The 58,294-nt window shown below is 38.4% G+C and overlaps 1 pseudogene; it reads left to right on the forward strand.

Annotated features, from left to right (window-relative positions):
* Positions 1-15,702: 15,702 nt before the first annotated feature.
* On the forward strand, positions 15,703-30,203 carry LOC129644519 (phospholipid scramblase 2-like; annotated as a pseudogene).
* Positions 30,204-58,294: the final 28,091 nt, after the last annotated feature.

Here is a 58,294-nt window from a genome sequence, read left to right on the forward strand (position 1 = left end):
GAACTGTATCTTATTTAATAGGTTAGGGATTCAACTTTACAATATTAAAAAAGAACACCAATAAATCAGCAAGGAAAAAATACTAACACCCCAGAAAAAAAGGTATTAATGTCAGATAAATCACATAATAAAATGGTCAATGACCAGTAATCATGTTAAAAATTACTCAGCTCTATTAACAATTACAAACAAAAACAAGAAAATTATTAAAAACTGCCAATCAGAGAAGCAAACAATTGAAATTACAGAACTGGAGCAATGTAAATAAACAAGCATTCTCAGACTTGACTGGTAGAAGAACAGGATGTTTTTCTGTAACTTGTATAGAAAGATATATACAAAGATGATAACAACAGAATCTGTAATTGTGAAAAACTGAAAATAAAGGACACCTAGATTATGAGATCAATGATTCAACTCTGTATTAAAGGCCTGGAGATTTCCAAGATGCATCATCAGGGAACAGGCTGTATAAAAATAATTCTATTTAAAAAATAATCAAAAGCACCATGTAGATGTGTATACATATACATATATATATATATATATATATTTGCATGTATTGCATTTACTGAGTGCTTACTCTATGGCAGGCACCATTCTAAACCCTTTACATATTTATCTTTCTTAATCTTCATAAAAATCCTATGCATATTATTACTACCTTCATTTTACACATTAAAAATTAGGCACAGAGATGACCAGGTAACTTTCACAAAGTCACAGAGACTGTAAGTGAATACGAAGGGGTTCAAACCAAAGTGCCTTGATCTCCTCCCTTCATTTTCAATCTTCTCAGTTTCTCTATGTATGCACCTTCCCTCCAATACCCTTCTCTCTTCCCACCTGCCTCTCTTAGTTAAATCTTCAAATGTCTGTTAACTACAGTTAACAGTGGAATAAGAAGAGAAACAGAGAATGGAGAAGGTAAAATTTCAGCCTATTGCTTGGAAGATAGTGTTACTTTTGTACATAAAATTTGACAAAGAAAACAAAAAAAATCAGTGAACACACCGCAGTTCAATTTAACCAGTATGTATTTATGAATGGTTGGTGTGCCAGAAAATCCAACAGTCCACACACCTAGTAGCTTTGACTCTTCAACCATTTTAAAACATCATTTAGTAGAGAGAGGCAGAGAGCATGCGCTATAGAGAAAAGAGACCATGAAGAAAATTAGACTGAGCCATCCTCGTTTATACTTTTTTTTACCGCTGCCAGGATCCTGGCTTAAAAACAACAGGAACCTAAGAGAGGGAGGTCAAGGCCAGAGCCAAGGAAGTTTCCTTGAGCGGTTTACTCCCCTGTTAACGACTTCAAAGTTCCAGCTGGTGGCCATGTCCTAGTTCCTCGCGAAACTGAACCTCAGAACCAATGTTTTTGGAGCCTCTCCAGAGGCAAGAAAAGGAGTGGCAACCTCTTTGCTTCTTGAACCTCTCCAGGACAGCGGTCTCATCTCCAAGTCTCCTGCCCTCAGGCATCAACGTGGGGCTGCAGGGCAGGAAAACCACCTCAAGTGCCCAAGACCCGGACCTCACTCAGCTCACTGTATCAGTACTGCCCAGGACTGCTGCACAGGCAAGGTGGCGCATGCGCAGGAGTGCTGTGGCATGTCCGGGATCGGGGAAGGCAAGAGGCGGAGCTTGGTTTCACACGGTCTGGACCCAGGGTCCCAGTGGCCTTGGGAAACGACCTCAGAAGCAGAGTGGGGGACTTGGCGAGGGCCTAGCTGACCTAGTCCTATTCCTAGACCTTCCTATGCCAAATGATCTCATGCCTGAAACCAAGTTTTAGGCTGAATTTCGCCTAATCCATCTCTTTATAGCACAGAGGAGCACTGGATCATGGCCAGAACCTCGGCTCAGGGGTATCTGCCAGCATCTGGGCATATTAGAAGGGATGGTTAATAGAGCCCGCTAGCTGTTGTTGAACAGTAAGTATGAATGAAGGCTGTGGCTAGGGCCAAAACTATGCTAGGCACTCTGGAACACCAGAAAATCGCGAAGACAAGTGATTTATCACATAGAGGCTAAAACCAGTAGCTCAGGCGTCCACCTGCCTGACTTGAACCAGCCTCTACTGCTTAGTATCTGTGGACTCCCAGGCAGTTCTTCACTATACATCCCTTCCTCTAGCATCTCTGAATTTGGATAATGGTCAAGTTAACAAGAGTTAAGAGTATGATGTGTTTTAGTGTAACTTTGTTAGGGTCTGGTACTGCAGAATGGGTTCAATAAAAGTTAGATTTGTAACTTTTAATATCTGACGAAGTCCCTGCTTCTCCAGGCTCACTGTCTGGTTCCCATCTGGTTTCCTTAAACAGCTATTCCAGCAAGTCCTGGCATGGCCACTTCTCAGTTTCAGGAACAAGAAGGCAGTATTTCTCCTAGTTTAGCAATTTGAGACGCATGTGACACTAAGCATGTGTCACTTGCTAAGTGGGAAGTGTCAGGAGATTCAGGGTCCCTTTGTTCTTCCTGGAACTTTCTTGACAATAGAACTTTCTCTTAATACCATCCTGGAAAGCATGACAATTATAGGGCTTTGACTACTGAACAAACACAAGGAAATGAAAAATAAACAGGAAATGAGTGGACTTTTCCAACTGGATAGAAGTGGCACATAAAACTGCTGAGTCATAGATTAGCAGCCTTCACATTGGTAAAGAAGCTCTTTTTTCTGAAAGAGTGAAATAATACTGTATACACTGTTGACTCAATAGGCACCAATTAAGTATCTTGTTCTTAGAGAACTTAGAGGCAAGAAACCTAAAAGAACTTCCCTGTCCAATTCTCCATCCTCTTGTCTAGTGATCTCTTCTTTGCTCTGTGATCCACAGATCTTCATTCCCTTGAATGAGCCAAGCTCCCTCTCTCTGGCCTCAGGACTGCCACCTATATGGTTCCGCCTGCCTCTAATGCCTCACCTCATCTCATACCATCCCCCACCCCCACTCCCTGCCAATACCTCCTTGGCCTGGTTGAATTTAGACTTCCTTCAGCTTTCAAATTAGACTTTCTTGAAAACCCTACCACCATCATCATCTAAAATGGTGCCTCAATCTCTCTTATATAACCATCATTTTAAATTAGAGCACTTAGAGTAATTATAATATGGTACTTAATTTTGTTTAATTGTCCATTTCTCCATTTTTGCTCTACTGCTTGGTATGGAGCATTGCATACTTTTGATTTTTAAATGAAGAGGAGGATCATCTTGGGAACACCAGATTTTAATTAAGGATATTAGGGATTCATTGACTGCCTTTTAATTGAAATATACTTGACAAATAATATTATGTTTGTTTCTAGTGTACAGCATAGTGAAGTTGACAGTCAAATACATTACAAAATGGTCAGTATATGAAATCTAGTAACTAACTATACAAAATTATTGCTGTATTATTGGCTATATTCTTTATGTTGTATACCTCATCTATTTCTTTATTTTATACCTGGAAGTTTATACTTCTCAATTCCCTTTATCCAATTCACCAGCCTCATGCTGCTTACCCTCTGCCAACCAGAAGCTTGTTCTCTGTATCTAAGTCTTTTTCTATTTTGTTTATTTGTTCACTTACTTTTTTTAAAGATTCAACATATAAACATATAAGTTAGATCACAGGGTATTTGTCTTTCTCTGACTTATTTTATTTAGCATAAAAACCTTTAGGTGGATCCATGTTGTGTTGTCGCAAATGGCAAAATTTCATTTTTATGGCTAAGTAATATTCTTCATGTGTGAGTGTGTGTGTGTGTGTATTACAAGCTTAAGTACCATATTATAATTACTCTAAGTGCTCTACTTAAAAATGATGGTTCTACAAGAAAGAGACTGAGGCATCATTTTAGATGATGATGGTGGTAGGGTGTATATATATCACAGTTCAGTTCAGTTCAGTCACTCAGTCATGTCCGACTCTTTGCGACCCCATGAATTGCAGCACGCCAGGCCTCCCTGTCCATCACCATCTCCCGGAGTTCACCCAAACTCATGTCCATTGAGTCAATGATGCAATCCAGCCATCTCATCCTCTGTCATTCCCTTCTCCTCCTGCCCCCAATCCCTCCCAGCATCAGTCTTTTCCAGTGAGTCAACTCTTCACATGAGGTGGCCAAAGTACTGGAGTTTCAGCTTTAGCATCATTCCTTCCAAAGAAATCCCAGGGCTGATCTCCTTCAGAATGGACTGGTTGGATCTCCTTGCAGTCCAAGTGACTCTCAAGAGTCTTCTCCAACACCACAGTTCAAAAGCATCAATTCTTCGGCACTCAGCTTTCTTCACAGTCCAACTCTCATATCCATACATGACCTCAGGAAAAACCATAGCCTTGACTAGATGGACCTTTGTTGGCAAAGTAATGTCTCTGCTTTTCAGTATGCTGTCTAGGTTGGTAATAACTTTGCTTCCAAGGAGTAAGCATCTTCTAATTTCATGGCTGCAGTTACCATCTGCAGTGATTTTGGAGCCCAAAAAGATAAAGTCTGACACTGTTTCCACTGTTTCCCCATCTATTTCCCATGAAGTGATGGGACCAGATGCCATGATCTTCGTTTTATGAATGTTGAGCTTTAAGCCAACTTTTTCACTCTCCTCTTTCACTTTCATCAAGAGGCTTTTTAGTTCCCCTTCACTTTCTGCCATAAGGGTGGTATCATCTGCATATCTGAGGTGATTGATATTTCTCCCGGCAATCTTGATTCCAGTTGTGCTTCATCCAGCCCAGCATTTCTCATGATGTACTCTGCATATAAGTTAAATAAGCAGGGTGACAATATACAGCCTTGACGTACTCCTTTTCCTATTTGGAACCAGTCTGTTGTTCCATGTCCAGTTCTAACTGTTGCTTCCTGACCTGCATACAGGTTTCTCAAGAGGCAGGTCAGGTGCTCTGGTATTCCCATCTCTTCCAGAATTTTCCACAGTTTATTGTGATCCATACAGTCAAAGGCTTTGGCATAGTCAATAAAGAAGAAATAGATGTTTTTCTGGAATACTCTTGCTTTTTCCATGAGCCAGCAGATGGGGCAATTTGGTCTCAGGTTCCTCTGCCTTTTCTAAAACCAGCTTGAACATCAGGAAGTTCACGGTTCACATATTGCTGAAGCCTGGCTTGCAGAATTTTGAGCATTAATTTACTAGCGTGTGAGATGAGTGCAATTGTGCAGTAGTTTGAGCATTCTTTGGCATTGCCTTTATTTGGGACTGGAATGAAAACTGACCTTTTCCAGTCCTGTGGTCACTGCTGAGTTTTCCAAATTTGCTGGCATATTGAGTGCAGCACTTTCACAGCATCATCTTTCAGGATTTGAAATAGCTCAACTATCTTCATCTATTGATGAACATTTAGGTTACTTCCATATCTTCGTTATTGTAAATAATGCTGTGGTGAATATAGTAGTGCATATATCTTTATTAATTCATGTTTTTGTTAACTTTAGGTAAGCATCCTGAACTGGAATTGCTAGATACTAACATTCAGAAAACTAAGATCACGGCATCTGGTCCCATCACTTCATGGGTAATAGATGGGGAAACAGTGGAAACAATGTCAGACTTTATTTTGGGGGGGCTCCAAAATCACTGCAGATGGTGATAGTAGCCATGAAATTAAAAGACGCTTACTCCTTGGAAGGAAAGTTATGACCAACCTAGATAGCATATTGAAAAGCAGAGACATTACTTTGCCAACAAAGGTCCATCTAGTCAAGGCTATGGTTTTTCCAGTGGTCATGTATGGATGTGAAAGTTGGACTGTGAAGAAAGCTGAGCACTGAAGAATTGATGCTTTTGAACTGTGGTGTTGGAGAAGACTCTTGAGAGTCTCTTGAACTACAAGGAGGTTCAACCAGTCCATCCTAAAGGAGATCAGTCCTGGGTGTGCATTGGAAGGACTGATGCTGAAGCTGAAACTCCAATACTTTGGCCACCTCATGCAAAGAGTTGACTCATTGGAAAAGACTGATGCTGGGAGGGATTGGGGGCAGGAGGAGAAGGGGACAACAGAGGATGAGATGGCTGGATGACATCATCAAGTTGATGGACATGAGTTTGGGTTAAACTCCAGGAGTTGGTGATGGACAGGGAGGCCTGGCATGCTGCGGTTCATGGGGTCGCAAAGAGTCGGACACGTGAGCGACTGAACTGAACTGAACTGTTGGTAGTTCTTTTTTTTTTTTTTTTTGAGGAACCTCCATACTGTTTTCAACAGTGACTACACTAATTTACATTTCCACTAACAGTGTATGAAGATTCCCTTTCTTTACACCCTCACTATGGCTTGTTATCTCGTCTTGTCGATTTATAATAGCCATTATAAAAAGGTGAGATATTTTGTAAGTTTGATTTGCATTTTCTTGATGTTTAATGATATTGAGCACCTTTTCATGTGTCTATCGGCCATTTGCATGTCCTCTTTGGAGAAATATTTTCCAGGTTATCTGCTCATTATTTAATCAGATTGTTTTTCTTTAGTATTGGGTTACATGATTTCTTTATATAAGTTGGATATCAGATACTTATTGGAGAAATTATTTGTTTTTTATTTAACATTTACAATGATACAGTAGGAAGTTTTAGTAAAGGGCAGGAAAGACTGGAGAAGGTTTGGGAAGGGGAAGGACTGAATCATATTCAGGCTAGTTCAAAATAAACCAGTCAGATAACAGAGTTTTTGTAATTTACAGTTCATGTAATTTACAATTAACATACAGGCATATAGGAGTTGGGATTTAAAGTGGAGGGATAGCAAAAATAGTGACTGGATTGTACCGGGAAAAAAAAGGAAAAACTAGAGTGTGATAAAGGCACTAGAGAAGGGAAGTTTGTTGTTTGTTTCCATGTTTCAGTTGGATTATCACACTGTTACAGCTTGTATAAACCCTGGACATATATTTTTGGAAAAGTATGTATTGATATATAACATGGAGTCAAAGTCTTCTCAAATTTGCTGTTCAAGCTGGGCAGGTCTTCAGGACCTGGAATTTCCGGAGGTATTTGCAGTTGTGTGACCTGATTGTTGTTGACCTGATAGATAACTTTTCTTCTTCTCATTCCTGGAGCCAAGCCCTGAGGCTGGATGCTGGATCACATGCTCCCCCTCAGGCTGTGTATATTGTGAAGCCTCTGATTTTTAACTTTGTTATCATGAGGGCTCTTAGGCTCATAGCTTTACTTCCTAGCTTTCTGCCTCATTGGACACTCAGGATTTTAGAAATTGTCCACCATCCTGGGCTGACCAACTACTTCTAAAGTTCTACCCAAAAACACAGCAGTAAGGAAGGGATCAAGCCCCAAGGGCTTAAATGGCCAGATATGGCTAGACTAGATGAATAAAGGGGCAAATTCCAAGTGTATGACTATATTGGTACAGTGTTTTGTTTCAACAGTCACATTTGACTTTCAAATTTGTAAACAATGTATTAACACAAGGTCTTCTTTTTCAGATCTCTTTAGATCATGGACAACTAAAGTAAGTCATTTGCTTTGTTTATGTTCCACTCTATAATGTTAATTTTGTTGTTAAAAATGTTTTTATTAAGCTCTGGAAACTATTCAATTTGCTTTGTGTTGTTTATCTTTCAGAATTCAGTGTGTAGTTTAGTATCTGTACTATAGAGAAGATGTAGACAAATATCCAATACCACCTGTTTTTCTTTCAAAAAATAAAAAGATATTTTAGAGAAACTTAAGAAATTCTAGGGGAGGAGAGGAGAGTGAAAAAGCTGGCTTAAAATTCAACATTCAAAAAAAAATTAAAATCATGGCACCCAGTCCCATCACTTCATGGCAAATAGAAGGGAAAAAATGAAACAGTGACAGATTTAATTTTCTTGGGCTCCAAAATCACTGTGATGGTGACTACAGCCAGGAAATTAAAAAATGCTTACTCCTTGGAAGGAAAGTTATGACAAACCAAGACTGTCAAAATTCTGACAAAGGAAGAAAGCTACTGACAATCAAGAATATTTTACCTGACAAAGTTGACCTTCTTAATTTAAACAAACATAGTTTTCCAGGCAAACAAAAGTTGAAGAAATCCATCACCACTAGACCTGCTTGCAAGAAATGTTGAAGAGACATCTTTAAGAAGATATAGTTAAATTCAGAATTATTTAAAGTTATAATGATGATGGATTAATCACTGGTAAATCTAATGTGAAGGATAAAAGATAAAAGTAGGAAAACTATACAGTAATTTGTTAATGGATACATAAGATAAAAAGATGTAAATCATGATGTCAAATAGTACTATGGAGAATAAAAAACTGGGCCTATAGAATGTGTTCAAACTTAAGTTGTTTTAAACTTTAAACAGACTGTCAAAAACATAAGATATTCTATGTAAGTCTCATGGTAATTCCAAAGCAAAAAACCTATCAGATCAGATCAGATCAGTCCCTCAGTCATGTCCGACTCTTCTCGACCCCATGAATCGCAGCACGCCAGGCCTCCCTGTCCATCACCAACTCCTGGAGTTCACTCAGACTCATGTTCATCGAGTCAGTGATGCCATCCAGTCATCTCATCCTCTGTCGTCCCCTTCTCCTCTTGCCCCCAGTCCCTCCCAGCATCAGAGTCTTTTCCCATGAGTCAACTCTTCGCATGAGGTGGCCAAAGTACTAGAGTTTCAGCTTAAGCATCATTCCTTCCAAAGAAATCCCAGGGCTGATCTCCTTCAGAATGGACTGGTTGGATCTCCTTGCAGTCCAAGGGACTCTCAAGAGTCTTCTCCAACACCACAGTTCAAAAGCATCAATTCTTAGGCACTCAGCCTTCTTCATAGTCCAACTCTCACATCCATACATGACCACAGGAAAAACCATAGCCTTAACTAGAGGAACCTTTAGCATATACATAAAATTAAAAAAAAAAAAAATCCAAGCATATCACTACAAAAAATCATCAAACCACAAAGATAGAAACAGGGAGAAGAGAAAGAGACATAGGATTACAAAACATCATGCAGCCATTAATAAAATGGCAGTACAAGTCCATATATATAAATAATTATTTAAAATTCTCTAATCAATAACATATAGTGCTGACTGGATTAAAAAAACAAGATTCATTGAATGTGTGATGATAGAAAGATATCTCAAACAAATGGAAATCAAATAAAGCTGGGATAGCTATACCCAGATTTGACAAAATAGACTTTAAGACAAAATCTGTAACAAGAAACAAAGAATGTCCTTATATGATAAAAGGGTGACTCCAACAAGAGGATATAACATTTGTAATATTTGTGCACCCAACATAAGAGCACCTAAATATATAAAACAAATATTAGGAGGCCTATAGAGAGAAGTAGTCAGCAATACAGTAACAGTAGAAGTCTTTACCACCCACATTCAGTAGTGGATCATTCATCAAAAGAGAAAGTCAGTAAGAGACAATTGCACATAAACAACATTTATGAAGAGATGAACAGACATCTACATAAAATCCCATTCCAAAGCAGCAGAATACACATTCTTTTCAAGCATATATGCAACGTTCTTCAGGATAGATTGATTATATGTTACTTCATGAAACAAGTCTTGATAAATTTAAGAAGATCAAAATTGTATCAAACAGCTTTGTATGAAACTAGAAATGATTACAGGAAGAAAACTGGAAAATACATGGAAACTAAACAATATAATACTGAACAGCCAAATATTCAATAAAGAAGTCAAAAGAGCAATCAAAAACTATCTTGGGACAAATGAAAATGGAAATATAACAACTGAAACTTAGGTGATACACTAAAAGCAATTCTAAGAGGGAACTTTTTACCAAAAATTTTAAAAATGCAACATTAAAAAAAAAAAACAAGAGAGATTTCAAATAAGCTAACTTTATACTTCAAGAAACTGGAAAAAATAACAAACTTAGCCTAAAATTATTATAAGGAAGAAAATAACAAAGATCAGAGCCAAGATAGAGACCAAAAACAGTAAAAAAAAAAAAAAAAAAAAAAAAAAAAAAAATCAGTGAAACTAAGAGAAGGGTTTTTTGGAAAGGTAAACAAAGTGGACAGAGTTTTAGCAAGACTCATCAAGGTAAAAAGAGAAGATTCAAATAAATAAAAAGAAATGGAGATTTACTCTGATCTTGCAGAAATACAAAGGATCATGAGATAGTGCTGTGGACATTTAAACACCAACAAATTAGAAAACCTAAAAGAAATAGATAATTTCCTACAAACATACAACCTTCCAAGACTTAATCATGAACACATAGAAAATCTGAGCAGACCAATCACAAGTAAGGAATCTGAATTAGTGATCAAAAACCTCACAACAAACAATAGTCCAGGAACAGATGGCTTCACTGATAAATTCTACGAAATATTTTAGAAAAGCCAACAGCTGAAACTCTTCCCAAAATGATAAGAGGAGGGAACACTTTCAAGCTCATTTAAGAGAACAGCATTACTCTGATACCAAACCTTAAAAGGATGCTATTAGAAAAGAAAATTACAGGCTAATATCCCTTATTAACATAGACTGATAATTCTGAACAAAATATTAACTGATTTCAATAATATATTTATTTATTTTTAAAGAATTATTATCATAAGTGAGATTTTCCCAGTGATGCAAAGATAGTTTGATATTTGCAACTCAAGTCATGTGATACATTACATTAACAAAATGAAAGGTAAAATTATGCAATCATCATATTAGATGGAAAAAAGCATTTGACAAAATTCAACATTCACTTACAATACCAAACTCTCAACAGAGTATAGAAGGAACATACCTCAAGATAAAAGGCCATATGTCATAATCCTATAGCTAACATCATATTCAATGATGAAAAACTGAAAGCTTTTCATCTAAGTTAAAGAGCAAAGCAAGGATACTCACACTTGCCACTTTTATTTGATACAGAACTGAGGTCCAATCCAGAGCAACTAGAAAACATAAAGAAATAAAAGACATCCAAATCAGAAAGGAAGAAGTAAACTGTTTCTATTTTCAAATATATATTATATATAAAACCTTAAAGACCCTAGAAGTAAACTGATAGAATAAAAATATACAGTAAAGATTTAGGATACAAAATCAATATACAAAAATCAGAAATTAATAAAACAATTTCATCTATAATTATATCTAAAAGAAAATATCTGGAACATATTTAATGAAGAAGGAGAGAAATCTATACTCTGAAAGTTATGTGACATTGACAAAAGATGCTGAAAAAGAACAAATAAATGGAAATGTATTCTGTCCTTTTTGGCTGGAATAACACATATTGCTTAAATGTCCACACTACATAAAGCAATCTATAGAGTCAATTCAATCCCTGTCAAAACATCAATGGAATTTTTCACTAAAAGAGGAAAAACAATCCTCAATTTTTCTTGGAACAACAAACCCCCAAAAGCCAAAGCAATCTTGAGAAAGAACAAAGCTGTATTAGGAAGAACATGCTTCCTAATTTAAAACTGTATTACAAAGGTGTAGTGATCAAAACAGTACCACACTGGCATAAAACAAACACACAGACCAGTGGAAAATAATAGCCCAGGAATAAACCCACACATATACAGTCAATTAGATTGTGTCAAAGGAGCCAATAATAGACAATGAGGAAAAAACAGTGTGAAAAATTTTCATTTCCATTTGCAAAACAATAAATCTAGACCACAATCTTAAAACTACAACAAAAAAGAACTCAAAATGGAATCAAGATTTGAATGTAAGACCTGAAACTACAGAACTCCTAGAAGAAACTAGAGAAGGTAAGTTCCTTGACATTGTTCCAGGTAATAATTTTTTTATAAATCACAAATCACAGGCAATTAAAACAAGTAGGGTTATATTAAACTAAATAGCTCTAAACAGCAAAGGAAATCATCAATGAAATGAAAGAGCAACTTGTGAATGGGAGAAAATATGTGTCAATCATATATTTGATAAAGGATTAATATCTAAAATATGTAAAGAATTTATAAAACTCAGTAGAAAAAATGATTTAAAAAATGGACAGAGGCTCTCAATAGATGTTTTCAAAAAGAGGTACATTAAAAGTCCTCAACATCACTAATGATCAGAAAAATATAAATCAAAGCTACAGTGAAATCACCTCATGCTTTAAAATGACTATTAAGAGAAAACAAGCAGTTAGTAGGCTATGGAGAAAAGAGAACCCTTATGCCCTGTTGGTGGGAATGTACACTGGTGCAGCCATCATGGAAAAATAGTATGGAAATTCCTCAAAAAAATTAAGAAAAGAAACAAATATAATATTATATGTCAATTACACCACAATTAAAAAATTAAACTGCTATATGATCCTGCAATTCCATATCTGGGTATTTATCAGTAAGAAACAAAAATTACTATCTCAAAAAAAAGTATATGCACTTACATGTTCATTGCAGCATATTTATAGTAGTCAAGACAGTGAAACAACTTGGATCAATTGACAGATGAATGAATAAAGAAAACATGGAAAATAAACTCTGGAGTTTTATTTAGCCATAATAAAGAAATCCTATTATTTGCAACAACATGGGTGCATCTTGAGGACATTATGCTAAGTGAAATAAGTTAGACATAGAAGGCAAATAGTGTATGATCTCACTTATATGTGGAATCTGAAAGAAACTAAACTTAGATAATAGACTGGTGGTTGCTATAGGTTTGGGGGTAGCATGATGGAGAAATGGGTAAAGGTGGTGAAAAGGTATAAACTCAGTTATAAGACAAAGAAATCCTAGGAATGTAATATACAGCATGTGCTTTACGCATAGTCACTCAGTCGTGTCTGATTCTCTGCAGCCCAGTGAACTGTAGCCCGTCAGGCTTTGCTATCCATGGAATTTTCCAGGCAAGAATACTGGAGTGGGTTGCCATTTCCTTCTCCAGGGGATCTTTCTGAGCCAGTGATTCAACCCAGGTCTCTTGCATCTTCATTGGCAGGTGGATTCTTTACCACTGTGCCACCTGAAAGCCCATAATTAACAGTACTATTGCTTCCCAGGTAGCACTAGTGGTAAAGAACCTGCCTGCCAATGCAGTAGACATAAAGGATTCAGGTTCAATCCCTGGGTTGGGAAGATCCCCTGGGAGAGGAAATGGCAACCTATTCCAATATTCTTGCCTAGAGAATCCCGTGGACAGAGGAACCTTGTGGGCTACAGTCCACATGGTTGCAAAGAGTTGGAGATGACTGAAGTGACTTAATACTGAAGTGACTTAACACACACACATATAGTATATTTGAAAGTTGCTAAGATAATAGATCTTAGAATTTCCTGCACAAGAAAAAAATTTTGAATGTATGTGTAGTATTACTGTGGTATTCACTTCTCATATATACAGATAGCAAATCATAATGTACACCTAAAATGAATACAATGTTCTATGTCAATTATATCTCAATAGAAACAAAATATATTCTTAAAATTATTTATAATACACATTATTAGATATGTATAAAATTGAATTTGTTTAGTTTTTTAATAGTTTAATTTATTTATTTATTTTTTTGGCTGTGCTGGGTGTTCATTGCTGCACGGGCTTTTCTCCAGTTGTGGCGAGTGAGGGCTACTCTCTAGTTGCAGTGAGCAGGCTTCTCATTGTGCTGCCTTCTCATATTGCGGAGCTTGGACTCTAGGGCACACAGGCTTCAGTAGTTGAGGCACGTGGGCTCAGTGTTTGCAGCTCCCAGGCTCTGGAGCACAGTCTCAACAGCTGTGGCACACTGGGTTAGTTGCTTCATGGCATGTGGGATCTTCCTGAACCTGTCTCCTGCACTGGCAGGCAGATTCTTTACCACTGAGCCATCAGGGAAGCCCTTGGTTAGTTTTTTGAAACTAAGTTTTCTCTGTAAAGGAGCTCTTTGATGTTTACAGTTTTCACTCTAAATTTTTTTAATTTATTTTTAATTGGAGGATAATTGCTTTACAATGTTGTGTTGGTTTTTGCCATATAACAATGTGAATCAGCCATAAGTATACATATATCCCCTCCCTCTTAAGCCTCTCTTCCACCCCACCCTGTCTGAATTATTTAAACATTTTATTCTAAGGTATATTTCATTGAGATTATAAAACCCAAAAGACAAGATATGATACATTTTTCAGCATTTTTAAATTAAAATCTTTATGTAGATTTTCAAAAACATTTTTGGCATAAAATACAAAGTAACAAGTTTACTAGTTGTTAATTTTCAGTTTTTAAAAAAGATGTTCTTAATTTTTTTTTCTCAAATAGTAAGTCTATATCATATATTCACATTATGAGTAGTATAAAGGGATGAAGATTACTGTTTATTTTTAGCATTTGAGACTATGAAACACTTATTTGTAGCTGTTTCCAGTTCAAAATTTAATATACCATAAAGATATAACTATAGAATTTTTATATTTACTTTAATTTTTCAGTAATTAGAAGGAAACAGAGATTGTATAAACACATTAATCGCATTTTAGAGATGAACAAACTGAAGACTTTCAAGATTAAGGTCCTTAGTGAAACAGCTAGATAATAGAGTCTATCTCAGAACTTCCCTGGTGACCAGTGATCTAGACTCCAAGCTTCCAGTGCACAGGTGTGGGTTTGATCCCTGGTCAGGGAACCAAGATCCCATATGCTGCAAAACCAAACTAAAAAAAAAAAGATTCTATTTCATGAATCAGATCAGCTTTTTCTCATTAGATATTTGACTGGGAGACGGTGAGGTCAAGGATAGTTTTCTAAAGCAAAATCCAGAGCCTGAGTAAAAGACATTTAAAGGAGGTCAAGGTGATAGAACTTGTGAATGACATTTGGCTAAATCCATGATTTTTGTCTCCATGCGTCTCTTTTAATTGCTCTTTATTTTCGTGGCTTCTGACATCCTATGATCCATGTTAATGAGGGCTGTGGACAAATGGGACTATTCATTGCTTCTTCCTGGCTTTAAGCAAGGAGAGGTTTCCAATGTGTGGTTCGTATAGGAAGTCCTCTGGTAATATACCACATGGGTGTTAGCATTTAGCATGTTTCTGTTTCCCCCCATAAAGACATTAGCCCCCACTAAGGTACACAGTGCACTTAGGATGCCAGTGGTCTAGATGTCCTGTGATTTAGAGCCCTGGTCGCCAAACACCTTTTCCCCTTTTCTGATCCCACCTCTCCCTTCTGAACAACTACTGAGGATCTAGACAGGGTACCATGAACCCAGGGTGCAGTTCTACCTCCCCTTTCATTTTTACTCTCTCCTTTTTCACATGTGCTCATTGAGAGAAAGCCCTCTCACACATTCCTCACACAGCGCAGAAAGAGAAGTGATGACTGGTTTATAAAACAAAATCTTAAGCCCATTTACTTAATATAATATTGTAAGGCACATAAATGTAACAACCATCCTATATTCCCCTCTGTAGTTGAATACATGAACAAGTAGACATTTTCTGCATATACTTAGCACGACTGTGACCATCGGCAGCACTGGACCATCCCTCACAGCAAAGTCTCCCTTTCTGACGTGGTCTATGGAATTAGGAAGATATGAGCTGTTTTCTCTTCCATGTCTCACATAAATACTCTTAATTTCTCAGTACCTTACTCCAGTTTCCTCCTTTTTTTCTTTGCCTTTTTTTCTCTGTCTAGATCATCTCTAAACACTTGTCCTTTTTATATTTATCCAAGAAATATAATGTCTAAAAATATGTAAGTCTAAAATATTTAGATTCAAAATATTTTTAAAATAGTGATTATGGCTTCCTTTTCTATGATTTTAGTCATAATAAGTTATGAAACCAATAACAGATGTGAAATCAAGAACAGCCATGGACAGAGAATGTACTTTGCAACAGAGGATACTGCTTTGTGTACTCGATTTGCTATGGATCTTATAGACCCTTTACCATGAGGATTCATGATCTTAAGGGCCAAGAAGTGATAACTCTGAAGAGACCACTACGATGTTCCAGCTGTTGTTTCCCCTGCTGCTTGCAGGAGGTCAGTAAGCAATTACCTGAGTATTTTGTAAAGTAGGTCAGCAAGAATTTTCACCCTGTCATCGAACTACATAATCATATGAGATTTAAAGGAAAAGCAGTATACCAGCTGTTGGTTTATACTTGAGAGTAACTTGTAGGAAGGAGGCAGGTGGAAAAGAGTAAGCAGTTAGCTGTACATTCCTGAGCAGTATGCCCTCTGGGGTGGGATCAGAGATCTCAGAGACCAGACTTCTTGATCTTCAGGGAGAGCTGAAAATGTAGAGCACCTGGGTCAAGTCCCTCACCTGAAATCACCACAAGGGCCTGCCCAAACCTAAAGGAGGGTTCCATAGAGAATATCTTTGAATGCCATCCCAGAGGCAAGTGGACAGAAAAGTGAGGAAAAGAACAGAGGTGTTCATCTCATAATTTTAGCCAACTTATAGGGAGCTAACCTAAGGAAGGCTCCCCCTAAGAAATCTCAAATCCTGTGGTTTTCAGTTCTCTATTTGAAAAAAAAAAAGTATTATATCTGAGTGTCGTGAGCACCTTCAGGCCTGTAAAGGCCAGGTGTCTCTTTCATAGAACTTGACAGCCCTCTGACAGAGAACATGAATCCCGGGGCGGGGCGGGGGGCACCAGGGCACGGAGTGTTTATGGGAAGTTGACCTTTGCCTGTATTTCCACTGGCCTGAGACCAGCACTGCCTGGGTCACTCAGGCATCCATACGGGTAGCTGTGAGAACAGGGCAGACAGAGCTACAAGCACATAGACATTTGATGTCTAATACTGCACTTCTTTTGAAAGGATAACTGAACTTATTTATACTGAATTTTGTTTCCCATGTCACTTACTTTAGATATAACAATACTCATAAAATTAGCTAAGGCAAAATTGAGAGTTTGATGGAATATTTTCTACAATTTGTAGGGCACATTAGCATACATTATACTTTTGGTCTTAAAAAATAGGTCTAAGAAGTCCTTATTTACAGATGAACATGCTGGGATACTCAAGGTCAAGGTCACTCACCTAGGGTTCAGAGCCAAGATCCCAGGCCCTGTTTTTCTTTGTGTCCTAGCACTATTGCCACTCATATTGCAACATTGTCCCAGGGATCAGAGCTCCATTTGTATGCTAAACTACTGTTTATAAAGGAGTTTAAGAGTTTTAATAATCTAGATATTTTTCATAAGTATGAAAAAAAGAACATTTTGAAATATAGGAGGCCAGTAGAGCAATACTTCAAAGTGGAGACTGTGTGTGCAGTTTGTGTCTTATCCCTTCCACTTTGCAGCTGGGGAAACTTAAACTAATTAATTTACCTCTCTTTCCCTCAGTTACTTCCTCTATAAATAGGAATAATAGTACCAACCTGCCAAGAATGTAGTGTGAATTAAGTGGTGCATAGGACAGCATTTTGCACTCAGAAAATGAGCAAAGGATTTAAATAGACATTAAAGAAATGTCTTTTTCAAAGAAAACATACAAATTGCCAAAAGATATACGAAAAGCTGCTCAAAATCACTATTGGTCAGAAAAATGCAAATCAAACCCACAATGATATACTACATCACACCTGTTAGAATGTCTGTTATCACAAAGACATGTTGGCAAGGATGTATCAATAGAAAAAAGGGAAATTTTGTACATTGGTGGGAATGTAAATAGCCATCATGGAGATGAGTATCTAGTCTCCTCAGATTATTAAAAATAGAACTACCACATGAGCCAGCAATCCAACATTTGAGTATATATCCTTAGGAAATACTATCAGGTTCTTGCCGGGAGCCGGTGAGACATTCCACTCGTGACAAAGGTCATGAGGAAGGGGGCTCGGCATACGCAAAGGTGGGATCGAGCCTCAGGAGTCCCCCTGGATATTCTCAAGCATCTACCCCCAAAAAACCAGAGTCTGCCTACTTTATTGCTTTGTGCTCTCACTTCTGACTTTACTGGGGGCTGTCCCCCACCACCATCTCACTCTCTCTGTCAAAGAGTTAACTTACAGCTCCAATTAATAAAGTTCCTGGGCAATTAGGAATGTTTAAATCCAAACCCTTCAGATGGCTCTCTGACTCGCCTGACAAGTTTACCCGGACACCTACAGGTATGCATACGATTGTTTACAGTCTCCCAGCCTCGAGAGGCACGGGAAGCTTAAGATATTCAAATAGCTTAGAGCCTCTCAGAGAGTTAGAAACTGTCAGAATAAAACTAGTAAAAGATTTCATTGATGAGCCAATGCTTGTTGCCAAGTTTTCACATCCCCTGTATTGTATCCTTGAATGTGTATTAATTAATATAGTTGGTACGTAGAAGAAATAAGTAGTGGCCTTGGTGTTAGTAACTTTAGACCCTTAAGGTAATAAATTCTTTCCTTTGTTGTAAACCCATTACACATCCGCCCTATAAGAAAGCAATTTTATCTTCGGAAGATGGTGCCAAACCTTAAAATAATTACTCAGAGAAAATAAGTCTTTGTTGATAAGTCTTTGTCAAGAGTCATAAAATGTTAATAGGCCTTCTGGCCAGAAGATGATGTAAATCACCTAAACCATTTGTATACGATAAATTTGCAGGAAAGAAACCCTGGTTTTTGATAAGGATCAAAGACTGCTGACTTTGCATCCCCTATTATCCTCTATGTGTAACTTAGGGTATAAAAACCCCTGTTGAAAATAAAGCTACAGGCCTTGCTCACCAAAGCTTGGTCTCCCCATGTCATTCTTCCCCTCAATTTCCAGCTGAGTCTCCATCTGGAGCGCGGATATCCTCTGTGACCATTTATTTGCCTGGGCTTCTAAGACCCACTCAAGAAGGTGTCTAAGGTGGGGCACCTTCCACTATTCGAGAGGGTGCCTGCGGCCTCCGTGGTCAGAGCTAACCTGGTGTCACAGGTTATATTGATTTTCCATATAAACCAAGCTACTCAGCTTCTTTTCTCCACTAAATTTTCCTACTGAGCTTTCCTCATTCTATTACCCTTTATATCTTTGGTGAATAAATAAATAAATAGTCACCGACGCCGTCTCGCCTTCGAATACCCTGGATCAGCCAGGGCTGGACCCCGGCAGGTTCTCAAAGAGATTTCTGTATTTATGTGTTTATTGAACCCTTATTTAGTAGCCATGATATGGAAACATCCTTAGTGTCTACTGACTGGTGAATGGATAAAGAAAATGTGAGATGTGTATATATATATATATGCACACACACACGTGCATACATATATATACAAATATAAAATATTATTCAGCCAAAAAAGAGAAGAAAATCTTGCCATTTGTGATAATATACATACACCTGAAAGTATTGTGCTAATTGATAAGTCAGATTAAAAAGACAAATGCTGTATGGTTTTATGTATATGTCTAATCTGAAAAAAAAAAAAGTCTAACTCATAGATACAAAGAGCATAATGGTAATTGCCAGGGACTGGTGGGTGGGAGAATCGGGGTATGTTAAGTCAAACACTACAAACTTGCAGTGATAAAATGAATAAGTTCTGAGGATCTAATATGCAGCCTGAGGACTACAGTTAATAATACTCTACTGTATACTTGAAATTTGAGAAAATAGATCTCATGTGTTCTTACCAAAAAAAAAAAAAATTCACCCATGTGAGGTGATGATTGTTTCATTTAACTTAATTGTGGTAATCTTTCTACAATGTGTTTGTATAACAGATCATCGCATCATACACTTTAAACATATTACTAATTTTTTGTGTCAACTGTACCTCAGTGAAGGTGGGAGAAAATAATATTATTAATTGAAAACAACTACTCAATAAATGAAAGCGATTATCAGACATTGTTACAATGATGATGATAATTACATATTACCTTACTCTCTTGTTTTTGTAGATAGAAATCTATGCTCCTCCTGGTATACCAATAGGTTATATTACACAGACCTGGCACCCATGTCTGCCAAAGTTTACAATTCAAAATGAAAATAAAAAGGACATTCTAAGAATTATAGGCCCATATTTTGTGTGCAACTTTTGTGGAAATATTGAATATAAGATAAGAGATGTGATATATTTATAGGATTTGCTTTTCTAATATAAGGATAATATAATTTTGTAAGATGTTACAAATATATTCAATATTTGTATACTGACATCTCAAGAGGATGATAATGTGCTCATGTAGTTAACTTTGGTCACAAAGGTAGTTATTGCTCTGATTAGATGTCAGTGTTGATTATGTTAAATGGCAAAAAGAGCGGCAGAGCCTTACAGTCAAATAAACATAAGCAAAATATCTAACATTTAAACATGGTGGGTTTGTATGGAGACACTGAATATTATCATTCAAAACAGAACACTGTGTGTTTTCAGTCATGTCCGACTCTTTGAGGCCCCATGGACTGTGGCCTGCCAGGCTCCTCTATCCATGGGATCTTTCAGGCAACGATACTGGAGTGGGTTGCCATTTTCTCCACGAGGGGATCTTCCTGACCCTGCATTGGCTGGGGATTAAATTCTTTACCACTGAGCCATCAGGGAAGCCCAAAAAAAGAACGTTAGCCTTGGTATTAAATCTGATTGCCAAAGCATTTAATCTTTCCTTTAGTATGAAATACAGACTTCCAGTGTTCTAGACCCTTTTCAGGAGCTCTGACTCTTTAAGTTCCTTTGAAAAGCTCATGTATGCAAAGAGTATTTTAACAAAAATGCAGAAAGACATACTATAGAGTTATGCTTTCTATGGTCCTGTAAACCATAATATATTTGTATATTTATTACTACATGAATAAATTCTATCATGGCAGTTTTTCAACAGGTAGTCTAGCCTTATAGCTTTTATATTATTCAGATACAAATGCATAATATAAAGGTTCAGTGTTTTATAACTTAATCTTAATGATTCTCTTAGAAAACCATAAAATCTGTTCAGCTGCATCCAAATTTCCACACAAGGGACAAAAATCTAAATCTGGAACTAACCCAACATTGTAAAGCAATTATCCTGCAATTAAAAATAAATTAAAAAACAAATAAGAAAAATTTTACTTTGGAGCTCTTTGTTCTATACATCATTCCTCTTTTATTGTTAAGCACCATTCTGTTGTCCAGTCTTACCCCAGGTTTTGAGCTGGAGCATCCCATCAAGTTATTATTCGTTACCTACCTTCACTCAAAACTGCCAGTTCTCTTTTCTGGGCTTTTGGCATTTTACATTTTCCTACTGACAGTGGATGACAATGAGGCCTTCTATCATATTTAAACACTCACCCTATGTCAAGCCTCTGTGCTTGTCTTAAATTAGAATTCAGATGGGCATTCCATTTACTACCCCCCTCCCCCAATGGCTTCTAGAAATTTATCAAAAAAATATTTTGTATTTATATCATGTTCACTTAACATTTATTTTGATCAGTTTAACTCATTTATTAAGTCTGTCTTAATGTTAAGTTTTCAGCAAAACTACTTTTATGTAAGTCCTCTAAAGCAGAGAACTCATTTTTCATGTATCTATCAGTTCAGTTCAGTTCAGTCTCTCAGTCGTGTCCGAATCTTTGCAACCCCATGAATCGCAGCATGCCAGGCCTCCATGTCCATCACCAACTTCCGGAGTTCACTCATACTCCTGTCCACTGAGTCGGTGATGCCATCCAGCCATCTCGTCCTCTGTTGTCCCCTTCTCCTACTGCCCCCAATCCCTCCCAGCATCCCAGTCTTTTCCAATGAGTCAACTTTTCACATGAGGTGGCCAAAGTACTGGAGTTTCAGCTTCAGCATCATTCCTTCCAAAGAACACCCAGGGCCGATCTCCTTTAATATGGACTGGTTGGATCTCCTTGCAGTTCAAGAGACTCTCAAGAATCTTCTCCAACGCCACAGTTCAAAAGCATCAATTCTTCAGCACTCAGCTTTCTTCACAGTCCAACTCTCACATCCATACATGACCACTGGAAAAACCATAGTCTTGGTGAGACGGACCTTTGTTGGCAAAGTAATGTCTCTGCTTTTTCTGCTTTACTGACTATGCCAAAGCCTTTGACTGTGTGGATCACAATAAACTGTGGAAAATTCTGAAAGAGATGGGAATACCAGAACACCTGACCTGCCTCTTGAAAAACCTATATGCAGGTCAGGAGGCAACAGTTAGAACTGGACATGGAACAACAGACTGGTTCCAAATAGGAAAAGGAGTTATGTCAAGGCTGTATATTGTCACCCTGCTTATTTAACGTATATGTAGAGTACATCATGAGAAATGCTGGGCTGGAAGAAGCACAAGCTGGAATCAAGATTGCTAGGGGAAATATCAATAACCTCAGATATGCAGATGACACCATCCTTATGGCAGAAAGTTAAGAGGAACTAAAGAGCCTCTTGATGAAAGTGAAAGAGGAGAGTGAAAAAGTTGGCTAAAAGCTCAATGTTCATAAAACGAAGATCATGGCATCTGGTCCCTTCACTTCATGGGAAATAGATGGGGAAACAGTGGAAACAGTGTCAGACTATTTTTGGGGGCTCCAAAATCACTGCAGATGGTGATTGCAGCCATAAAATTAAAAGACACTTACTCCTTGGAAGGAAAGTTATGACCAACCTAGATAGCATATTAAAAACAGAGACATGTATCTGTCAGTCAGTTCAGTTCAGTCACTCAGTCGTGTCCAACTCTTTGCAACCCCATGAATCACAGCACACCAGGCCTCCCTGTCCATCACCAACTCCCGGAGTTCACCCAGACTCATGTCAATCGAATCAGTGATGCCATCCAGCCTTCTCATCCTCTGTCATCCCCTTTTCCTCCTGCCCCCAATCCCTCCCAGCATCAGAGTCTTTTCCAATGAGTCAATTCTTCGCATGAGGTGGCCAAAGTACTGGAGTTTCAGCTTTAGCATCATTCCTTCCAAAGAACACCCGGGGCTGATCTCCTTTAGAATGGACTGGTTGGATCTCCTTGCAGTCCAAGGGACTCTCAAGAGTCTTCTCCAATACCACAGTTCAAAGGCATCAATTCTTCGGTGCTCAGCTTTCTTCACAGTCCAACTCTCACATCCATACATGACCACTGGAAATACCATAGCCTTGACTAGACGAACCTTTGTTGGCAAAGTAATGTCTCTGCTTTTGAATATGCTATCTAGGTTGATCATAACTTTCCTTCCAAGGAGTAGGTGTCTTTTAATTTCATGGCTGCAGTCACCATCTGCAGTGATTTTGGAGCCCCCCAAAATAAAGTGTGACACTGTTTCCACTGTTTCCCCATCCATTTCCCATGAAGTGATGGGACCAGATGCCATGGTCTTCGTTTTCTGAATGTTGAGCTTTAAGTCAACGTTTTCACTCTCCTCTTTCACTTTTATCAAGAGGCTCTTTAGTTCCTCTTCACTTTCTGCCATAAGGGTGGTGTCATCTGCATAGCTGAGGTTATTAATATTTCTCCTGGCAATCTTGATTTCAGCTTGTGCTTCTTCCAGCCCAGCATTTCTCATGATGTACTCTGCATATAAGGTAAATAAGCAGGGTGACAATACACAGCCTTGACGTACTCCTTTTCCTATTTGGAATCAGTCTGTTGTTCCATGTCCAGTTCTAACTGTTAGCTCCTGACCTGCATATAGGTTTTTCAAGAGGCAGGTCAGGTGTTCTGGTATTCCCATCTCTTTCAGAATTTTCCACAGTTTATTGTGATCCACACAGTCAAAGGCTTTGGCATAGTCAATAAAGCAGAAATAGATGTTTTTCTGGAACTCTCTTGCTTTTTTGATAATCCAGTAGATGTTGGGAATTTAATCTCTGGTTCCTCTGCTTTTTCTAAAACCAGCTTGAACATCTGGAAGTTCACAGTTGACGTATTGCTGAAGCCTGGCTTGGAGAATTTTGAGCATGTATCTATAGACAGATGCAAATATCTGTATGCATTTAATGGATCATAATATGCACAGTTCCATTTGGCATGTGATTTTAAGAGTATATCTGTTTCATTTTTATCCAACTTTGAAAGCAGATTAAGGTTTTCTAGAACTTTTAAGACTGTCTCCTTTTTCAATTTAGATTAAATCTCTTGATTGAAAAAATGTGGTTGGCAAGATTTCCAAGCAGTTTACTAAGATTATGAGAGAAATATTTACACACTACAGTGGCTTTGGCATCCAGTTTCCTGCGGACATTGATGTGAAAATGAAAGCTGTGATACTTGGCATGTGTTTTCTCCTTGTAAGTCTGTTCTCACTAATTTTGGCTGCAGATGATTTCTCTAGTATCAGGCTTAAATTATTCAGTAAATTGTACATTTTAGAATGAGCTTAAATTTATAGCTTTTTTACCCCCAACAGTATTTATTTAATCCTAGCTCTTAAATTCCATTTTCAGCTGATACTGTGAATTTATAGGCGATGGTTCTCTCTGGAACCTCAACTTAGTTTCACAGGTCAACAGAAAGGCCTTATATGTTAAGAACAGGCCCTAGTCTTTGGGGCTTGTATTGCTATGCTATGCTATGCTAAGTCGCTTCAGTCGTGTCCGACTTTGTGCGACCCCATAGACGGCAGCCCACCAGGCTCTGCCGTCCTTGGGATTCTCCAGGCAAGAATACTGGAGTGGGTTGCCATTTCCTTCTCCAATGCATAAAATAGAAAAGTGAAAGTAAAGTCACTCAGTCGTGTCCGACTCTTCGCGACCCCATAGACTGCAGCTTACCAGGCGCCTTTGTCCATGGATTTTCCAGGCAAGAGTACTGGAGTGGGGTGCCATTGCCTTCTCCGGGGGCTTGTATTAAAAATTCAAAATTAGTTATGTGAGGATACTTTAAATATGAGTTTACATAGGATAAAACTCAGAGAAATAGATAGGTTTCCTTTTGATTCACTATTAAGTCATGTAATATAAGGCGTAATCTGCAATGAGTATACATCCAATCAAGCCATCAGATCAAATTGCAAATTGAGAGGAAATACATGGGGTAAAGCAATGAACCAGACCTTATCTTCACATTAAATCATGTAGGGAGAGTTCAGAAACCCCAAATACCATATCATACCCCAGTTAAATTAAGTCAGAAGCTTAGCATCAGAGGCTTGTAAAACTCCTCAAATAAATTCATATCTGGTCAAAGACGTCTGAGACAGAGCAATGATTTTTCTGTAATCCCTTCCTGTACAGTAGAAATGCCTGGGTAGCTTTCACACTCCCTATGTCAAGACTGCCCACATCTAGTAAACCAAAATCTGTGGAGATGGAAACAAGTCTTTAAGCTGATTAGGCTCCCAGGTCATTCCAGTTTCCAAACAAGATTTGAAATCATTAGGTAACTATCTTAAACAGTCATTGGAAATCCAATCAGGTAAAACCAAAAAGGTAAGAGGATATATAGCAAACAGGATCCTTTCCTTCAACAAATAATTGTCAAGGAAGATAAAAAGAAAAATAAAATGAAAAAAATATAGAGACATCAACCTCACCCAGTTTGTGGAGCATGTCTAGATATTGATTTGAACAAATCAATGTAAAAACACATTAACAGGGCATCCAGGGAATTTGAATACTGACTGGCTATATGATGATGATATAAAACTAAAGTTTTTTTAATCTCTGATGATGATAATAATACCTATGTATTATTGTTGTTCAGTCGCTAAGTCATGTCCAACTGTTTGCAACCGTCATGGTCTGCAGCACACCAGGCTTCCCTATCCTTCACTATCTCCTGGAGTTTGCTCAAGTTCATGTCCATTAAGTCAGTGATGCTATCTAGCCATCTCATCCTCTGTTGCCCACTTCTTCTTTTGTCTTCAAACTTTCCCAACATCACGGTCTTTTCCAATGTGTTGGCTCTTCGTATAGGTGGCCAAAGTACTGAAGCTCCAGCTTCAGAATCAGCCCTTCCAATAAATATTCAGGGTTGATTTCCTTTAGGATTGACTGGTTTGATCTCTTTGCTGTCCAAGGGACTCTCAAGAGTGTTCTCCAGCACCACAGGTCAAAAACATCAATTCTTTGGCACTCAGCTTCCTTATGGTCCAACTGTCACATCCATACATGACTACTGGATAAACCATAGTTTTGACAATATAGCCCTTTGTCAGCAAATGGATGTCTCTGATTTTTAATATGCTGTCTACATTTGCCACAGCTTTCCCTCTAAGCAGCAGCACCTTTTAATTTCACGGCTGCAGTAACTGTCTGTAGTGATTTTGGAGCCCAAGAAAATAAAATGTCACTGCTTCCACTTTTTCCCGATCTATTCACCATGAAGTGATGGGGCTGGATGCCATGATCTTAGTTTTTTGAATGTTAAGTTTTAAGCCAACTTTTTCACCCTCCTCTTTCACTCTCATTAAGAGGCTCTTTAGCTCCTCTTCGCTTTCTGCTACTAGAATACTGTCATCTGCAAATCTGAGGTTGCTGATATTCTTTGCATAAATCTTGATTCCACTTTGTGATTCATCCAGCCTAGCATTTCCCATGATGTACTCTGCATAGAAGTTAAATAAGTATGGTGACAATACTTATTGTCATACTCCTACAGCATTGTAATACTCCTTTCTCAATTTTGAACTAGTTCATTGTCCGATGTCTGGTTCTGACTGTTGCTTCTTGACTCATATACAGTTTTCTCAGGAGACAGGTAAGGTGGTTTGGTACTCCCATCTCATTAAGAATCTTACACAGTTTTTTTGATCCAAGTAATCAAAGGCTTTAGCATAGTCAATAAAGCAAGAGTATATGTTTTTGTGGAACTCCCTTTCTTTCTCTAAGATCCAGTGAATGTTGGCAATTTGATCTCTGGTTCTCCTCTTTGAAACCCAGCTTGTGCATCTGGAAGTTCTCGGTTCACGTACTGCTGAAGCCCAGCTTGAAAGATTTTGAACATAACCTTGCTAGCATGTGAAATGAACACAATTGTGCGGTAGTTTGAACATTTCTGGGCATTGCCTTTCCTTGGGATTGTAATGAAAACTGACCTTTTCCAATCCTGTGGCCACTGCTGAGTTTTCCACATTTGCTAACATATTGAGTACAGCACTTTAACAGTATCATCATTTATGATTTTAAATCGCTCAGCTGGAGTTCTATCACCTCCACTAGCTTTTCTTGCAGTAATCCTTCCTAAGGCCCACTAGACTTCACACTCCAGGATGTCTGACTCTAGATGAGTGATCACACCATCATGGTTATCCATGTCATTAAGACCTTTCTTGTATGGTTCTTCTGTATATTCTTTCCCCCTTATCTTAATCTCTTCTGCCTCTGTTAGGTCTTACTGTTTCGGTCCTTTATCATGGCTATCCTTGCATGAAATGTTCTCTTGATCTCTCCGATAAGAGATCTCTAGTCCTTCCATTCTGTTGTTTTCCTCTATTTCTTTGCACTGTTCATTGAAAAAGACCTACTTATCTCTCCTTACTGTTCTTGGAACTCTGCATTCAGTTGGGTATATATTTCCCTTTTTCCCTTGCCTTTCACTTCTCTTCTTTCTTCTATTTGTAAAGCCTCCTTAGATAACCACTTTGCCTTCTTGGATTTCTTTTTCTTTGGGATGGTTTTGATTACCACTTCCTCTACAATGTTACAAACCTTCCTCCATAGTTCTTCAGGCACTCTATCAGACCTAATGCCTTGAATATATTTGTCATTTCCACTGTATAATCATAAGAGCCTTGATTCAGATCACACCCAAATGGCCAAGTGTTTTTCCCTACTTTCTTCAATATAAGCCTGAATTTTGCAAGAAGGAGCTTATGATCTAAGCCAAAGTCAGCTCCAGGTCTTGTTTTTACTGACTGTGTTGTGTTGCTCCATATTTGGCTGCAAATAACATAGTCTTATTTTGGTATTGACCATCTGCTGATGTCCATGTGTAGAGTCTTCTCTTTGGTTTTTGGAAAAGGGTGCTTACTATGACCAGGATTTTCTCTTATGAAAACACTGTTAGCCTTTCCCTTGCTTCATTTTGTACTCCAAGGCCAAACTTGCCTGTCATTCAGGGTATTTCTTGACTTCCTACTTTTGCATTGTAATCCCCTATGATGAAAAGGACATTTTTTTTTTTTTTAATGGTAGTTCTAGAAGATGCTATAGATATTCACAGAACTTGTCAGCTTCAGCTCCAGCATCAGTGGTTGGGATATAGACTTAGATTACTGTGCTGTTGAATGATTTACCTTGAAAATGAGCTGAGATCATTCTGTTATTTTTGAGGCTGCACCCGAGTACTGCATTTTGAACTCTGCTCTTGACCACAGAAATCAAATTGCCAACATCCGCAGGATCATGGAAAAAGCAAGAGAGTTCCAGAAAAACATCTATTTCTGCTTTATTGACTATGCCAAAGCCTTTGACTGTATGGATCACAATAAACTGTGGAAAATTCTTCAAGAGATGGGAATACCAGACCATCTGACCTGCCTCTTGAGAAATTTGTATGCAGGTCAGGAAGCAACAGTTAGAACTGAACATGGAACAACAGACTGGTTCCAAATAGGAAAAGGAGTATGTCAAGGCTGTATATTGTCACCCTGCTTATTTAACTTATATGCAGATTACATCATGAGAAACGCTGGACTGGAAGAAACACAAGCTGGAATCAGTTTTGCCGGGAGAAATATCAATAACCTCAGATATACAGATGACACCACCCTTATGGCAGAAAGTGAAGAGGAACTAAGAAGCCTCTTGATAAAAGTGAAAGAGGTGAGTGAAAAAGTTGGCTTAAAGCTCAACATTCAGAAAGCAAAGATCATGGCATCCGGTCTCATCACTTCATGGGAAATAGATGGGGAAACAATGTCAGACTTTATTTTTCTGGGCTCCAAAATCACTGCAGATGGTGACTGCAGCCATGAAATTAAAAGACGCTTACTTCTTGGAAGGAAAGTTATGATCAACCTAGATAGCATATTCAAAAGCAGAGACATTACTTTGCCAACAAAGGTTCGTCTAGTCAAGGTTATGGTTTTTCCAGTGGTCATGTATGGATGTGAGAGTTGGACTGTGAAGAAGGCTGAGTGCCAAAGATTTGATGCCTCTGAACTGTGGTATTGGAGAAGACTCTTGAGAGTCCCTTGGACTGCAAGGAGATCCAACCAGTCCATTCTGAAGGAGATCAGCCCTGGGATTTCTTTGGAAGGAATGATGCTTAAGCTGAAACTCCAGTACTTTGGCCACCTCATGCAAAGAGTTGACTCATTGGAAAAGGCTCTGATGCTGGGAGGGATTGGGGGCAGGAGGAGAAGGGGATGACAGAGGATGAGATGGCTGGATGGCATCACTGACTCGATGGACATGAATTTGAATGAACTCTGGGAGTTGGTGATGGACAGGGAGGCCTGGCGTGCTGCGATTCATGGGGTCACAAAGAGTCGGACATGACTGAGTGACTGAACTGAACTTGATCCCAAGAGGTATTCCATTTCTTCTAAGTGATTCTTGCCCATAATAGTAGATATAATGATCATCTGAATTAAATTCACCCATTCCTGTCCATTTTACTCACTGACTCCTAAGATGTCAATGCTACTCTTGCTATCTCCTGCTTGACCATGTCCAATTTACCTTGATTCACAGACCTAACAGTCCAGGTTCCTATGCAATACTGTTCTTTACAGCATCAGTCTTAACTTTCACCACCAGACACATCCACCACTGAGTGTCAATTCTGCTTTGGTTGAGCCACTCCATTCTTCCTGGAGATATTAGTTATTGCCTTCAGCTTCCCCAGTACTATATTGGACACCTTCTGACCTGGAGGGCTCATTTTCATATCTTTTTGCCTTGTCGTTCTGTCCATAAGGTTCTCCCTTCAAGAATACTGGAGTGGGTTGCTATTTCCTTCTTCAGTGGATTATGTTTTGTCAGAATTTATCTGACATATCTGACATATCTACTATGACCTGTCCATCTTGGGTGGCCCTGCATGACATGACTCATAGCTTCACTGAGTACCCAAGCCTCTTTGCCATGACAAGGTTGTGATCCATGAAGGAGAAATTACCAGAAGATGAATTCAATTCTTGCAGTAATCAAAAAATGCATAGAATTATGGGATTTCATTGCTATTAAAATTAAATGCTGCAGGTGGAGCTCATATAGCTATTGACTTGCTACGGCTTTTTAATTTTCATAGTTTTTTTTTTTCTTGTTTAACAGATATATAAATGTGTTTCATCAGATCCCTTAGCATCCCTCTGCATCAGAATTATCTCTTTTATGCTGTTGAAATTCATTTCTGTATTTTTGTTTTTATCTAGGATTTCATGTTTTATGAAAACAATTGCTGCATTCAACTTTTGGCAGGAGGAATATGATAGCAGAGTAATGAAAGTCTCAAAATATTTGATGTCTATATTGACTGGGACTGTATAAAAGAAAAACTCATTTTTTCCTCTTGAAAGTCATTATACCACATGTGAAATACTCTTGATATCTGTAGTCCCAGAATGTGATTTCAGTTTGAAACTATGGTCCATTTTCTGTTCACATGCTTATAAATATTTTATATATTTTCTTTGAATGTTCACTGTGTATTTGGGAGAAATGCATAGGACTGTTTACCTTTAGACACGAAACTGAATTATATTCTGATTTATTTTACATTTTTATAGCAAAATTAATGAAAGACTTATTAAATGAATTATACTGTAAATTATATTTTATTAAATCTAATTATTTCACACGTAATAAGTGATGTTATTTTGCAAACACTGTATATTTGAGAACTAATATTAACATAATTTCAGTTTCATTTACAATTATGTTCAAATAATAATATAAAAACCAAGGAAAGTAAATGTGTTTGTTTTATATTCAGGGATCCACACTATATGAAATTTTTGATAAACTAATCTGCTAATGTAAATAAAATCTTCATATCGACAAGGCAATAAATTGCCATTTTTGACAGTTTTCAGCGAACAAAGAAAAACATGATTCTGTACCAAAAAGGACACATTTTAAAAACTCACTCTAAAACTGGGATATCGTTATAATTTTTGAAGTAACCATTTACACATGAAATAGCTCCTATATCCTATCATTTACAAAACACAGAAACCTTGATATTATTCTATGTATTAAATATAACATACCTACTCCTTTGCAGGGCTTCCCTGGTGGCTCAGTGGTAAAGAACCTCCCGCCAATGCAGGAGAGGCAAGTTCAATCCCTGGATTGGGAAGATCTTCTGGAGAAGAAAGTGGCAACCTACTCCAGTATTCTTGCCTGGGAAATCCCATGGACATAGACTGGCAGGCTACAGTCCATGGGTTAGCGAAAGAGTTGGACATGACTTAGTTACTAAACAACATCAGCAACTCTTTTGCAGGGTAAAAACTTCAATAGAAATCTAATATGAAGTGTACCAATAATAAAATAAGTGAAATTTTAGAACTGTTAACATGTTTTCTTATACATTTGATTTTCTAAACAATCAGTGAACAAATAATTCAGGTGGTATTCTGAACCCTGTACCTCTCATTATCTTTCAAACTCCTTAAAAGGAGCAAAAGCATATGACACCATTAGTAAAGCCAATACTAGTACTAGGAAATAGGATTTCTATCTATCAGAAAGTTAGAGGAATTTTTATACTCTGTCTTGTAGAGAAAATTGAATTATGTGAAATGTCCAAACCACAATTTACTTCATGCAAAGGAAGTGTGTTTAATAAGTAAGAGCTTAGGAGGTTGGGTCCCAAGATGGCAGAGGAACAGGATGGGGAGACCACTTTGTCTCCCACAAATTCATCAAAAGATCATTTGAATGCTGAGCAACTTCCACAAAACAACTTCTGAACGCTGGTGCAGGACACCTGGCACCCAGAAAGGCAGCCCATTCTCTTTGAAAGGAGGTAGGACAAAATATAAAAGACAAAAAGATAGACAAAAGAGTTAGGGACAGAGACCTGTCCTGGCAAGGGAAACATGAAGGAGGAGAAGTTTCCACACAGTAGGAAACTCTCTCAGGGGCATGTCTTGGGGGTTTTGGAATCTCAGAGGGCAACATAACCAGGAAGAAGAAGAAAAAAAAAAAAGAAACAGAGAATATGCACCTAACCGCAACTGCCAGCAGAGAAGTAGCCCAGATGCTCACGTCCGCGACCAGCAAGTGGGCTGGGCAGAGAGGTGTGGGCTGCATAATCAGTGCTTAGGCTAAGGACCAGAACTGAATGCCCTGAGGACAATCCGAAGGAGCTAACATGAGATAGCAACCCAAACTGTGGGAATGCCAGAGAGGGAAAAAAAAGAACTTTCCCATGAAAGGCTCTAATGTCCAGCCTGGCCCACTCACAGAATAAAAGATTAAGTGAATACCAAAGGAGAGCTAGCCAGCTGCATACAGGCACCCCTTCCCACTGCCCCCGGAGGCAGAGAGGCAGGTGTGTGACAGCCAGAGCTGGAAGGCAAGGGGCTGCTGCAATCTCGGCCCCAGAGATCACATCCTCCACCAAACTGTGAACAGGCTCCCAGTTGCTAACCATGTCTTCCTGGGATCCTGGACTGTTGACATCCACCAGGAGGGTCACAGCCTGAGATCAGCTCCCCAGAGAAGACACACAGCACACCTGAGATGATGCTCTCATGACGCACCGGGGAACCGAGTGGCCAGGACTGGGGAGGTGATTAAGACACACGGCCCACCTGCAAGTGTGCTTGCCAAGCACCTGGTCACCTGAGCTGCTTGGACCTGGAAAGGACAAAAAACACACACCCAACTGAGTCTGTGCCCTTGTGGAGTGCCTGAGAACTTGAGCGGCTTAGACCTGGGAGGTGCATGAAACGCAGGGTCTGCTTTGGACAGTGCCTTTGCAGAGAAACCTGGAGCCTGAGCAGTGTAGACACAGGAAACAAATGCTGCCTTGATCTATGGCAAAGCCAGTGTGGTCCATACACTGCAATCATTCCCAACACATGCCAGCGATATTTGTTTGCAGTATTCCTCCCTCCCTACAACACAACTGAACAAGTGAGCCTAAATAAGTGAACACCTTCACTCCCTTGTGTCAGGGTGGAAATTAGACACTGAAGAGACTTGCAAAGAGAGGAAGCCAAAATTAACAAACAAGAGGGAACCACTCCGGAAGTAACAGGTGCAACAGATTAAATCCCTGTAGTTAACATTGACTAAACATTGGAGGGGGGCTATAGACCTTCAGTACAAGCTGAAACAAGGAACTATCTGAAATTGAACGGACTCCACACTGCCCACAACAGCTCCAGAGAAATTCCTAGATATATTTTTACTATTATCACTTTTTTTAAAAAAAAGAAGTTTAAGTTCTTTATTACTCCTTTAATTTTCATTTTCATAACCTACTATTACCTTGCCAAAAAAGACCCTACTTTTAAAGCTAATTTAATATATATATATATATATATATATTAATTTTTGTGATTTATTTTGTTTTGTATTTTTTATATTATATCTTTGAGAGTCTAACCTCTATACTAGATTTTTAATTTTTGCTTTTTGGTATTTGTTATCAATTTTGTACCTTTAAGAATCAAATCTTCAGTATCCATTTCCACTTAGGGATGTGATTACTGGTTTGGTTGTTCTCTCCCCTTTTGACTCCCCCTTTCTCTCCCAGGTCACCTCTATCTCCTTCCTCCCCCTTCTCTTCTCTACTTTATGAGCCTCTCTGGGTGTTCCAGACTGTGGAGAGTACTTAGGGAACTGATTACTGGGTACATTGCTCTTTCCTCTTTTGATTCCCCTTTTTCTCCTCCTGCTCACCTCTATCTCCCTCCTCCCTCTTCTCTTCTCCATGTAACTGTGAACCTCTCTTGGTGTCCCTCGCTGTGGAGAACTGTTTCACCATTAACCTAGACATTTTATCATCTGTACTGAATGGATGGAGAAATCCTGAGGCTATTGTAACAATAAGACTGAAAGCCAGAGGCGGGTGGCTTAACTCCAAAACCTGAGAACATCAGAGAACTCCTGATTTCAGGGAACATTAATAAAGAGCTCATCACCCAAAAGACTCCATACATACAGTGAAAAGCTCACCCAAGAGCCAATAAGTTCCAGTGCAAGACATACAATGCTAATTTTCCAGTAAGCAGGAACACAGCCCTGAGCATTAAAAGACAGGCTATTCAAAGCCATGCGAACCCCATAGACACCCCAAAACTCACTACTGGACACGTCATTGCACTCTAGAAGAAGACATCCAGCTCCACCCACTGGAACACTGACATAGGTTCCCCTAACAAGGAAAAGTTGAAAAGCCACTAGTCCAACCCCACCCACAGGGAGCAAGCTCCACAATAAAGAGGAATCATTAACTTCCAGCCTACAGACAGGGCACCATAAACACACCAATCTAAACAAAAAGAAAAGGCAGGGAAATACTCAGCAGGTAAAGTTCAGTTCAGTCACTCAGTCATGTCTGACTCTTTGTGACTCCATGAACCGTAGCATGCCAGGCCTCCCTGTCCATCACCAACTGCCAGAGTCTACCCAAACCCATGTCCACTGAGTCAGTGATGCCATCCAGCCATCTCATCATCTGTCATCCCCTTCTCCTGCTCTCAATCCTTCCCAGCATCAGGGTCTTTTCAACTGAGTCAGCTCTTCCCATCAGGTGGCCAAAATATTGGAGTTTCACCTTCAACATCAGTCCTTCCAATGAACACCCAGGACTGATCTTTAAAATGGACTGGTTGGATCTCCTTGCAGTCCAAGGGACTCTCAAGAGTCTTCTCCAACACCACCGTTCAAAAGCATCAATTTGTTGGCACTCAGCTTTCTTTGTAGTCCAACTCTCACATCCATACATGACCATTGGAAAAACCATTGCCTGGACTAGACAGACCTTTGTTGGCAAAGTAATGTCTCTACTTTTTAATATGCTGTCTAGGGTGGTCATAACTCTCCTTCCAGGGAGTAAATGTCTTTTAATTTCATGGATGCAGTCACCATCTGCAGTGATTTTGGAGCCTAGAAAAATAAAGTCAGCACTGTTTCCCCATCTATTTGCCATGAAGTGATGGGACCGGATGCCATGATCTTAGTTTTCTGAATGTTGAGCTTTAAGCCAACGTTTTCACTCTCCTCTTTCACTTTCATCAAGAGGCTCTTTAGTTCTTCATGTTCTGCTATAAGAAAGAAAGAAAAGAAAGAAAATGAAGTTGCTCAGTTGTGTCTGACTCTTTGCGACCCCATAGACTGTAGCCTACGAGGCTCCTCAGTTCATGGGATTTTCCAGGCAAGAGTACTGGAGTGGGTTGCCATTTCATTCTCCAGAGGATCTTCCTGACCCAGGGATCAAACCCGGGTCTCTGGCATTGTAGGCAGACGGTTTACCATCTGAGCTACCAGGGAAGCCTTGAATATTCTGCCATAAGGGTGGTGTCAACTGCATATCTGAGGTTACTGATATTTCTTCGGGCAATCTTGATTCCAGCTTGTGGTTCCTCCAGCCAAACATTTCTTATGATGTACTCTGCATATAAGTTAAATAACAGGGTGACAATATACAGCAGGTAAAGGAATATGATAAATGCCCACAAAACCAAAGAGGAGGAGATAGGGAGTCTACCTGAAAAAGAATTCAGAATAATGATAGTAAAGATGATCCAAAGTCTTGAAAACAAGATGGAGTTTTTCTTTTTTTTTTTAAATAAATAGATTAGAGACAAGGATTAAGAAGATGCAAGAAATGATTAATAAGGACATAGAAGAAATAAGCATCAGTCAATAATGAATAATGCAATATCTGAAAAGCACTCTCGAGGGAACCAAGAGTAGAATAACTGAAGAAGAAGAGAGGATAAGTGAGGTAGAAGATAGAATGGTGGAAATAAATAAAGCAGAGAGGAAACAAGAAAAAAGAATTAAACGAGGACAACCTCAGAGACATCTAGGACAATGTTAAATGCCCCAACATTCAATTCATAGGTGTCCCTGAAGAAGAAGACAAAAAGAAAGGGCATGAGAAAATACTTGAGATAATAGTTGAAAACTTCTCTAAAACAGGGAAGGATATAGCCACCAAGTCCAAGAAACCCAAAGAGTCCCAAACAGAATAAACCCAAGGTGAAACACCCCAAGACACATATTAATCAAACTAACAAAGATCAAACACAAAGAACAAATATTAAGAGCAGCAAGGGAAAAGCAACAAATAACACACAAGGGGATCCCCATAAGGATAACAGCTGATCTTTCAATTGGAACTCTTCAAGCCATAAGGGAATGGCAGAACATACATAAAGTGATGAAAGAGAAAACCTACAACCCGGATTACTATACCCAGCAAGGATCTCATTCAGATATGAAGGAGAAATCAAAAGCTTTACAGAGAAGCATAAGCAGAGAGAATTAAGCACCACCAAACCAGCTCTTCAACAAATGCTAAAGGATCATCTCTAGACAGAAAACACAGAAGAGGTTTATAAAATCAAATGCAAAACAAAAAGTAAATGGCAATAGGATCATATTTATCAATAATTGCCTTAAATATGAGTGGGTTGAATGCCCCAACCAAAAGACAGAGACTGGCTGAATGGATACAAAAGTAAGACCCCTATATATGCTGTCTACAAGAGACCCACCTCAAAACAAGGGACACATACAGATTGAAAGTAAAGGGCTGGAAAAACATATTTCATGCAAATGGAGACCAAAAGAAAGCAGGAAGAGCAATACTCATATCAGACTCATATCATATAAAATAGACTTTAAAATAAAAACTGTGAAGAGAGACAAAGAAGGACACTACACAATCATCAAAGGATCAATCCAAGAAGATATAACAATTATATATGAACCCAACATAGGAGCACCTCAATACGTAAGGCAAATGATAACAAGTACAAAAGGAGAAATCAACAGTAAAACAGTAATAGTGGGAGACTTTAATACCCCACTCACACCTGTGGATAGATCAACCAAACAGAAAATTAGCAAGGAAACACAAGCTTTAAATGATACAATGGACCAGTTAGACCTAATTGATATCTATAGGACATTTCACCCCAAAACAATGAATTTCACCTTTTTCTCAAGTGCACACAGATCATACTCCAGGAGAGATCACACCATAGGCCATAAATCTAGCCCTGGTAAATTCAAAAAAATTGAAATCATTTCAAGCATCTTTTCTGATCACAATGCAGTAAGATTAGATGTCAACAACAGGAAAAAAAAAACTATTAAAAATACAAACACATGAAGGCTAAACAATATGCTTCTGAATAACCAACAGATCACAGAAAAAAATCAAAAAAGAAATCAAAATATGCATAGAAGCAAATAAAAGTGAAAACATGACAACACAAAACCTACAGGATTTGGTAAAAGCAGTGCTAAGAGGAAGGTTCATAGCAATACAAGCTTACCTCAAGAAATGAGAAAAATATCAAATAAATAACCTTACACCTACAGCAACTAGAAAAAGGAGAAATGAAGAACCCCAAAGTTAGTATAAGGAAAGAAAAAAAAATAGTGCAGAAATAAATGAAAAAGAAGCAAAGGAGACTATAGCAAAAATCCACAAAACTAAAAGCTGGTTCTTTGAGAAGATAAATAAAATAGATAAACCATTAGCCAGACTCATCAAGAAAAAAAGGGAGAACAATCAAGTACAAAATCAGAAAGGAAAATAGAGAAATCACAACAGACAGCACAGAAATACAAAAGATTACAAGAGACTACTATCAACAACTATATGCCAATAAAATGGACAACTTGGAAGAAATGGACGAATTCTTAGAAAAGTATAACTTTCCAAAACTGAACCAGGAAGAAATAGAAAATCTTAACATACCCATTACAAGCACAGAAATTGAAACTGTAATAAAAACTCTTTCAACAAACAAAAACCCAGGACCAGATGGCTTCACAGGTGAATTCTACCAAAAATTTAGAGAAGAGTTAACACCTACTCAAACTCTTCCAGAAAATTGCAGAGGAAGATAAACTCTCAAAGTCATTCTATGAAGCCATCAGTACCCTAATACCAAAATCAGACAAAAAATGCCACACAAAAAAGAAAACTACAGGCCAATACCACTGATGAACATATATGCAAAAATCCTCAACAAAATTCTAGCAAACAGAATCCAACCACATATTAAAAAGATCATACATCATGCCCAAGTGGGCTTTATTCCAGGGATACAAGCATTCTTCAATATCCACAAAGCAATCAATGTGATATGCCACATTAACAAATTGAAAGATAAAAACCATATGATTATCTCAATAGATTCAGAGAAAGCCTTTGACAAAATTCAACATCCATTTATGATAAAAACTCTCCAGAAAGCAGGCATAGAAAGAACATATTTCAACATAATAAAATCCATATATGATAAACCCACAGCAAACATTATCCTCAATATTGAAAAATTGAAAACATTTCCCCTAAAGTCAGGAACAAGACAAGGGTGCCCACTCTTACTACTACTATTCAACATAGTTTTGGAAGTTATAGCCACAGCAATCAGAGAAGAAAAAGAAATAAAAGGAATCCAGATAGGAAAAGAAGTAAAACTCTTACTGTTTACAAATGACATGATCCTCTACATAGAAAACCCTAAAGACACCACCAGAAAATTACTAGAGCTAATGAATATAGTAAAGTTGCAGGATAAAAAACTTAATGCACAGAAATCCCTTGCATTCCTATACAGTATCAATGAGAAAACAGAAAGGGAAAATAAGGAAAAAAATTTCATTCACCATTGCAATGAAAAGAATAAAATACTTAGGAATAAATTTACCTAAAGAAACAAAAGATCTATATATAGAAAACTATAAAACACTGATGACAGAAATCAAAGAGGACACAAATAGATGGAGAAATATATACCGTGTTCATGGATCAGAAGAATCAATATAGTGAAAATGAATTTACTGCCCAAAGCAATCTATAGATTCAATTCAATCCCTATCAAGCTACCAATGGTATTTTTCAGAGAACTAGAACAAAAAATTTCACAATTTGTATGGAAACACAAAAAACCTCAAATAGCCAAAGCAATCTTGAGAAAGAATGGAACTGGAGGAATCAACCTGCATGACTTCAGACTATACTACAAAGCTACAGTCATCAAGACAGTATGGTACTGGCACTCAGACAGAAATATAGATCAATGGAACAAAATTGAAACCCCAAAGGTAAATCCATGCACCTATGGACACCTTATCTTTGACAATGGAGGCAAAAATATACCATGGAGAGAAGACAATCTCTTTAACAAGTGGTGCTGGGAAAACTGGTCAACCACCTGTAAAAGAATGAAACTAGAACACTTTCTAACACCATACACAAAAATAAACTCAAAATGGATTAAAGATCTAAAATTAAAGACCAGAAACTATATAACTCCTAGAGGAAAACACAGGCAGAATGCTCTCTGACATAAATCACAGCAAGATCGTCTATGATCCATCTCCCAAAGTAATGGAAATAAAAGCAAAAATAAACAAATGGGACCTAATTAAACTTAAAAGCTTTTGCACATTGGAGGAAAATATAAGCAAGGTGAAAAGAAAGCCTTCAGGATGGGAGAAGATAATAGCAAACAAAGCAACTGACAAAGAATTAGTCTCAAAAATATACAAGCAGCTCATGCAGCTCAATACCAAAAAAATAAACGACCCAATCAAAAAAATGGGCCAAAGAACTAAACAGACATTTCTCTGAAGAAGACATACATATGGGTAACACACACATGAAAAGATGCTGAACATTACTCATTATCAGAGAAATGCAAATCAAAACTACAATGAGGCACCATCTCATGCCAGTCAGAATGGCTGCTATCAAAAAGTCTGCAAACAATAAATGCTGGAGAGGGTGTAGAGAAAAGGCAACCCTCTTACACTGTTGATGGGAATGCAAACTAGTACAGCCACTATGGAGAACACTGTGCTGCTGCTGCTGCTGCTGCTAAGTCACTTCAGTCGTGTCCGACTCTGTGTGACCCCAGAGACCGCAGCCCACCAGGCTCCCCCGTCCCTGGGATTCTCCAGGCAAGAACACTGGAGTGGTTGCCATTTCCTTCTCCAATGCACGAAAGTGAAAAGTGAAAGTGAAGTTGCTCATCGTGTCCGACTCCTAGTGACCCCATGGACTGCAGCCTACCAGGCTCCTCCACCCATGGGATTTTCCAGGCAAGAGTACTGGAGTGGGGTGCCATTGCCTTCTCCGGGAGAACACTGTAGAGATTCCTTTAAAAAATAGGAAATAGGACTGCCATATGACCCAGCAATCCCACTGCTGGGCATACACACTGAGGAAACCAGAATTTAAAGACACACGTGTGCTCCAATGTTCTTTGCAGCACCATTTACAATAGCTAGGACATGGAAGCAACCTAGGTGTCAATCAGCAGATGAATGGATAAGAAAGTTTTGGTATATATACACAATGGAATATTACTTAGCTATCAAAAAGAACACATTTGAGTCAGTTCTAATGAGGTGGATGAAACTGGAGCCTATTATACAGAATGAAGTGAGTCAGAAAGAGAAACACCAATACACTATATTAATGTATATATATGGAATTTACAAAGATGGTAATGATGACCCTATATGTGAGACATTTGTAATTAGCCTCCAATTAAAATTAAGTAATTAATTAAAAAAATAAATAAGAGCTTAGGGGAGAGACTTCCTTTCATCCACAGCAGAACTGAACACCACTAGGTTCTAATGTTGAGAACATTGGGATGGCAGAGGAGCTGCAGGAAAAGTCATGTCCAGACCACCTTTCATTAGCCTAAATAATTCACCAAATGCCAGATTCCTATGATGAAGTGTAACTGAGGCACTCACATTCAGTTTTTATTTAGTACAGACAGTGTACCATGTATCATGAGGTACAGCTGGATCCTAGTGGTATTAGTTATGCTAGTTAGAGAAGGAGGGCTTTCCGAGCTGTCAGGTACCACAGTCAACCCCAAAAGACGTCAGAGGTACAGATGTTATCTCTGTATAGCTATATCTTGCTTTCATTTTCTCCCTCCCCTTCCTCCCATATTCTTCCTTCCTTTCCTTTACATAGGACCCAGGATCTCTGGTTATGTAAAGTAAAACTGCAGTTAATCTGAAAGATTCCTCTGTCTTCAACTGTGTAAGTGAGATTTAAGCAGAAATCCACACACCGTCTACAGGACTCATTTAAGTTCAAATACTAGATAAATACCTTCTAATTAAATATTTACAAAGAGAAAAATGACCAAATATGAAAGATTAGACATTTAAATCAGAAAAATACCATGAATTACAATAAATATCTGATTTGTAATCTCTGATTTTTGAGGGAATGCTGCATATGTATTTATTTCTGGAACAGGCAATAGGAAAATGAGAACATTCTGATGTAGCAAAAGTATGATGGAAGAAAGATACCACAATAAAAAGACGGATTTTAGAACTTCTCCAGCAAGTCTAACAAAGTGTAGACAGAAAAGGTGATTTTTGAGGAACAGATATATCAACTTTGGGCTTCCCGGGTAGCTCAGCTAACAGAGAATCTGCCTGCAACGTAGGAGACCCCAGTTCGATTCCTGGGTTGTAAAGATGCCCTGGAGAAAGGATAGGCTACTCACTATTCTTGGGCTTCCCTGGTGGCTCAGGCAATAAAGAATCCACTTGCAACGCAAGAGACTTGGGTTTAATCCCTGAGTTGGAAAGATCCCCTGGAGGACAGCATGGCATCCCACTCCAGTATTCTTGCCTGGAGAATCCCCATGGACAGAAGAGCCTGGAGGGCTACATACAGTCCATGGTGTCATGAAGAATTGGACACGACTGACCAACTAAGCACATTACAGTACATATCAACTTACAACCAGAATTCCAGAAGGAAAAAATTAGATAGAACCAAAAGAATAATTTTTTAAATTTATTTTTTATTGGATAATTGCTTTACAAAATCTTGTTGTTTTCTGTCAAACCTCAACATGAATCTGCCATAGGTATACATATATCCCTTCCCTTTTGAACCTCCCTCCCATCTCCCCCCCCATCCACCCCTCTAGATTGATACAGAGCCCCTAAGAATAATTTTTATAAGTAAGAAACCTTATTTGCTACCAGGACTGACTACTCTTCCAGTCGAATGAATTTATCATATATCAGAAAAATTCATGGAAATACCTATTTATGATTATTTATTAACAAAACAATTATTATATGTCTGCAGGAGGGCAGACATTGTCAGACCTTAGTAGAATGGTTTCTGTGGCTTAAAATTCATGACCTTCCCACAGTCTAGTTAATTTTTTTACTTCATCAATAAGGTTCAATCAATTCAGCACTGTTTAATCACAAATATTTAAAAGATCAAAGGATATGAGACAAAGAGAAATCTTAGAAAGGTACTGTGTGCCCCCATTTCCCAAGCCTGCCTTTGAATAGAGACCTTACCACTGCAGAGGTTCTGTCCCTCGGAATGATGTGACTTAGAGTCACTGACTCATTCAGAACATCGACTCATTCAGAACTGGCTATCCTTCTCACCCTGAAAAGAACAAAAGAAAAGCATCACATCTCAGGTCATCATGCTGCCCACCAAGTCCTAGCTCTTTGCTTATAAATATCATTCTCTACCCAAACTGGGCTCTTTGAGAAATGAGCTGAAATGAGATCAATTTCTCAGCTGATCAATGAGAAATGAGCTCTTTGATCCTAGAGCTGAAGCAGGGAAAACTAAAAGATAAGCCTCAAGCAAATTATGGAATACCAAGGAAGTGCTCAAGGAATGAAGATGGAATATCAAATGAATAATTTTGAAAGGGCTCCAACCAGCAAAATTAAGGACAATTTGAGCATCAAAATATTTTATTAGATTATTACCATTTAATAAATTAGGACACCATGCATCCTTATAGATATAATAAATGTAAAAATGAAAACTTTAATGAGGAAACAGATATAGTTTTGAATTACTCTCTCATGAAATCTTTTCAATTTTTAAGGGGAAAATATTAACTTTTCCAGCACAGCCTAGCAGCCCCCACTATGATCATGTAATCAAAGTGATCATTGTCAATAAGAGAACAAAGTAAATTGATAAGATTCAGTAAGATAGAGCATCAGGAGTTGTGATATGTAGTTTAGCATAGCACACAGTGAAGTAATATTTCCAAGTTTTATTGAAATATAATTTATATATAACATTGTATTAGTTTAGATGTGCAACATGATGATTTATGTTCATATTGCAAAATGATCACCACAGCAAATTTAGTTAACATCCATCCCCTCATATTTAATTTTTTTTTCCCTTGTGATGAGAATTTTAAGATTTCCTCTCGTAGCAACTTTCAAAATACATGACACAGTATTGTCAACTATAATCACCATACTTTGGCCACCTCATGTGAAGAGTTGACTCATTGGAAAAGACTCTGATGCTGGGAGGGATTGGGAGCAGGAGGAGAAGGGGACGACAGAGGATGAGATGGCTGAATGGCATCACCGACTGGATGGACATGAGTCTGGGTGAACTCCGGGAGTTGGTGATGGACAGGGAGGCCTGGCGTGCTGAGATTCATGGGTTTGCAAAGAGTCAGACACGACTGAGTGACTGAACTGAACTGAACTGAATGTTTCAAAACTTGAAATATACTAGATTTTCAGTGAGACATAATATCTCTGTATTTCCTTTAATTACTCATTCATGTCAATTCTCTGAAACCTGTGATGCAGGTTACTGAAACCAAGAGGGTACAATCCTGCAATGCTCGTTTGATCTTTCTGGGTCTAGAAAAAGGAAAGATTTTCAATGTTTTAATCTGGCTGAGGGCTCATGTGTTGCTGTTGGCCTGTACCCTTTAGGCTTTCTCATTTCCCCCAGGCAGAAGTTAGGCATCCAAGCAGCACAGTTCCTTTTGGATTAACGGCATTTTTTACTAAGTGACAGCCTTTATCATGGTCTTTTCCCAAAGTAGTGGTCAGTGGGACTTGTCTGTCTCTCCTGAACAGAGTGTGAAGTGCTAAACTCTGCCCCTATTTTCAGGGGAATTGACATCATGGATAGGGGACAGATGGCAGTTCATGCTCACATCCATCTAACAAGCCCCATCCCTTGGCTCACGGTAGTTCACAAACGTTGTGTTGTGCTGACCATTGTTAAGGTTAGCCCAAAGGCTCATGCCCAAGAGAAGCTTATCACAGTATCCCTATCACTCTGCCTCTGGTCCTCATACAGCAAAGGCACTTTGTCTTTTCCATTTTGAATACCTTTCACCCCTATTTTTGATATACCAACCTTGTTACCTCTTCCCTTACCCAAAGCCTGACACCAAATGTGATGTCCTAATTCACACTCCAATTTGTCTTTCTTCCTTGCATATACATTTGAAGGGGAGCTTTTCAAGAACATCCCCCTGCACAAGGTGCAAAAAAGGGGAATCAATACAACAGAAGACTACATACATACTCTGACACCATTTTACCGATTGTAATGTAATTTTAAAAATTCTATGATTGTTGTTCAATATAGAGCTTTAGAGTCTTTAGCTACTAATAAGCCCATGAGGAAGTGGCCCCAGCTTGGTCAGTTATTCAAATAAAGTGTGGGTGGCACTGGGCATCCTCCTTTGTCCCTATGCTGCCACTCCAGGACTGCAGGAGAATCACAGCTTTACGTCCTACTACACATGTGAGTATTCACAGAACTAAGTAACTTCAAAGTTCTGAATGGAATGTTTATTGTTATGGCTGTTTGGATGTCCCATCTCAGACTCTTCCTCACAGCAGCTCTGGCAAACTGTGGGTGTGAGCCAGATGAAGGACCAGACCTCCTCAAACTCCCCTCTCAGGTAGCTATTTCGCATGGAATGTCTAGAGACTAATGTGTTCTAACTGTTGGCATCACAACTGATGTCTATCCTATCTTTATGTCTATGGTCCTATTCATGATCTATCTGTTAAAGATGATAACTCACCTTAGGAAACTGTAGTCTTCAGGCAAAAAGTCTCTAACTTGGCCGATGTTTCATTGATGATGTTCTGATATAAGTGAAAATCTTGCTTCCTTTCTGGAGATGACACCCAGTTTTCTGGGTTTTGGACAAGTCTCTGAGATTCCCACTCAGTAGTTCAATATCAAAAGTTGAAAGCTGAGATTTATATCTGGAGAACAGGAAAACAAATATCATGCTCATGAGTAATCAATCTCCAATCTAATATGATTTCTGAATTCTAATCAGCCATCTGTATAAAATATATCTGCCCCTGCTTGAGCCTCTTCTTCCTGCCCATATTCATTTACTCCATCCATACCCTCTGCCCCTATTTCAGGAACTATTTCAATTACTCCTGCTGTTCCTCTTCTTCAGAAGAAGATGTTAGATCTAGCTTCCCTATTTATCCCTATGTATAATTATTGGTGCCAACAAAGCATCTTTGAGTCTCATATTTTGATTTGCAAAACTGGGATGAGACTAGAATGGCATTATTGAAGTGGCAAAATCAGTTTTCTACCATATTCCACACAAAGAAGACTGATTTTCATTAGTTCAGTTCAGTCACTCAGTCGTGTCCGACCCTTTGCAGCCCCATGAATCGCAGGACAACAGGCCTCCCTGTCCATCACCAACTCCTGGAGTTTACCCAAACTCATATCCATCGAGTCGATGATGCTATCCAGCCATCTCATCCTCTGTCATCCCCTTCTCCTCCTGCCCCCAATCCCTCCCAGCATCAGAGTCTTTTCCAATGAGTCAACTCTTCGCATGAGATGGCCAAATATTGGAGTTTCAGCATTAGCATCAGTCCTTCCAATGAAAACCCAGGACTGATCTCCTTCAGAATGGACTGGTTGGATCTCCTTGCAGTCCAAGGGACTCTCAAGAGTCTTCTCCAACCCCTCAGTTCAAAAGCATCAATTCTTCGGCGCTCAGCTTTCTTCACAGTCCAACTTTCACATCCACACACGACCACTGGAAAAACCATAGCCTTGACTAGACGGACGTTTGTTGGCAAAGTAATGTCTCTGCTTTTGAATATGCTATCTAGGTTGATCATAACTTTCCTTCCAAGGAGTAAGCATCTTTTAATTTCATGGCTGCAATCACCATCTGCAGTGATTTTGGAGCCCCCAAAAATAAAGTCTGACACTGTTTCCACTGTTTCCCCATCTATTTCCCATGAAGTGATGGGACCAGATGCCATGATCTTCGTTTTATGAATGTTGAGCTTTAAGCCAACTTTTTAACTCTCCACTTTCACTTTCATCAACAGGCTTTTGAGTTCCTCTTCACTTTCTGCCATAAGGGTGGTGTCATCTGCATATCTGAGGTTATTGATATTTCACCTGGCAAACTTGATTCCAGCTTGTGCTTCCTCCAGCCCAGCATTTCTCATGATGTACTCTGCATATAAGTTAAATAAGCAGGGTGACAATATACAGCCTTGATGTACTCCTTTTCCTATTTGGAACCAGTCTGTTGTTCCATGTCCAGTTCTAACTGTTGCTTCCTGACCTGCATATAGATTTCTCAAGAGGCAGGTCAGGTGGTCTGGTATTCCCATCTCTTGAAGAATTTTCCACAGTTTATTGTGATCCACACAGTCAAAGGCTTTGGCATAGTCAATAAAGCAGAAATAGATGTTTTTCTGGAACTCCTTTGCTTTTTTCCATGATTCAGCGGATGTTGGCAATTTGATCTCTTGTTCCTCTGCCTTTTCTAAAACCAGCTTGAACATCAGGAAGTTCACAGTTCACGTATTGCTGAAGCCTGGCTTGAAGAACTTTGAGCATTACTTTACTAGTGTGTGAGATGAGTGCAATTGTGCGCTAGTTTGAGCCTTCTTTCTTTGGGATTGGAATGAAAACTGACCTTTTCCAGTCCTGTGGCCAATGCTAAGTTTTACAAATTTACTGGCATATTGAGTGGAGCACTTTCACAGCATCATCTTTCAGGATTTGAAAGAGCTCAACTGGAATTCCATCACCTCCACTAGCTTTGTTCGTAGTGATGCTTTCTAAGGCCCACTTGACTTCACATTCCAGGATGTCTCACTCTAGGTGAGTGATCACACCATCGTGATTATCTGGGTCATGAAGATCTTTTTTGTACAGTTCTTCTGTGTATTCTTGCCACCTCTTCTTAATATCTCTGCTTCTGTTAGGTCCATACCATTTCTGTCCTTTATCGAGCCCATCTTTGCATGAAATGTTCCCTTGGTATCTCTAATTTTCTTCAAGAGATCTCTAGTCTTTCCCATTCTGTTGTTTTCCTCTATTTCTTTGCACTGATCGCTAAGGAAGGCTTTCTTATCTCTCCTTGCTATTCTTTGGAACTCTACATTCAGATGCTTATATCTTTCCTTTTCTCCTTTGCTTTTCACTTCTGTTCTTTTCACAGCTATTTGTAAGGCCTTCCCAGACAGCCATTTTGCTTTTTTGCATTTCTTTCCCATGGGGATGGTCTTGTTCACTGTCTCCTCTACAATGTCATGAACCTCCATTCATATAGTTCATCAGGCACTCTATCAGATCTTGTCCCTTAAATCTACTTCTCACTTCCACTGTATAATCATAAGGGATTTGATTTAGGTCATACCTGAATGGTCTAGTGGTTTTCCCTACTTTCTTCAATTTAAGTCTGAATTTGGCAATAAGGAGTTCATGATCTGAGCCACAGTCAGCTCCTAATCTTGGTTTTGCTGACTGTATAGAGCTTCTCCATCTTTGGCCGCAAAGAATATAATCAATCTGATTTCGGTGTTGACCATCTGGTGATGTCCATGCATAGAGTCTTCTCTTGTGTTGTTGCAAGAGGGTGTTTGCTATGACCAGTGCGTTCTCTTGGCAAAACTCTATTAGCTTTTGCCCTGCTTCATTCCGTATTCCAAGGCCAAATTTGCCTGTTACTCCAGGTGTTTCTTGACTTCCTACTTTTGCATCCCAGTCCCCTATAATGAAAAGGACATCTATTTTTGCTGTTAGTTCTAAAATGTCTTGGAGGTCTTCACAGAACCGTTTAACTTCAGCTTCTTTAGAGTTACTGGTCAGGGCACAGACTTGGATTACTGTGATATTGAATGGTTTGCCTTGGAAACGAACAAAGATCATTCTGTCATTTTTGAGATTGCATCCAAGTACTGCGTTTTGGACTCTTCTGTTGCCCATGATGGTTACTGCATTTCTTCTAAGGGATTCCTGCCCACAGTAGTAGATATAATGGTCATCTGAGTTAAATTCACCCATTCCAGTCCATTTTAGTTCGCTGGCTCCTAGAATGCCGACATCACTCTTGTCATCTCCTGTTGACCACTTCCAATTTGCCTTGATTCATGGACCTAATATTACAGGTTCCTATGCAATATTGCTCTTTACATCATTGGACCTTGCTTCTATCACCAGTCACATCCAGAACTGGGTATTGTTTTTGCTTTGGTTCTTCCCTTCTTTCTTTCTGAAGTTATTTCTCCACTGATCTCCACTAGCATATTGGTTACCTACCAATCTGGGGAGTTCCTCTTTCAGTATCCTATCATTTTGCCTGATTTTGATAGTCACTCATGAATGAGAATACCTTGTGTCCAGCAGTTAAGCAGAGATTAACTCCTTAATTAACTAACACACTATTGGAGCCAGAGATATCAGAGATTGGGCACATTGAAGAGGGTAAGATATTTACTTTATCCACATCACCTGTTCCCAAGGTGGCAAAGCTCAGTACCAAGGGAGCCATTCTTGGCTATGATTTTTCACAGCAAGCAAACTCTGTCATCAGAGTGAGTACCTAGATTCCCCAGATGTACAGGAAGCTGAGAGAGCAACCTATTCAGAATACTGAGTTGTGTAGAACAATTAGGGCACAGCTAGGTGACCTGTACTAGGGCTCTTGGATGACAACACAAGGACATGGATCCTACTAACTTCAGCACAGATTCTATCAGAAAGCCCGCCTGCTAGCCCCTGAGGATACCTCACATAAAGATCCCACTCATCTGGCCCACAGGTACCCCCAATACTTCATGTGCCTCACCTACTCACATCCCTACCCTGTGTCCAGATACTGTGCCTGCCCGCATTTGCAGATGGCTAGTGAGTAGGAAGAGAAAGGAAGCCTGACAATGCAAGATTTGAGAAAAGAAATCACACAAACTCTGGCATTCAGCACCATCCTAACAAAAGCAAACAAGAGACTGTTGGTACCTGGTTGGCTTTGCAGGATAAAGAGAAGGCATAAAATCTTAAGAATTAATCCCCCTCCCCCCACAGAGAAGGCATATTTGTAAAAAGGTCTGAGCAAGCCTCAGAATCTCTAATAGGACTGTCAAAAAATATTTCTCTCCAGAAAAAGATCAGTAAAGACTGAAGGAGTTGACTGATGCTTCAGGTACAAAGAGCAATGTAAAACTTCGAGGAACACGAAAATCAAGGAAACATGAAATCACCAAAAGAATGCAGTAATTTTGTAGTAACCAAATCCTCCAAAATGGAGGTCTATGATTTGCCCAATAAAGATTCAAGACAGTTCCTTTCAAGAAGCTCGGTGAAACACACAAAAAACCGAAAGACTAATGATATTAGCAAAACAGTATGTGAACAAAAGGAGTTTATCAGAGAAAAATCACAAAAAGAACCAAACAAAAAACAGAGCTGAACTTCCAGGTATATATTTGAAGGAAATGAAATCATTATATCAAAGAGATATGGCCGATGCCTACAGGCTTAGTCGTGTCTGTCTAATTGGGACCCTTTGGACTGTAGCCCTCCAGTCTCCTCTGTCCATGGGGTTTCCCAGGCAAGAATACCAGAGTGGGCTGCTATTTCCTTCTCCAGGCATCTTTATGATCCAGGGATTGAACTCGCTTCTCCTGTGTATCTTGCATTGCAGGCAGATTCTTTACCCACTGAGCCATCAGGGAAGCCCTATCAAAGAGATACCTACACTTAATTTTCTTTCATTTTTAAAAATTGTTTATTGAGACATAATTAACGTGATGTTTTGATGTTTGATAACGTGATGTTTGAAATGTATAATGTATTGGTTTGATATGTATATGTTGCAATATGATTACTATAGTAGCATTAGTTAGTACCTCTATTATATCATAGTTATAATTTCTTTTTTGTTTTGAAAATAATTAATTTACTCTCAGCAATTTTGAACATTTATATAGTGTTTACTATAATCACTATATATTGTGCATTAGTCTCCAGAACTTATTTATCTACTAGTTGCAAGTTTGTATACATAAATAACATCTCCCCAATTCCCCAACCCCTAAGCCCTTGGTAGGTAACCACCATTCTACTCTCTGGCTTTTCACGTTTGATTTTTTTTTTAGATTTCACATATAAGTGATGCTATATAGTTCTCTTCTATCTCTGTCTGAATTATCTTTCTTAACATAATGGCCTCAAGAAACACCCATGTTTTTAAAGACTTAAATATAAGGCCAGAAACTCTAAAGTTCTTAGAGGAAAACAGGCAGTACACTCCCTGACATAAATCACAGCAAGATCCTCTAAGACCCACCTCCTAAAATAATGAAAATAAAAGCCAAAATAAACAAATGGGACCTAATTAAATTTAAAAGCTTTTGTGTAGAAAGGAAACCATAAACAAGGTGAAAAGACAACCCTCAGAATGAGAGAAAATAACAGCAAATGAAATAACTGGAAAAAGATTAGTCTCCAAAATATACTCAGAGCTCGTGCAGCTCAATACCAGAAAAACACATAACCTAATCAAAAAGTGGACAGAATACCTAAATAGATATTTCTCAAAAGAAGACATAGAGATGGCTAATAGACACAAGAAAATAAGCTCAATATTGCTCATTATTAGAGAAATGAAAATCAAAACTACAATGAGGTATCATCTCACACCAATCAGAATGGCCATCAATAAGAAAATCTACAAACAATAAATGCTGGAGACGGTGTGGAGAAAATAGAACCCTTCTGCATTGCTGGTGGAAAAGTAAATTGATACAGCCACTATGGAGAACAATATGGAGATTCCTTAAAAAACTAGGAATAAAACTACCATATGACCCAACAATCCCACTACTGGCTATATACCCTGAGCAAACCATAACTGAAAACAGAAACATGTACCCCAGTGTTCACAGCAGCACTGTTTGCAATATCTAGGCCATGGAAGCAACCTAGAAATACATCAATAGATGAATGGATAAAGAAGTCATGGTACATATATACAATGGAATATTACTCAGCCATAAAAAGAAGTGCACTTGAGTCAGTTCTAATGAGGCAGATGAACATGGAGCCAATTATACAAAATTAGAAAGAGAAAAACAAATATCATATATTAACACATATATACAGAAGATGGTAGTGAAGAATCTATGTGCAGGGCCCCAATGGAAACATAGACAGACATAGAGAACAGACTTGTGGATACAGTGGATGCATATACATTACCATATGTAAAATAGATAGCCAATAGGAATTTGCTGTATGATGCATGGAGCTCAAACTCAGTGCTCTGTGACTACCCAGAGGGGTGGGATGGGATGGGAGGTGGGAGGGAGGTTCAAGAGTGAGGGGACATAGTATGCCTATGGCTGATTCATGCTGATGTATGGCAGAAACCAACACAATATTGTAAAGCAATTAACCTCCAATGGGGGGGAAAAAAATTTCTTTTTAAAGACAAATCCATGTTGTTACAAATGGCAGACTTTCCTTCTTTCTCATGGATGAATAATATTCCATTCCCTAGGAGAAGGCAATGGAACCCCACTCAAGTACTCTTGCCTGGAAAATCCTATGGACGGAGGAGCCTGGTTGGCTGTAGTCCATGGGGTCACTAAGAGTCGGATATGATTGAGCGTCTTCACTTTCACTTTTCACTTTCCTGCATTGGAGAAGGAAGTGGCAACCCACTCCAGTGTTCTTGCCTGGAGAATCCCAGGGACAGGGGATCCTGGTGGGCTGCCGTCTATGGGGTCGCACAGAGTCGGACACGACTGAAACGACTAAGCAGCAGCAGCAGCAGGATAAAAATATCTATATAGATATCTCACATCTTTTCTATTCATTTATTCATTGATGGATACTTTTGCTGTTCAAATATGTTGGCTATTGTGAATAATGCTGCAGTGAATGTGGGTATGTAGATCTCTTTGAGATACTGATTTCAATTCCTTCAAATATATACCCAGGATTAGAACTACCATTGAATATGGTAGTTCAATTTTTTTTTAATTTTTGGAGGAGGCTCCAGTTTTTCATAAGGCTGTACTAAGTTACATTACCACCAACAGTGTAAGTTTTCCCTTTTCTCCATATCCTTGCCACAATTTGTTATCTCTTACCTTCTTAATAAAAGCCATCCTAACAGATGTGAGGTGCTATCTCACTCTGGGTTTAATGTGCATTTCCCTGATGATTAGAGATAATGAGCACCTTGTCATAAACCTATTGACCATTTGTATGTATCTTTTGGTAAAATGTCTATTCAAGTTCTTTGTTCATTTTAAAATTGGATTATTTGCTTTTCTCTGTTCAATTGTATGAGTTCTGTATATATTTTGCACATTAGTTCATTATCAGATACATGGTTTATAAATATTTTCTGCTAATTTGTTAGATGTCATTTCCATTATCATTTCCTTTCTTATGAAGAATCTCTTTAATTTAGTCCCACTTGTTTATTTTAGTCTTTGTTGACTTTTCTTTTATAACTTACCCAAAATATCACTGCCTAGATATCTTGATATCTCTACACTTCACTTCACTCAATTTAGTCACTCAGTCATACCTGATTCTTTGTGACCCACTGGACTGCAGCACGTGAGGCCTCTCTGTCCATCAACAACTTCTGGACTTTACCCAAACTCGTGTCCATTGAGTCAGTCAGGCCATCCAACCATCTCATCCTCTATTGGCCCCTTCTCTGCTTGCCCTCAATCCTTCCCAGCATCAGGGTCTTTTCCAATGAGTCAGCTCTTCGCATCAGGTGGCCAAAGTATTGGAGTTTCACCTTCAACATCAATCCTTCAGATGAACACTCAGGACTGATCTCCTTTAAGATTGCCTGGTTGGGTCTCCTTGCAGTTCAAGGGACTCTCAAGAGACTTCTCCAGTACCACAATTCAAAAAAATCAATTCTTTGGTGCTCAGCTTTCTTTGGAGTCCAACTCGCACATCCATACATGACTACTGGAAAAACTATAGCCTTGATTAGATGGACCTTTGTTGGCAAAATAATGTCTCCGCTTTTTAATATGCTATCTAGGTTAGTCATAACTTTCCTTCCAAGGAGTAAGTGTCTTTTAATTTCATGGATGCAGTCACCATCTGCAGTGATTTTGGAGCCCCCCAAAATAAAATCTGACACTGTTCCACTGTTTCCCCATCTATTTGCCATGAACTGATGGGACTGGATCCCATGACCTTAGTTTTCTGAATGTTGAGCTTTAAGCCAACTTTTTCACTCTCCTCTTTGACTTTCATCAAGACGCTTTTTAGTTCTTATTCACTTTCTGCCATAAGTGTGGTGTCATCTGCATATCTGAGGTTATTGATATTTCACCCGGCAATCTTGAATCCAACTTGTGCTTCATCCAGCCAGGCATTTCTAATGTTGTACTCTGCATATAAGTGAAATAAGCAGGGTGACAATATACAGCCTTGATGTACTCCTTTTCCTATTTGGAACCAGTCTGTTGTTCCATGTCCAATTCTAACTGTTGCTTCCTGACATGCATGTAGGTTTCTCAAGAGGCAGGTCAGGTGGTCTGGTACTCCCATCTCTTTCAGAATTTTCCACAGTTTATTGTAATCCACACAGTCAAAGGCTTTAGCATAGTCAATTAAGCAGAAATAGATGTTTTTATGGAACTCTCTTGCTTTTTCAATGATCCAGCGGATGTTGGCAATTTGATCTCTGGTTCCTCTGCCTTTTCTAAAACCAGCTTCTATATCTGGAAGTTCATAATTATTGTATGGCTAAAGCCTGGCTTGTAGAATTTTGAGCATTACTTTGCTAGCATATGAGACGAGTGCAATTGTGCAGTAGTTTGAGCATTTTTTGGCATTGCCTTTCTTTGGGATTGGAATGAAAACTGACATTTTCCAGTCCCATGGCAACTGCTGAGTTTTCCAAATTTGCTGGAATATTGAGTGCAGCACTTTCACAGCATCATCTTTTAGGATTTGAAAGATTTCACCTGGAATTCCATCAACTCCATTAGCTTTGTTTGTAGTTATGCTTTCTAAGGCCCACTTGACTTCACATTCCAGGATGTCTCGCTCTAGGTGAGTAATCACACCGTCATGATTATCTGGGAGGTGAAGATCTTTTTTGTACAGTTCTTCTGTGTATTCTTGCCACCTCTTCTTAATATCTTCTGTTTCTCTTAGGTCCATACCATTTCTGTCCTTCATTGAGCCCATTTTTGCATGAAATGTTCCCTTGGAATCTCTAATTTTCTTGAAGAGATCTCTAGTCTTTCCCATTCTGTTGTTTTCTTCCATTTCTTTGCATTGATCGCTGAGGATGGCTTGCTTATCTCTCCTTGGTATTCTTTGGAACTCTGCATTCAAATGGATATATTGCTCATTTTCTTCTTTGCTTTTCACTTCTCTTCTTTTCACAGCTATTTGTAAGGCCTTCTCAGACAGGCATTTTGCTTTTCTGCCATTCTTTTGCTTGGCAATGTGTTGCTCCCTGTCTCCTGTTCAATGTCATGAACCTCTGTTCATAATTCATCAGGCATTCTATGAGATCATGTCCATTAAGTCTATTTCTCACTTCCACTGTAATATCATAAGGGATTTGATTTAGGTCATACCTGAATGTTTTAGTGGTTTTCCCCACTTTCTTCAATTTAAGTCTGAATTTAGCAATAAGGACTTCATGACCTGAGCCACAGTCAGCTCCTGGTCTTGTTTTTGCTGCCTGTATAGAGCTTCTCCATCTTTGGCTGCAAAGAATATAATAAATGTGATTTCAGTGTTGGCCATCTGGTGATGTCCATGTGTAGTGTCTTCTCTTGTGTTATTGGAAGGGGGTGTTTGCTATGACCAGTGTGTTCTCTTGGCAAAATTCTTTTAGCCTTTGCCCTGCTTCATTCTGTACTCCAATACCAAATTTGCCTGTTACTCCAGATGTTTCTTAACTTCCTACTTTTGCATTCCAGTCCCCTATGATGAAAAGGACATCTTTTTCGGGTGTTAGTTCTAAAAGGTCTTGTAGGTCTTCATAGAACTGTTCAGCTTCAGCTCTTCAGCATTACTGGTCGGGGCCTAGACTTGGGTTACCGTGATATTGAATGATTTGCCTTGGACCCAAACAGAGATCATTCTGTCATTTTTGAGATTGCATTCAAGTACTGCATTTCAGATTCTTTTGTTGACTATGATGGCTACTCCATTTCTTCAAAGGGATTCACAGTAGTAGATGTAATGGTCATCTGAGTTAAATTCACCCATTCCAGTCCATTTGAGTTCGCTGGTTCCTAGAATGTCTACATTCACTTTTGCCATCTCCTGCTTGACCACTTGTAATTTGCCTTGATTCATGGACATAACATTCCAGGTTCCTATGCAATATTGCTCTTCACAGCATCAGACCTTGCTTCTATCCCAGCCACATCCACAATTGGGTGTTATTTTTGCTTTGGCTCCATACTTTCATTCTTTCTGGAGTTGTTTCTCCACTGATCTCCTGTAGTATATTGGGCACCTACTGACCAGCGGAGTTCATCTGTGTCCTATTTTTTTGCCTTTTCATATTGCTTATGGGGTTCTCAAGGCAAAAATACTGAAGTGGTTTGCCATTCCCTTCTCCAGTGGGCCAAATTTTGTCAGAACCCTCCACCATGACCCATTTGTCTTGGGTGGCCCTACATGGCATGGCTTAGTTTCATTGAGTTAGATAAGTCTGTGGCACATGTCTCTAAGGTATCAAGAATCTATCCCCCTATTTTTTTTTCTTCTAAAAGTTTTATAATTTCAGGTCTTACATTTAAATCTTTGATTCATTTTGAGTAATTTTTGTGAGTTGTGTATAAGCACTCAGTTTTATTCTTTTGCAGGTGTATATATAGCTTTCCCAAAATCATTTATTGATGAGGCTGTCATTTTACATTGAGTAATATTGGCACTCTTCCCTGCTTATATGCCAATACCATGTTTTTTTAATTATTATGGCTTTTAATATAGTTTAAAATCAGGAAGCATGATGCCTCCAACTTTGTTGTTCCTTCTCAAGACTGATTTGGCTACTCAGTGTCTTTTGTAGTTCCATGAAAATTTTAGGATTGTTCTTTCCACTTCTCTGAGAAATGCCATAAGAATTTTTATTAAGATTGTATTGAATCTGTAGATTGCTTTGAGTGTGGACATTTTAACACTACTGATTCTTCCACTTTGTGGACATGGATTATTTTTCCATTTATTTGTGTCTTCTTCAACTTGTTTAATCACTCCTATAGTTCTAAGGGTTCATGCTTTTCATTTCCTTGGTAAAATTTATTCCTAAATATTTTATTAGTATAAATGGGATTGCTTTTTTAATATCTCTTTCAGAGAGTTTGCTGTTAGTGTATATAAGTGTAACTGATTTCTGTATATCACCTTTGTATCCTGCAACTTTACTAAATCCACTTACTATTTATACTATTTGGAGTAGTTTGTAGGCTTTTCTATGTGTAAGATTATGTCGTCTATAAACAGATAGTTTTGCTTCATCATTTCCAATATGGATACTTTTTACTACTTTTCTTTTATTACTTTTATGTAGCTTCCCATAAGTTTGTCTATGCTGTATTTCCATTTTAATATATTTTAAGATATTTTTATTTTTCCTATTATTTCTTTGACCCATTGATTGTTCAGAAGCATGTTTAACCTTCATATATTTGTGAATTTTTCAGTTCTTTTCCTGATATCAATTTCCACATACCATTGTGTTTGGAAAAGATCCATGGTATGATTAAAATCTTAAACTTGCTAAGACATGTTTTATGACTCATCTTGCAAAACATTTTATTGCATCATTTTCACTGCAGTATTATTAACAATATCCAAGATATGGAAACAACCTGAGTGTTCACTGGAGGATTCATGGATAAAGAAAATAATGCTATAAACACTGGAAGAGAAGGTGAAGAAAAGTGAACCCTCCGACACTATTGGTGGGAATGTAAATTGGTTCAGCCATTGGGGAAAACAGTATGGTGGTTCCTTAAAGACTAAAAATAGAGTTACCGTATGATCCAGAAATCTCACTTCTGGGCATAGATCCAGAAAAGACAAAAACTCCAATTATAAAAGATGCATTCACCCCATTGTTCATAGCCTGGGTACTTTAGCAGACAGCTAATAGAAATGTAGTTATTAAGATGCTGATGTTGAGGGCTCAGAAGGAAGTGAGGACAACATACTTTAGAGAATACCTATATTATCATAACCAGACTGTTAGTAAAAATACGTACATTAAAACACTGCTGGTGAGGGGACAGGAATAAATGACAAAAATATGTTATTGGAAACCAGAGGAATGGGTGTTCTTATTATAGAATGACAGAATGCCTAGCTGAATTGTGTCCTGGAGTTACGTGAAAAGAAGAATTTGTAACCAATGAAATTGGATATTTAGCTGAGGAGATTTCCAAGTAAAGTGTTGAGGGTGTACACAAAGAAAGTCCAGGCCCAGATGACTTACTTGGTGAATTCTACCAAACATTTAAAGAAGAATTAATACAAATTTTCCACAAACTCCTCAAAACATACAACAAGAGATACTCTTTTCAAATTATTATTGAGACCAGTATTACTTTGATGGTAAAATCAGACAAAGATATTATAGGAAAAGAAAGCTACACATCAAAAAGTTTTTTTTATTAATTTAACACAAAAATTCCCAAGAAAGTATGAGCAAACCAAATCCAGCAAGATAGAAAAAGAATTACATAACAAGGATAAGCAAGCTTTATTTCAGAAATGCAAGGTTGATTTGAAACTGAAATCAGTTAATATAACACACCATATAAATAGAATAAAATACAAAAGGAGATAATCATCTCAACAGACACACAAAAGCACTTGAAAAAAAATCAAACACCCATTTGTGAGCTAAAAAAAAAAATAAAAGAACTAGGAATACAAGGAAAATTCCTCAACCTGGTAAATAACATCTGCCAAAAACAAAACAAAGAAAAGCAAAACCCACAGATAACATCATATTAAATAAAACCTGTTTTCCCTATAAATTCAGTAACAAAACACAGATATTCCTTTTACTTCTACTCAGCACCATGCTAGAGGTTCTAGTCTGATCAAGTAAGCAAGAAAATGAAATAAAAAACATGTAAATTGGAAAGAAAGAAGTAAAACTTTTTCTATTTGTAGACGGTATTGACAGAAAATCCAAAGGGCTCCACTAAAGCAAAATTAGAATTAAGTAAGTTCAGTAAAGCTGCATTACTTAAC

Source organism: Bubalus kerabau, chromosome 2 (assembly GCF_029407905.1).
Source record: "Bubalus kerabau isolate K-KA32 ecotype Philippines breed swamp buffalo chromosome 2, PCC_UOA_SB_1v2, whole genome shotgun sequence".
Lineage (NCBI taxonomy): Eukaryota > Metazoa > Chordata > Mammalia > Artiodactyla > Bovidae > Bubalus > Bubalus kerabau.